General features: G+C 34.1%; 5 protein-coding genes across 6 annotated transcripts; 3 read left to right on the top strand and 2 right to left on the bottom strand.

The window, feature by feature from the left end:
• The first annotated feature begins 2,894 nt into the window (after positions 1–2,894).
• Positions 2,895–4,957, top strand: LOC133793553 (uncharacterized mitochondrial protein AtMg00810-like). Its single transcript, XM_062230878.1, has 2 exons — positions 2,895–3,108; positions 4,503–4,957. Exons 1-2 carry the CDS (start codon positions 2,895–2,897, stop codon positions 4,955–4,957), a joined length of 669 nt encoding a protein of 222 aa, XP_062086862.1.
• Positions 4,958–14,942: 9,985 nt separating this feature from the next.
• Positions 14,943–17,699, top strand: LOC133798767 (persulfide dioxygenase ETHE1 homolog, mitochondrial-like). Its single transcript, XM_062237243.1, has 9 exons — positions 14,943–15,317; positions 15,809–15,937; positions 16,095–16,202; positions 16,582–16,716; positions 16,899–16,940; positions 17,038–17,097; positions 17,182–17,235; positions 17,338–17,362; positions 17,462–17,699. The coding sequence occupies exons 1-9, from the start codon at positions 15,042–15,044 to the stop codon at positions 17,557–17,559; spliced, it is 927 nt and encodes a 308-aa protein (XP_062093227.1). The 5' UTR covers positions 14,943–15,041; the 3' UTR covers positions 17,560–17,699.
• A 13,259-nt stretch (positions 17,700–30,958) lies between these two features.
• On the top strand, positions 30,959–38,187 carry LOC133794057 (C2 domain-containing protein At1g53590-like). Of its 2 annotated transcripts, XM_062231229.1 has the most exons (13): positions 30,959–31,077; positions 31,282–31,560; positions 31,866–31,940; positions 32,319–32,462; positions 33,097–33,192; positions 33,298–33,429; positions 34,612–34,764; positions 34,885–34,926; positions 35,086–35,134; positions 35,985–36,077; positions 36,175–36,358; positions 36,613–36,736; positions 36,889–38,187. In XM_062231229.1, exons 2-13 carry the CDS (start codon positions 31,435–31,437, stop codon positions 37,999–38,001), a joined length of 2,331 nt encoding a protein of 776 aa, XP_062087213.1. In that variant the 5' UTR covers positions 30,959–31,077; positions 31,282–31,434; the 3' UTR covers positions 38,002–38,187. The 2 variants fall into 2 exon arrangements, with proteins under 2 accessions (XP_062087213.1, XP_062087211.1); XM_062231227.1 differs by having other exon boundaries at positions 30,966–31,560.
• Positions 38,188–38,862: 675 nt separating this feature from the next.
• LOC133793552 (pentatricopeptide repeat-containing protein At3g14580, mitochondrial-like) lies at positions 38,863–40,320 on the bottom strand. Its single transcript, XM_062230877.1, has one exon. The coding sequence runs from the start codon at positions 40,318–40,320 to the stop codon at positions 39,100–39,102; it is 1,221 nt and encodes a 406-aa protein (XP_062086861.1). The 3' UTR covers positions 38,863–39,099.
• Positions 40,321–40,697: 377 nt separating this feature from the next.
• On the bottom strand, positions 40,698–54,302 carry LOC133794058 (putative callose synthase 8). The gene is made up of 41 exons (XM_062231230.1): positions 53,509–54,302; positions 53,166–53,266; positions 52,830–52,951; positions 52,602–52,689; positions 52,405–52,515; positions 52,130–52,249; positions 51,936–52,025; positions 51,762–51,853; positions 51,518–51,644; positions 51,242–51,379; positions 51,091–51,167; positions 50,795–50,987; positions 50,078–50,209; positions 49,876–49,993; positions 49,133–49,458; positions 48,672–48,724; positions 48,518–48,578; positions 48,048–48,129; positions 47,922–47,971; positions 47,631–47,717; positions 47,427–47,558; positions 47,245–47,339; positions 47,076–47,160; positions 46,826–46,986; positions 46,519–46,642; positions 46,318–46,412; positions 46,075–46,222; positions 45,716–45,867; positions 45,331–45,437; positions 45,124–45,246; positions 44,965–45,033; positions 44,694–44,853; positions 44,489–44,600; positions 44,130–44,249; positions 43,939–44,054; positions 43,438–43,521; positions 43,081–43,193; positions 42,750–42,979; positions 41,719–42,567; positions 41,202–41,387; positions 40,698–41,078 (listed from the first exon to the last, which is right to left on the bottom strand). The coding sequence occupies exons 1-41, from the start codon at positions 53,750–53,752 to the stop codon at positions 40,848–40,850; spliced, it is 5,904 nt and encodes a 1,967-aa protein (XP_062087214.1). The 5' UTR covers positions 53,753–54,302; the 3' UTR covers positions 40,698–40,847.
• Between the last annotated feature and the right edge of the window lie 7,263 nt (positions 54,303–61,565).

Genomic DNA, 61,565 nt, shown 5'->3' with positions numbered 1-61,565 from the left:
AGATATTTAATGTTGACTTTAAATGAATAGTAATGTCTCCATTATTGAAGGCAAATAGTATTTTCCTTCATTATAAATATGAAGTTGAAGCTCCATTGGAGATGAATTTTTGGTTAAAAATGAAGAAAAAGTAATTTTGAAAATAAAAATAGAGTCTTGAAGATGACCTTAGTAAATGATGTGCAATGTAAGTAATTAGTGAGCACAGTATGAATTAAGTAATTATGAGTTGTACAAGAGTCACACAACTAAAAGCACTGATCTTATCAAAATTTCTACTCTGTATCTTATTTTTTTAATTTTATGCCAACTTCTCTATGTCTATTTTAATATCATATAATATTATAATCATTAATCTTTTTGAATATTTTTTCAACCAATAATAATATTTTTATATCTTTTAATATAAATATAAAATAATTAAATATGTTTTGAAACATGAATAATACTATGTAAATGTAAAGAAGATACTGTAAATAAAATAGATGAAAAAAATTATAAAATAAGCATTTGATGGAAAGTTATTTTAAGACTATATTTTATAGCTACCATCTATTTTAGCTCATATAGTAAGAGTGGTCTAAAAGAGGCTGTGAATTGTTTAAGTAGCTGTGAGTTAAGAGCAGTCCCAGTAGATAAAGTATGCTACCTCAAATTGGAAAATTATAGCAAAAAATAGGTAAAAGAGGCATTCAATAAATAATGTATAATATACTACAATGTAAATGTTAAGCCACATGTATGGAATACTGTAGCTTCTTCAAATATTTTTTAATTAATATTTCTCATTCCCACTTTCACTCTAGTTAAAGATAATAATGAAAATAGGAACCCCATCATAAATTTTCAATATATGTATATGTATATATAGTTTAGTGGATTCTTCTAAAAATATTTATGTTTTATTTATAAATGTAAACATGAAAATATTTACTATATATACAATATATGTATATATATTTGTTTTAAAAATATATGTGTATATAAATATAGTATGTATGTAAAAATATAATATTTAAATGATGTAAAAATATATTAATAAAATATTTAAAATGAATAAAATATATAACATTTAAATAATATAGAGAGAGAAAAAAATAGAGAAGTTGATGGATGGTATAATGTAAAAGTTAAAGGTAAAATAAATAAAGTAGTATTTTTATGAGGTATTTTAAAGGATAGTGTAGAGCATCTATTGTGATTGTTCTAAGAGCACTCCCAATGGATGAGGTAAAATGTCTAATTCTTTATAATATAGAGAAAAAACTATAAAATAGTCTTCCAATGGGTAATATAAAGTTATGTTTTTTTTACCTAAATGAATAGTATTTCTCTATATATAGTGAAACACTATTCATCAAGCTATAAATATTTTATTATATTTTTATAAACTTTTATATATATGAGTGTGATACTATTATATTTAATTATTTTTTTCTTAAAATGAATAAAATATTTTTAAAAAATATAATATTTAAATGATGTAGAGAAAAAATAGAGAAGTTGATATATGGTATAATGTAAAAGTTTGAAGTAAATTATAAAAAAAATATGTTTTGGTGATGTATTTTGTAATATACTTTCTCTATAATATTTAGCTAAAACTCACAAAAACATCATTTATACATATATTTATAATAGTTATGCACAAACAACAATTAATCCATATCTACATTTACATAACATTTACATATCATTTATATAATATTTTAATATTATTATTTTTCTTTATAAGCTTTCTCTCTCTCATTTAGTATATATATTTATTATTTCTTTTTTTTCAATTATTTTATTTTACTTTAATTAATAAAATATGTTTAAAGATATAATATTTAAATGATATAGAGAAATATATAGAGAAACTGATGTATGAGCTGTAAATGTGGGCCGGCCCGGCCCACATTTTCGTGCCTCTGTTAAATTCGTGCCAGGCCGGGCTCGACCCATTTTTGAAAGAGTAGGCCCAGCACGGCCTAGCAAATTTGGGCCCACTTTATTTTTACCAAAAAATGTGAGGATGGAGAATTGAACCATCCAATTCCTCTTTAACCATCAATGGACTTACCACCAAATCAAATACATTTATTTGTTTAAATTATAATTTTAGATATTTTTATATACTTTTTAACAATATTTTACACAAAATTATATCAAATATAATTATTAGAATTTTAATACCTACTAATAAATGCTAAAAAATTTAACTCACAAATCTTAAAATAAATTAATATAATTATAAAAATATAAACATTGATAAAAATAAGACTTCTATTATCATTTTAATTTATTAATAATTGACAAATAAAAATTTATTATGATTATTAATGTCAAAATATCCAGTTTTTTATCATGTCGTGCTTTCAGGCTAGTTTGTTCGTGCTTTCGTGTCGTGCCTCTGGGCTTGTCGTGTCGTGCCGTGCTCAGGCCCATGTCGTGTCGTGCCGTGCCAATTTTTAATTCATGTCGTGCCTGGCCCAGACCCATATTTTTTCGTGTCGTGTCGTGCTCGTGCCTCCCGGACTCGTGCCGGTTTCGTGCCATGCTCAAAAGCCCAGCCCGTATTTACAATGGTATAATGTAAAACTTAGAGGTAAAATAGAAAAATGTGTATTTTTATGAGGTATTTTAAAAGATTGAGTAAAGCATCCATTGGGAGTACTCTAAGTAATAAGCTTTCATAAAACATTACCAACAAAAAAGTACAATATAACTTTGATTAATTAATAATTTTGTTAAATTATACTTTTGTTTGGTTTGTCTTGAAATAAATAGTATAAATTAACAATCGATTAATTAATAACCACATATTGTTCTTTGCTAGGGCTTCCTAAGTTTCATTTTTTCTTCATCTTCTCCTTTTGGCCAGGGGTGTCGGCGTCGTTCGTACATCTGTCATGCCTGGCCGAAAGGATGTCTATGCAGATTGGGTTAGTGGGGTTGAGCGTAGAAGGTGGTTGCTTTGGATCTTCTACTTCTTGTATTTCATTGAGGGTGAGATTTTTACTTTTGGGATGTTAACAATGCTAGAGTTTTGGTTTTGTGTGGGTGTTTCCATCGTCAAGGTGGGTGCTACCGTTGTCAAGATGAACTGTTTAGTTAAGGTTATGGGTACGTGTAACGCCCTACTACCTAGGGACCGTTGCGTTGTGCATTTTAAATAGTGTTAAACTCGCTAACCGAGTCATTTGGGCATAATCGTATAACTAAATGTGATTAACAATTTAGGGTTAAATTTTTTTGTTAAAGATACAACGTTTCACTAAAACGTAACTGTACACATTGGGATCCCAAATTATATTTTAAAGGTTAATTACAATAAAATATTTACAACCAGCCGACATAAGTGGCAAAATAGGGTATAACCCTAGTTCCTCTTTAAATCCTCAGCCATGGTGGTCGAGCAGTCGCATATGTACACATCGTCACCTAAGCTCTCCAACTCAAGGATGGTCCAGCTTTCTTTTGTCTTTACCTGCACCACATAGCACCCGTGAGTCGAGGCTCAACAAGAAAACTCAATATGCTCATGAATAGGTAATAACATGTCACTGAATCATAATAAGCATGCCTAGCAATAATAGCCCTATTCATGCATGCAAGTAAGTTCAAGTAAATGATTGTGGGGCCTGCCCTTCTGTATGGATGACTATCAAGTCAATCCTAAGTGAATATCACTAATGATTCTAGTAATCATACTGGGGCTTGCATTCTATTCAGATGAGTGAATATCAATAATGATTCTGGTAATCATGTTGGGGCTTACAACCCAATCAGATAAGTGAGTAAGAACTTGAACGAGATAAGTGACCATAGAGTCACAAACTTGAACCAGATAAGTGACTATGGAGTCACGAACTTGGGCTTCACACCCTAAGCCATGTGACATTACGATCACCTGAGCCATTTGGCTTTGGCTCTAAGTAACTAGCCTTTAGACTAGACAAGCACTTTTATTTTCATTGAACTTAAGGTCGGTCAAGCATTTCATACTTATGTTGATAATGCTTATGTCGATTAGATCTAATCTTTTTGGCTTGCGTTAAACACGCTAATATCGTTCTTGACTCATAGGTCAATTCTATACGACCAATGCTCAATACTACTGCCGAACTTGACTAATAAATCATAGCTTCACAGTCAATACTGTTAAGAATTTTTCCACTGCTTTCATGACTACAGAAGAGTCCTCTGCACCTCAGAAACTCACACGAGTTATTCCAGAATATTCCAGCCAATCATGAGGCATTTATTTGCATTGTAATGAGTGCATTCTGTTATAGAATTTGTTATTCCCTTTTCTGTATTACTCAATTGTGTGCTGCCATCTGTCGTCACTACAGTGGCTTGATTGTGTAATTGTTTGCTATAAATACAATGCAATATCTCAGGCTACATTTGAGCTGAGATTATCAAATCATTCTTACCCTATTTTCTATCTTGGTATCAGAGCTAGGTTACATTTGAGCTGAATGTAAAACCCTGTCCTACTCCCATTGTTACAGGGAAAAATATGTCAATCTCTGATGGTCTAGCTCTTGACAACCCCACTGTTTATCGTAGCCTCATTGGAGCATTGCAATATCTTTGCTATACTCAACCTGACATTTGCTTTGCTGTGAATAAGCTAAGCCAATTCCTCAAAGCTCCCACTACAGTCCATTGGGGAGCAGCCAAGAGGATCTTAAGATATCTGAAAGGAACAGTTCATAATGGCTTGCGCATTGGCTGCAATGAGAGGTTGATGATCACAGGCTACTCAGACGCGGATTGGGCCTGTTGTGTGGATGATAGACGTTCAGTTGGGGGTTACTGCGTCTATCTTGGAGACACTTTAATCTCGTGGTCATCTAAGAAACAACAAGTGGTGTCAAGGTCAAGCACGGAGTCCGAATATCGAGCCTTAGCTCAAGTTGTTGCTAAGATTACTTGGGTTGAATCTCTCTTGCGTGAAATCTAGGTTCCTTTGCACAGCACATCCGTTACGTGGTGTGACAATCTAAGTGCTAGTGCTTTGGCATCAAATCCCGTCTATCATGCTCGGACAAAACATGTAACGCCCCAACTCCAGGGACCGCTACAGTGCACATTGCAAACAGTGCTAAACTCGCCCACCGAGTCATTTGGCCATAAATGTGTAACTAAGTATGATTAGCGGTTTAGGGGTTAAAAACTTTGGTTAAGATATAACGTTTCACTAGAACGTTTACTGTATACATTGGGATCCCAAAAATATAATTTCAGAGTTTATTACAAGGAAGTGTTTACAACAGGCCGTTCTAAGCGGCAAAAACAGGGTTCAGCCCTAGTTCCACTTTCAAACCTCGCCCAAGTATTGGTCGAGCAGCTGCATATGTACACGTCATCACCTAAGCTCTCCAACTCAAGGATGGTCCAGCTTCCTTTTGCCTTTACCTGCACCACATAGCACCCGTGAGCCGAAGCCCAGCAAGAAAACTCATATGCTCATAAACAGTCATATCATGATATCGAATCATATCTGGCATGCCTAGCTATCATAGCTCTATTCAGCATGCAAATGAGTTCAAACAGATGCTGGGGTATCCAGGATAAGAAATCCTGGCTTTCTGATTGGAGGACTATCAAGTCAATCCTAATCAGATGAGTGACTGCCAAACAAGTCACTAACCAAATGGAAGAGTGGCTGCTAGGTTAGCCACTAGCCTTCAAGCGCTTATGATATTCATCAAGTGAGTGTCGCAACACTTGAGGTTCTGATAAACCACGCTGAGTGACCGACAAGCGAGTCACTAATTCAAATGGAAGAGTGGCTGCTGAGTAAGCCACTAGCCTCCAATAGGTTCTGGTAACCATACTGAGTGACTGCCATGCACGTCACTAATTCAAATGGAAGGGTGGCTGTTGGGTAAGCCTCTAACCTTCAATAGGTTCTGGTAAACCTTACTGAGTGACTGACAAGCACGTCACTAATTCAAATGGAAGGGTGGCTGTTGGGTAAGCCTCTAACCTTCAATAGGTTCTGGTAAGCCTTACTGAGTGACTGACAAGCACGTCACTAATTCAAATGGGAGAGTGGCTGCTGAGTAAGCCACTAGCCTCCAAGCGCTTATCTCATTCATCGACCCTCGGGGTCGGTCTGGCATTAATGCTCTTTGAGTCATTCAATGCTGATAGTCAGATAGACCTCATCTTTGATGGCTTGCGTGATACACGCTAAGACCATTCTGACTAATTAGTCAGTATCATGCACAGGTAAGCAATGCTATCAATGTGTATCATATGCCAATTATCCAAGAATAGGGCATTCAGCATGCTTACTAAACAGTTGCTAGCATAATTATGATCATGCACAAACTCAGAGACTCAAGCTCTGATCAATCTCATACTCATCATTCATGGCATGCCCTAATCACATGTTTCTCGTGCATCACATGCACCACATTTAATCATCCTGCATGCCTCAACAATAATCATATGCAAATGGGCAAGATTGCCAAGCATTCATTATGCTATCAATGTTTACATTTAAACATTCAACATGCATCAATCATAACCATGCATGTCACACATGGGGTGCAGTTTTCTTACCTTAGGTCCAAGCACAGGTTACCAACAAATGAGCCACAAGCACGATCCTGATCCAAGCCTCTAGTGATAACCTAGTCACAACCACAAATGGTGATCCAATGAGTTCAAGTTCTAAAACCAACCCTTGAACTAAAACTTAGCCTCCAAGGCATCAATCCTCACTAATCCGGGTAGTAGGAATTGTAATGCCCCGGATTCCCTATTATGGTTAATGGCTGGATTAGTAGGCCGGGAGGGCCATAATTGTTTAATTATGCCATTAAATGTGTTTATGCATGTTTATGAGAATTATATTATCATATGATGTTAAATGCATGCTTGTGAGTCCACATTTGTTTACAGGGGTATTATGGTAATTTGGCCCGTTGAGGGTATAATTGAATATTTGTGTATGTTAGTGATATATTGTGAGACCACATTATAATGTGGATTGGTTCGAGTATTCCGACATGAGACGATCGTTAAACGTGATTATCGGTTTGGTCATAACAGGTTTGAGCTCGGGGCTCGGGGTGAGTCTCTGGGTGATATTAAAGGTTATAGCGTTACCGGGGATTTTAGGGTAACGGGTTATGAAATATTGGAGTTTTAGGATATTGAGATTAGCGGGAAATGGGAAGCGTTAATTATAATTAACGGGTTTAGCGGAATGTACCAATTTTGCCCTTGGGTTGGTTTAAGAGGCTTGAAATGGTATAAGGGCATTTTGGTCTTTTTAAGGAGGATATATATAAGGTTTAGTGGCTGAAGGCTGTGGAATAAAACAGAGAAAAACAGGGGTTAGACTTTTCTCTTCCCGTACCTTCCCATAGCTTCATCTTCTTCATTGCTTCTTTGAGGGTTTTGTGTTCTTGGTGATAATTCAAGCTAGAGGAACTCAAGGCTGGGTTGGAGCACTTGTGTTAGCCTGTGTGGGAGGTTTAAGCTAGTCTCAAGGTGAGTTTTGGCCATTAATTTCAGCTAGTACTCTGTTTTCGTTCTGGTTTTTAACTCATGGATTTTGATGTGGGGAGTGAGGATTAAAGGGAGTTTTTGGTGTTAGTTGATTGGGTTTTGGTGAGGAGGTGTTATAGGTAAGGTTTGGGGGTTTAACTGCAAGTTTGGAGGAGGTTTTGTGATGGTTTGAGAGGCTTGTTTGAGAGAAAAAACATACAGGGGGAAATCTGGTTTGAGCGTGGGGTTTAGGCTGAACTGGGCTGGGTGCCGCGGCACAGCTTTTGTGTGCCGCGGCCCAGGTGCGTCTGGCAGATGGGGCTTGGGGCGTGCCGCGGCACGGCTTTTAGGGGCCGCGGCCCATGAGGCCAAATTTGCTAGAAAGAGGTTTTTAGCTTAGGGATTCAAACCATAGGCCTCGGGGTTGGACCTAGTACCCGGTTGGGTAGTATTTGAGGTCTCGGGAGCTGGGATTTGGGTTTGGGAACCCTCAGTTATCATTTTTATTGATGAATCCTATATTTTGGTTATGACCAGGTGACCGTCGAGGAATTTAAAGGTTGATCGTTCTCAGGGGTCGTTCATATAATTATTCTCACTCGAACCAGAGGTAAGAAAACAGTGTATGAATACAGTTGCACCCTGTATAGGTATATGACATGCGTGATTTGATACTTGAGGCATGTTGGTTGATATATGTGGACATGGATTGCATATTAAATGCTGTTGAACGTTGTTTACCTGTTTGAGACACTGACTAGTCAGGGACCGACTCTAAAGTCGAGAATTATGCATTGAATGGCTCTATAGCATTAATGCCAGACCGACTCTAAGGTCGAGAAACTTATAAGCGCTTGCCTGGCCTACAACCAGATGAATATAGCCAAGGTATATGACCCCGGTGACTGTTTGTCACATGGCTAAGGGACGTTGTCCATAGTTTCGACTCCAGAGTCGTGAGGAAGGTTATGTTGGTGACTAATCACCATGCACCTGTCCTAGACGAACTTATAAATGAACCACTATTCAGTTAAGCCCTGGTGACCCTATCGTCACATGGCTAGAGGGAGCGACGCTCATTATTGTGACTTTTGGCTATTGTCACCTATTTGTTGGACTGATAGTCCTGAATGGTTATTATAATCGTTGTTGACATTATATCATGTTTTATTATGTTTTCTTGCTGGGCCTCGGCTCATGGGTGCTACGTGGTGCAGGTAAAGGGAAGGAAAAGCTTGGCCAGCCTTGAGTGGAGAGCTTGGGCGATGTGATGTACATACAGGGCCGCTTGACCGCCACGGTCAAGGAGTTCTCAGAGGGACTAGGGGTTTACCCTATTTTTTCCGCTTAGGCCGGCGGGGATTGTGTATTTGGAACTGTAACAACTCTTTTGTAACTTGAACTACTTGTAAACATTTTAAAAGGCTCATGAGCAGTTTATTTACTTAATGAAAAGTGCCCTTTCCTTTTTACTGGTTTTACACCTTAACCTGTTAATGATACTTAGATCACGTTTTTAACCAAAGGACTCGGGTAGCGGGTCAAATTTCCGGTTCACCGTAACTGTTCTGGGGTAGCCAGGGCGTTACAGGAATGATCCCGAGGCCTAAAACCATGTTCCCGGGGTCAAAACACCCAAACGGGCTCAAAGGCCTGCCTGAGCCGCGGCCCTGGCACCCTGAGCCGCGACCCCCAGCACCACCAGAGGCAAGCGCCGTGGCGCCCAACACCAAGGGCCGCGGCGCCCAGCAAGGCAAAACTGGGGCACCTGCTTCATCGAGCAAGGGCCGCGGCGCCCAAGAACAGGGCCGCGGCCCAACTTCGGGGCAGCCATTTTTCCTTCGTTTTAACCTTTTAAAACCTCCCAAAAACATGTCTAAACATTCACAAATCATTAAATCAAAGTTCCCAAACTCCCCAATGGTCCAAAACCACCAAAACCTGAGGTTCAAACAAACTAGAAACCCAACGATTCACAAAGTCCAATTCAAGCTTAAAAACTTAAAACTTAAACTTGAATTACCTCCGATTGAGTTGTTTCCAACTAAATCCTCCGGCTAATAAGCTTCTAATTCTCCTTAGGATTGCTATGCCTCGATCCTCGCTTGATTCCGAGTCCTAGAACTCAAGATACCTTTGAAAATGCGATCGGGAACGAAAAGGGAACTTTAGGGAGAGAGAACGTACAGAACGTTCTTTTTATTTCCTTAAAAGGTTACTTCAAGCTTAAGTAGCTTCCAATAAAACCTAATGCTCGGGGTCCCGAAAACACCCCCGGGGACATTATAGTCAAAACTTCCAGAATTTCCCCCTGGTCTTACTAACTCCCAATTTATCACCAAATGTTACTTCCCATTACCCAATAACCCGGTAATGCTCTAAATACCCCTTGAATTACTCCAAGTCAAGCTTAAATCCCGTTGTGACTTTCCCACTAGCTTACCTCCTAGGATCGTCTTGTGCTGGGTAACCCTGGCATAACCAGATAATAACAAAGCACCACGCCCATTTCACATATATGCCAAAAATGCCCGAAATGGCCAAAATATGAAAATCACCCAGTTAATCACAAATGGGTTCACATGCATATTTAATACACATAAACATGCATAATATCATTAAATAGCATAATAAAGCAATTATGGCCCTTCCGGCCTCCTAATCAAGGTCCTAAACCTTATTAGGAAATCTGGGGCATTACAAAACATATTGAACTAGATGCTCATTTTGTTCGTGACAAGGTACTAAAGAAGGAACTTGAAGTAAAATTTATTCCTTCCTCTGATCAGGTGGCTGACTGCCTCACCAAAGGGCTTTCCCCTTCACGATTCCAGTATCTAGTATCCAAACTTGGTGTGGTAACATCACCCCTTCGTTTGAGGGGTGGTGTTAAGAATTATTCCACTGCTGTCATGACTACAGAAGAGTCCTCTGCACCTCAGAAACTCACACGAGTTATTCCAAAATATTCCAGCCAATCATGAGGCATTTATTTGCATTGTAATGAGTGCATTCTGTTATAGAATTTGTTATTCCCTTTTCTGTATTACTCAATTGTGTGCTGCCATCTGTCGTCACTACAGTGGCTTGATTGTGTAATTGTTTGCTATAAATACAATGCAATATCTCAGCCTACATTTGAGCTGAGATTATCAAATCATTCTTACCCTATTTTCTATCTAATACTAACATCATTGCCGATTTTGACTAATAAGTCAGTATCACTCACAAGTAAGCAAGACTGCTAAGCATTTAATATGCAATCAATGTCCACATATAGAACACTCAACATACCTCATCAATAATAATGCATGTCACATACTAGGTGTAGTTTTCTTACCTCTGGTTCGAGCGTGAAATAATAAAAGAACGACTCTTTGAGAACGATCAATCATTTGGTCCCTTAGTGGTCACCTAGTCATAACCAAATATGGAATCTCATTAATAAAATAAATGATAAGAGGTTCATGGTCTAAAACCCTGCTTCCGGGACCACTCCCATGCTCTCGGGACTTCCAATCCACCTAACAGGGTGGTGGAACCATCCCCCGAGCCCCCCAAAGTCCTCCTAAGCCCTAAAAATGGGCTTTGCTGAAACAAGCCTAGCGCTGGGGCATTGCCCCAAGTCAGAGAGCACCTGAGCTCTTCTTTACCTAGCGCTGGGGCGCTAGTTGACAAACCAGAAAATTATGGTTTTCTCCCCTACGTTTTCCCCTGAATTCCAAACTTCAAAACCAACCTAAACACCATCCAAACTTATAATTTAACCCCAAAACCTCATCAATACCTCATCCTCATCAAAATCCAAGTCCAAACACAATCAAAACACCCTTAAAACTCAAAATTACCACTTGAGTTTTGAGACTCAAGAACAGCCCAAGAACACCACCAGAAAAACTCAAAAACTCAGGGAATCAAAGGTTAAGATCATTACCTTAATAGTTGTAATGGCCTCCTAGCTTCATCCAAACAGTTCCCTAGCTTAAATCCTTCAAAAACCCAAACTTTCAATCAAAACTTTCAATAGATGGAGAGAGAGAAAGCTAACCGAGAGGGAGAGGGAGAAAGGAGCTGCTTGAGGTGATGCTATGTTTTCTAAGGTTACCTTCAGCTGAGGGAAAAAGTGACTAAATCACTTATTTTGGCTCAAAATGACCACTATGCCCCTAAGGTCAAAACACTATCCCAAAGCTCTCCAAGGGTAGTTTCGTCATTTGCCATTTACCCCGTTAATCATAATTAACGTTCTCCAAATCCCGCTACTCCCAATATCATCAAATAATTACCAAATAATTTTCCCTCATTATCCGATCCCAGTAATGTACTAAATTACCAAATTATCCCTAGGCTCGCCTCGAGTCCGGTATTTGACCCCATTATGACCGAACCGCTAATTTGCTTCCTAGGATCGTCTCATGCCAAATAATCCAAATATATCCACATAATAATGTGATCTCACTCATATATCACATACATGCACATAAATATACAGATATGCAATTATCATCATATATTCCACATAATAATCCATTTAATCACATAATTGTATAATAAATCAATTATGGTCCTCCTGACCCCCTAATCCAGGCATAAACCACATTAGGAAATTTAGGACATTACAGTATGAGGCCTTTGGTTTGGGATAATTCTATTGAGGTGGACGAGAGGTAGTAGATTTGAAACTACACTTGTTTGGTGGTTAATTTTATTTTAGTTTTGTTGTTCTTTTGCCTAGTTTTGGCTTTGTTTTGTTTAAATTTCAAAATGATGGCGGATTTCACCCACCTCCCTATTGTTAGATTGGTGAGGTTTGTAGTTATAATGGTGGGGAAGATGGTTATGATTCCTATTGGATGGTTGGTGGTTATTCGATTTGCGCAAATCGTTTCATTATGGGTCTCAATTTTTCTCTCATTGGCTGTCAGATTTGGGAGATTCCTCGATCTCTATTGGCCCTGTGTTACACGACATTCCAATATCTAGTGTCGGGGCTTATGAACATGGTTGGTCGTTCTTTTATTTTCCTTATTCTTAGTTTGAATAATGGAATTATTATCTCTTGCCTTTTATTGGAAGATAGGTGGCTGATGGTCATTGGTGGAAATGATCTATTATATGCCCATTTGAAAATGATACCTAGTTTACTTTCGCACCCGTTGGAAGCTTGATTGCTTGTGCCTAATTAGATCTTTAGTTGAATTTTCTGTTAGGATTTTCTTTCTATTGATTATTGTAAACAGCGTTTGGTATGCCTATGTTGGTTGATTTTGCTCTATGAGCATTATCTTTTTGTAATGAATTATGTCTGATTCACTCATTAATAATTTAAAAAATATATTAATTAATAACCATGATTAAATTATATTATTTTTGTCCTATTCATAGAGGTTTTACTTTATCCACTTTTTTTTTTCTATTCAAAACTCAATATTCGAAATTACAAATAATGTACAGCTCAGCGCATGTATTGGAAATGTTAAAAACTAGAGCATGCTACTAAGTCATATCTCCACTACAACATTGTCAAGTTGTACATGACTTTAGTGATATCCAACATTGTCCAACTAAACCAAAATATGATAAGGTTAAGCTTAAGACACTAATGTACAAACCCCGGAACTTACTTCAATACAAACCGTGGGAACCAACATGGCAACTTCTATTATATTATTAAAAAACAAATGAAATAAAAAATCCGCCCCTTGGTTTTATTTGAAACGGCTTTCATTAATAGAAACTTTTTATTATTTTATTTTTATTGCTCATCTCATCTCATTTTTATATTGAATATGATGGCCACTACCTTCACCACATGAAACCAAAATATCTTCTATATAATAAGTGTATAGATAACGAAAATGAAAATGATTGATTTTAACGATTTTTTATTTTTTAATGTTAACTTTAACGGAATATTTTTATATTTAATAATGGTTTGTAAATACTTAAACTTAAATAAAATAAAATTAAAAATAAAAAAAATGATATTTTTGAAATATTTTACAATGATAATTATTTAAAAATAATAAATAATCAAACAAATTAAAATAGAATATTTTTTTAAATATTTTACAATAATAACTATTTTAAAATAATAAATAATTAAATAAATTAAAATATGATATTTTTTAGATATTTTACAATATTAATTATTTAAAAATAATAAAATCATATATTTTATAATTTAAATAAAATGTAATTAAACTTAAACTCACTTCTTAGAATAATATCATATTAAACATATAATATATTTTGTTGTGAATTAACAAAAAAATTATTTAAAAAAAAAACTAGTAAGAAACTTAAATAATATAAATTTAATAAAAATAATTAATAAATTCTATAAATAAAACTAAGCAAACGTGCAATATGCACGTTATTTGTATATAGTATATATATATGCTGTATACAAACAACTTACGATATTCACGTTTTGCTTAGTTTTATTTATATAATTTATTAATTATTTTTATTAAATTTATATTAATATCATATAAATTTTAAATAAATATTATATTTTAATTAAATAATTTATTTATTTTTGTTTAAGTTTATGTTTGTTCTAGTTTTTGAATTTGTGGGATAACAACCATAGATTATATATTATATGTTTAATGTAATATTAAATATTATACGTAGATTTTAAATTTAAGTTTCTTACTAATTTTTTTTTAAAATAATTTGTTGCTAATTGATAGTAGATTATATTATATGTTTAATATAATATTATTATAATAATTGAGTTTAAATTTAATTAATTTTTATTTAAGCTATAAAATGTATAATTTTATTATTTTTAAATAATTATTATTGTAAAAATATCATATTTTAGTTTGTTTAATTATTTATTATTTTTAAATAATTGTCATTATAAAATATCTCAAAAATATATTTATTTAATTTTTTAAATTATGTATTTTATTTAATTTTAAATATTTATAAACTACCATTAAAAATTATTCTTAAATATAAAAATATTTTGTTAAAATTAACATTAAAAAAAATCTTTAAAATTAAGTATTTTCTTTTATGGGAATTTACTCATTTGGTACTTATGTTTTTTTAAAGTATCATTTTGGTATCATTTGTTTTCAATAATGCTTACATGGTACCTTGTATTTTAAATTTATACATATTTGATACCATAGATTCAGATTTGATAGATAAAATTTTGTCAATATTATCAAATTGTTATTAGTTATATGTAATTAAATAATTAAATTTAAATTTTGAACTTGTATTATAATTGACAATAATTTAATTAAATTAGTAAAATTTTATTAATTAAATTTGAGTTTAAAGAATACAATTTTAAAATATAAATAACACACGAGCATGAGCATTATTGAAAAGAGAATAAATTAGCACCAACCCTGAAAAGAGAATAAATTAGCACCAACCCTTCTTCTATCAACTTACTTATTACACAGAAGAGATATACATATAATTAGAGTGGGTGACGAAGCTATCGATGATGAAACGAAAGATGAAATTATTAAGCTCTTAATTAATAACTATATTTATTTTTATCAATAAAAACAATGCTGAGAAAATTTGGATTGCCAATCTCAAAACCAGGTCTGTTGTCGCTGCTGTATTTGACTCAGATTCACGTACCTTCAACCATTATATCATCAAAACCCAACAACGTAGTGCACTCAAGAATAAGAAGAAGGCGGTGTTCTTCGCAAATGGGGTCTTCCGCAGCGACGTCGTTTTCGTCTCAAAACCTCCTTTTCAGGCAGCTCTTCGAGAAGGATTCATCCACCTACACTTACCTTCTCGCCGATCTTTCTCACCCCGACAGACCCGCTCTGGTCTTTCATTCTTTTCGCTCTCAATCTCATTTTATATGAATTTTTCCTTCTGGTGTTCTTACATTATTTCTTGTTGGATTCATTATCATATATAAGAATGAGATTTGAGTCTTGTTTGTGTTTCAATGAATTGGACTTGATTTGATGATCCAATCCAATTTGGTTATAACACATTGAAAATTTGTGATTTTGAACACTGATTCTAGGAGGAATTATGTAATTCAGAATTACTGTACCTCTGAATGGTTTGAAGGTACTTATTTGGAAAAGAAACGACTTTCATTAGCCTGAGTACGTCTAGAAAGGCAACAGTACCAAAATTATAAAGTTGGTTATTGGTAGTATTTCATTATGCTAGGATAAAGTTCCTGGGAAAAGATTTCTGGGATTTTTTTTTTCTTTTCTGTGGACAAGCTTATGTTTCATCTTTCTGGTATTTGTTAAGTATATTTGTATGTATGTATGCTCATAAAATTGTTTACTTTGCTCAGTTAATAGACCCAGTGGACAAAACAGTTGATAGAGATCTGTCTCTTATTCAAGAATTGAGGCTAAACCTTGTATATGCAATGAACACCCATGTACATGCTGATCATATCACTGGGACTGGCCTTATTAAGGTTTGTCAACCTACTTTAAACTCATTTGCCTGATACTAGCGCGATTTCGAAAGAAAAAAAAAAGTAATATTTGTTGAAGATCAGTTCTTTTGTATGGAGTGCCACCATAATCTCTCAGTTATTTTCTGATTCTGTTAAATGGAACTGGTTCTTGCAGAGTAAAGTTGCAGGTGTAAAATCTGTAATTTCAAAAGCAAGTCGTTCAAAAGCTGATCTTCTGGTTGAATCCGGTGATAAAATAGTCTTTGGAAATCTTTTCCTTGAGGTAAGGATGCGAGTCCTCATACCATGGATATTTCATTCAGAGAGTTGAAATGTGTGCAGAGAGTTATGCTCTCTGAGCGCTCTGTTCATTTTGGAATTGTGAGATCTAAGCCTCTTGACCAAGGCATATATATGTGTATATAGATATAGCAAGCAATGTATCATTTTATGATTGTGTATGTTGGATATGTCTATTTCAATTGGTAACTACATGCTTAAGCTATTTTCCTCTACAATAAGAAACAACATAGCTTGGTTTGCTTTTGATGTAAACATTGATAACAGTAGATGATATAATAGATTAATAGATGGATTAATGTTCACCAAAACATGTTTTTCCACTGAAGATTATACTGAAATGAGAAGTTAGTTGGGTTCAGGTTCGTGCTACTCCTGGTCATACAATGGGGTGTGTCACCTATGTTACAGGAGATGGAACTGATCAGCCTCGGCCTAGGATGGCTTTCACTGGAGATGCCTTATTGATACGTGGATGTGGGAGAACAGACTTCCAGGTATAATGCTGAATAATGAAAATTTTGATTTCATTTGTTGTTATGTCATCCTTGTCCTTCTTTGAAAGGATTCTTCTTTGTAAAGTGTGTGATTTCACATTTTTTAAGAATGAGACTGACTGTTTGTCGCAATGGGATTAACTTTTTGAGAAATATGTGTTTAATACCAAAAAAATTTGCAGGGTGGAAGCTCGCAACAGCTCTACGAATCAGTGCATTCACAGGCAAGAAGATAAAACTTTACTAAAGAGAAAGAAAATAAAAAATAAAAAATTTGAACTTGTGCCTGATCTAGAATAACATTGCTATCATTGGTGCCAGATTTTTACATTGCCCAAGGAAACATTGGTCTATCCAGCTCACGACTACAAAGGATTTACTGTAAGTAAATGCTTAGGCTTTTGTTAACTATTTTCTTTTGGGTATATCTTGTATTAATGATTATTACAAAGCTACTAATTTCAGGTTAGCACTGTGGGAGAGGAGAGTCTGTACAATCCTCGCTTAACAAAGAATGAGGTAACCTTAATTTCACTCTTCTGGAACACATCCCTTTGAGCCACCCACCCACATACATGAGTGGAAAAAAAATCTCAACTTCAGACTTGTATTCTTTTGCAGGAAACGTTCAAGGGCATTATGGAAAGTAAGACAAGTAGCTGTGAAATCTTTATAACATGCTTAATTACTCATTTCATTGACATAAGTAATAATTAACTTGGATTATAATCTAAATTTGCATCAGATCTTAATCTGGCGTATCCGAAGATGATGGATGCAGCTGTCCCTGCAAACATGGCTTGTGGTTCGCAAGACACCACATCTGAATTGCCCATTGTTTGAATTGCATTGCATTGTGAAATAAAAGCATGCTTTTCTTTTTTGTACATCACAAACTAATAAACTTGTTGTGAATAAAAGTGACAAACTGTGTAAAAGAAAAGTAAGAATGAATGGATGAAATGTGTGCTCTTGATTGATAATTGATAATTGATGATTAATATTAGTTGATGGGGATCCACTGGTTGCGGATAATGACAGATTTGTCAATATGTGCTGTGGATCTTATTAGCTTTATTCCATCATTTGCTTTTTGAATAACTTAAAATTTATTACAATATAATAAAATATAAATTTCATCATAGAATATGCTCTTTCAATCTTTACTAGAAATCTTTTTTCATAATTAAGGAAAGTTTGAAAATAAATAAAATTATTTAAAATAGAAATATTTATATCGTACAACATATATTTATTCCATGAATGAATCAAATAACATAATACTATTCTTATTTCATTCTAGAACTAAACCCCACTAATGAAAACGGTTTGAAGACGCTATTATTATTGTCTTCTGTTTACCGAGTTTTTTTTTAAATTAGAATTATAAAATATAAGAGAGCTTAAAAGAAAGGATTTAAAAGAAGTAAACAAGGTTTTTACGTGGTTGGAGGCGTTAATGAGCCTTAGTCCACGAGATAGTTGTATTAAAGCTTAGAGAGCTTTTGACAATGGAGTTTTCTGTAAGTTTTGAGTAGAGTAACTGCTTACCATCAAAATCCAGAATCCCCTCCTCAGTGCACCACTATTCGTATTTATAGGCGCATGAGTGCACTGGGCTTGGGCCGGGATAATCCGGCCCAATAAGGGTGTAAATATCATTGGCTTCTCTGATGGGAGCCCAGTACAAAGGATTGAAATATGAAACATACATTAATCAAAGCCTATTGGGCCATCCCAAACAAGATCTTATTCTAAGACATGCGACAAACTAGTGTTTCAGTCTGGGTGCTACAGGCTACGAGGAAGATTTGGGGGATAAGATCGGTCAGAGTAGTGGCGACGCAGTTCTGAACCAACGATGTACAATCCCGAGGTAGCCTCCTCTGCGGGTTAATCGTGGGGACAACACCCCATGCTTCTTGGGACGATGTCAGTATCTTGGACACTTTATCACGCCAAACTCGGCCAACCAATCCGGGTCCGTTTACCAAAGTCCCCCTCCGTTTACCAGGGCCCCAGTTCATTTACCAGGACCCGGGTTTATCCATGGAGATCCCGACCCAATCTCGGATTTGGGAGCCACGACCTCCTTTACTGTACCTCAGGGGACATCTCGGTACGCGGTTCCAGGTTTGTACAACCTGCCTCGACGATGGTCCGGGCTTACTCTCCCGGATGCCCTTTGGGCCTTGCCGAGGCTAGGGCTGCTAATATTTGTTTTCCTTTCGCCTAATGGGCCTGATCTGGGCCTTAACTCCTAGAAATTCGACCCATGGACTTAGAGTGTGGATCCGGACATTTCAGAAGAAACGGGGATGACATCTTCTAATTCGGTTGGTCCTTAAAAAATGTAATCAGAAAAAACATAAGGTCCAAAAAGGTATATATATATATATATAAAAAAAAAAAGACTATAATATTCTTGTATTTTTTTAAAACTACCTTATTTTTTGGAGAATTTTTCATAAATATGACATTTATACCATTACTGTGCAAAATGATGAGAATTATACTTTTTCTAATTTGAATAGGAAAATTTATTAAAATAAATAAATTATGGAAAATAGAATTGCTAACTAACTAAATATGACAACTAAATTTTAAACCAAAACATATAAGCAAAATAGGGGTATTATCGTAATTAGCATTCCAATCATCTTCTCAAAATCCAGTCGCACAAAGCTTCTCCAAAAGCTCATTTCTACGACAACCACTTCTAGCTCTAGTGACATCTTGAAGATCCGATCTAGAACAACAATGAATCGACCTCCCTTCCGGCAAGAAAATTCATGAAACTTGGACTCTTTAGCGATCTCCACCTCAAGAAAATAATCAAGACTCCGCCCACCTGCACATCCAGTAACGACAATCTCCTAAAGCTCCAACCAACTATTCTTACTCTTCCTTTTCAATTTCCAAATTTGATTTTTTTTTCTAGGTCTAAATTTTTTTATATATGTATATATTTGGAACTAACTTGTAAAAAAATTAAGTTTAAGTAAACAATTACTCATATTATTACAAATATACTTTCTTCTTCTTCTTCTTCTTGTGCAACAAACCAGATCTCGTTTGTTTTCTTTAGATCTGTTTTTTTTTTCTATCTTCAGATCTGCGATGGTAACTAGTTACCTTCACGTTCTAATATATGTGTATATTTCTAAATTCTTTATGGTAACCGATTGCCTATGTTACTAAAATTATAGTTACTTATTCGTCTTCGTTTTTTAATAACGTGTTATTCTTCTTTTTCTTCAATACTTTTTTTTAAATAATTTATCATTGCTTATAAGATTAGATGATGTCTTTTTTTCCTTGGTAATTGGTTACTTGTGTTACTAAAATTATAGTTACTTATTCATTATTTAATGAAGTGTTCTTCTTCTTTTTCTTCAATAATTTTTTCTTTTAATATAATTTATAATTTCTTATAAGATATGTTATACCCAAAATTCAACACTTCCACGTGGCGGCCCGTGAAGCGATGACGTGTCAAGACAAAGTGCCAAGACACAGCAGTTACCACCAGCCGCCGCGAGGAGTGGCCTTCGCCACTTCCCCAATACACAAGAAGAGGTAGGACTCGCCAGAACCGGCCTACTTCTCCCATCACGTGAAGCCAAGTGATCCCCAGATGGCCACACCAGCACCAATCGTAAGAAGAAAAAGGGCCCTAACCAGACGCACAAGTCGGACAAACACACATCACAAGGATCAGCTAAAGTCATCATCGGTCGTAGTTGATCCCTGAGGTCGTCGTCAGTCAGCGGGGGTCCTCGCTACTCATCGGTGGCCCACGCCACCCGAGCCTCATTCCGCAACAGAGTGCACCTACCATTTTTGGTGAGACATAAACCTGTCTCCAGCCAAGTGTACCAAGATTTAGCCTGAGTGGGAAACAAGGTGCCACCGTCAACCCTTCCCATCTCCGCGGCTATAAATAGTGCAAACTACACTTTAGCAAGGGGCTGAACAATTAGAGAGAGGAACAAGTCAACAACTGTTTATTTTCGGAGAGAGCTTCTACTCTCCATTATTGTAACTGTCCTAAGAACAAGATCAAACTTAGCTTGTTCTTGAGGGCTCAAAGTTCATAAATAATACTGACTAAAGTGGACGTAGCTCTTCCTTTTTGGGGTGAGCCACTATAGATATTTGCCTCATTCATTTATTACTGCATTTAAATCTATTTTCTTTAGGTCACTGTTCATCATTAAGATCCGCTCTGAGGTATTACACAAAAATAAAGAAAAAGAACCAGTCATCATGATACTTGGTTACTTAGTCAGGTGTGAAAACAAAATTAGATTTTAAAAAAATATATAAATTGATCATTATCGTAACTAGTTACAACTAGGTCTAAAAAAATAAGAAATGAATAAAAAGAATTAGATGCCATGGAACCTGATTACTTAAACAAGTGTGGAAAAAAAATCAAATATGAACAAAAAAACCTAAACAAATTTCGATAGTAACCAGTTACATTTAGGGTTGGAAGAAAAAAAATCAAATCTGAAATGTAAAATCATATTCAAAATGCAAAATTATATGTGAAAAAGAAGAAGAATAAGAATAACAAAAAGAATAACATTAAAACAAGAAGAAGAAAAAGAAGTAGAAGAATAACATTAAAACAAGAAGAAGAAGAATAAGAAAAAGGAGGAGAAGGAGAAGAAAAAGAAGATGACGACATAAAAGAAAGAGAAGAAGACGATCTGATCAATTGGTCGTGGTTTGTGCGACAATCGGACCTTCTAGGTTGACTATTCTTAAACATGAACTTCTCTATTGTGTGTTAATTTATGGATCCATATTTCAATTTTTTTTTCTCGGTCAGTGACCATATATTTTGGGAATTACTTTTACATAAATATAGAAAGTATCTTTGCATTTCCCATTTTATGAAAAGTTCTCAAACCTATATTTATTATAAATTCTTTATCCAATAAGTGAATGATTGAATATAGGTGCCAATAGACTATAGTGGATTGAAAAAGTCGGGCCCCCCAAAATCTTGAGACTCGTCCAAGTCCTTGTTGCCTACAAGATATCCTACTAAGAATCACTAATCTAAGCCCTCAAAACTATTATAATTCTTCTCTCTCCCATCAAAAGAATATCTCCTTCATTTTAATCTTGTGAACATTTTTCGAAATAATAATTATAATCATGGGTATGGAGGCACAGCCAATAAAATTGCCTTTTAGAAACAATTTTAAATTTATCCAGGGAGAATGCGTGATTTTTATGTTAGGTTTTGGATTAGTCTTCTTTTACATGTTGAATCTGACTGTTTAACTTTAATCTATGCTTTTTCTAAGAGATTATGTTTTTTTCTAAGAGATTAATGTATTTTATTGAGTTAGATTATTCATTAGAATATATTGCAAGTTTGTTGTCTAATTTTTTTTAGATGTCTTTAATTCATGTTTATTATACTCATGATTTAGTTATGCATGCTCTTAGGATAGATTGAATATTTGTATGTTGTCCATATTTTCTGAGCGACTCAACAAGTGCATGTCCTAGCAGGCACGTGTGTTTCCCCACTATGCATGTTGGCTGACGATCTTGCAATAAAAAGCAATCATTTAGAAGCAAGTTATTATAATCATCTGCACTAAGAGTAACCCAATAGTCAATCCCCAAGTAACACACTTACCTCTCAATAGGAATCTACAAACTGGTACTCCTTGTTGGGAATTTCCTCCATGTGTCGTCATATGGGTTCCTATAGGGACCACTTACACACGTGTCTGTCGACCTTTGGCACCAGTGGCGGTTTGGAAGAACATGAAATCCTGTCTGTATGCTCGACAACGCCGATCCTAAGGAAAATGTATGATCATCTTTTAAGAACGTGCACCCACCTTCTTACACCCTCTTCATGTGTTCCCCATGCACTGCCAGCTCATCAATCATCTCGAGCACTTCGAAGAGTTGCTCGGGAAGGTCAGGTACCGCTACCATGTGTCGTATCCTTTGCGTTAAAGCCCACGGGCCTTGCACGAGAAATGATCTACTAAACGCTTTGTAAATCTAGAATTACTCGCAGATTAGCTGCACTAATGTAGATTAGCTCTAATAAGACTAATAACCCCCAAACCGCTTATAAATAGGGTTGGGGACTTATTTGTAAAATGGTTCGACTTTTGGTTTATGCTAAAACGCAACCAAAATAGTCATAAAACTTAAATCTTGCAAGTTCTTTATTGTTAATACGATTAACTCATAAACTATAATTAACTAATAACTTGAACTACGTAAAAATATGCATTTCATTATCTTATTAAGTCCATTCATTCTCTCCCGTCTTTAGTTGACAAAAATCTAATTAATGAACAGTATACAAATGAAAGTGATAAAAAAATGTTTGATAATTAATGTCTATAGTTCATAACTAAGGAATATATAATTATTTCACAGAGAATTATGATGTCGTGTCAAAAAACTAGCACACACAACATTATTGCCTGATTCAATACCTAATCACGATATCAGCCATTAACAACTAAAGCAAACACAGCATGCATTGTGACAACTAAAGTTTAAGGTATCTAATGTAATGTGCATACATATATATATATATGTGTGTGTGTTGTTATCCTTTTCATGCATAACCTATGTATATGTATATAATAAAGGAAAAAGATTAGGTGGTTTTACAACTAATATTATTAATTAAAGAGATAAACAAGAGGGAAATTAAGGATAGAAAGAAGGATAAAGTGAACTACATGAAAGTTACGTCCCATCTCATCTCATCTCATCTCTAGAGATTGATTAAAATTATGAAAGGAAGGAACCGTGCAATACAAGGAAATTTTGGGTGAAAGTGAAAGTGAAAGTGAAAGACAGACAGAGTCGATTTCACGTGTCACATGTTAGTTACAAGTACAACCAACCAGATTTCTTAAAAAACAAAAAAAGAAATGCTACTTGTATTAGTAAACTACGAATCTTTTGCAATTGTACTTCCATTCCAATCCAACTAGTGCCAGTGGACATATATATATATTATACAGTCTCTTCTCAATACTTTTTTTGAAAATATACTATAGCAGTGTGTATTGTTGAACGATGAATATACATATAATACACTATATAATAACTTAATTGGACGAAAAGAAATTCGTTTGTGCTACTTTATTATTAATTATCTTACCTCTACTCTATTCTATTCTATTGTCTATTCCTAACGAAAGCATTGACTACCTTATTAATGCATTAAATGAGGTATCATAACAAAAATACCTTATCCATTATATATACGTCTATTTGATCCTAGTAACTTCCTTAGTTCCAAAAATAATTTTGTCATTTGTTTCCCACTTTCTCTCTCTACTCTCTAAGACTCTCTATTCTCTCCCTCACTCTCTCAGTCCCAAAACCAAAATCTCCAAAATCTATCACTCTCCTTTCGCATTCACTATCGGAACCCAAGGGAATCTAGGGGCATTGTCTTCCACCACTACGACTGCACATTAGTAGCAAGAAATCTCAATCGGAGTAGGCGGGTAGGCAAGAAAACCCAAGAGATCGACGAAACAACCTTGAAATAGGCAAATGCGAGGGATTTACTTGTTTATTCTGCAATAAATTATCTGGGTCTGGTTTATTTGTTAATTTTTTGTTCATAAGATAGATCAGGGTTGGGGAATGAAGAAATCTGAGTTTTGTATTCACCTCGATAGAAATCGATATGCCTCGATAGTATTTGTCAGGTTCTGGGTTTGATTGTGCCTCGATAGAATTAGGCATATTCTAATTTTTCATGTGCCTCGATAGGCCTTGATAGAGTTAGATATATTATGATTTTGCATTGCCTCGATAGGCCTCGACAGCAGTGCCTAGCATCAATATTGTTTGAGACCTCGATAAGCCTCAACAGAATTATGTATTTTCTGATTTTGCATGGATCTCGATAGGCTTTGATAGAATTAGGCATATTCTGATTTTACTTGTGCATTGATAGACCTCGGCAGTAATGGTCAGCATCAATATTGTGTGGTACTTCGACAGACCTTGATAGGCCTCGACAAACCTCGATAGTTTATATGTCGTTTGATTTTTTTAAACTTCGATGTGTCTCAACATGCCTCGATGGTCCACAACCAGGATCCTTGCAGGTTATGTACCACACATCAGTACTAGATTTCTTCACCATAAACTCAAAATTATTTTTCATCGCAAATATGACTGCTTTGGTTTTCAATTCAAATTTGTTCTGAAAAGAACTTGCCAATGTGCAATTCTTCCGAAGCATTGCCGGTTGAGGAATGATGTTGACGTGATGCCTCTATATCCTCTTTGGTGAACATGGGAGCACTCCATGTTCTACGATCTTCACCTAAGTCCAATAGAGAACTCCATCTAAAACTATCATCAGTTCTACTTGGACCTAGACGACTACTGTTGGTCCCAGGTGTTTGCCGATCTTCTATCTGCGCTCTTCAACTACCATAACATCTGAACTCTACCCTAATATCTGGCCCACCAACATCTGCTGCATCAACAACAGGATCGTCGTTGGCAAAATGATTGTAGCCATAGGGATCGTACTCCATTGTGTCATAAAAATATGGCGGATCTCTAACAGTGATATCATTAGGGGCATTTTGGGAATGAAAGATAATACTAAGATAAAAATGTGATATTTTTTTAGTTAGGTATTATTTTAACATATGACCCATTTTATGCATCAAAAGTCAAATTTCCTATCTCATCTCATTTCATTTTAAAAATATATAATTGTATTAGATTAGATACTTTTCACTTACCCTCTGCATTGTCCTCAATCGTATAATACAAAGAAAAAACAACACCAAATCAAATAATACGTACGTACCCACTCCTCATTTCATTCCTGATGGCTAAATAATCAACATATTCTAACACATATGTATGTATGTATGTAAATGTATATTTTTTATAATGAAAAAACTAATATTTGAAATTGAATATGGTAGATTTGGGGACCACAACAAATATTTTTAAGTGAAACCAATCTCGTCTCGTCCATTTTTCAATTTAAACCAGTTTATTGAAATAAATTTCTGTATTCTTTTAGAAAAGTATATATGCAGCGGACGTGAGTCATTTTATTTTGTGTGAATGAGAATATATATTTTTAAAAATTTTTAGGGATTACAAACGAAAATAATAGCATATGATTTTAATTATTTTGCATTATTGTTATTATTATTATTATTATTATTAATGATGGGTGCTCATTTTGTGGTATATATTGATTGTTTTAGTGACAATTGTGTCAAACGCAGAATCACAAGGACAAGACTATAATTATCGTTGACCAGCCTCAAATAATTCTTATCCAATTTTCTCTGAATATATTAATATTTGGGGCCCATTTAATAAAGATCTCAAAAAAAAAAAAAAAAAAAACAAAAGTAAAATCAAACTGACCCCTGTAACTATTTAACTTTTGATCACACGTATTTGACAAATTAAAACGCACCGCACGATGAGCTGTCATATTTTGGGATTATTTGGCCAATTATATTATATATAACTAACCTCATCTCATTCATTCTATATATCAATCTTTTTCTCTCTCGTTTTGCCGACACATAGTATAATAAAAGAATAAAAGAATAAAAGATATTTTTGTCCCTAAATTATGATCCCTCTATAATCGTGCTTAGTGAATTATTTAAAAATTATTTTTTAACTATGTACATTACTGAAATATAAAATAAATTTATGGAAGATTTTGTCCTAGATGGCTAAGATATTGATGATAACATTTTATCTGTTGATGTGATACTGCCAAATATAGAATAATTAATAATTTTGTCCCTCAAACTTTGACCACTACCAAATTGTACCATTTTTATTAAAACTAATTTAATTTTTTACAAATATATAACCAAGTTTTATATTTTTGTAGACAACATTTATAGAATAATTTGTTGCTAATTTTTTTATTTTTGTAACAATGGTTTACATAACTAATAACTAATAACTAAAAATATTTATATTTGTGACTAATATTTTAAAAAAGTAAGTTGTGAATTTAGTTAATATATTTGTAACAAAACTATATAAAACTAAGTATCTAACTAAAATATATAATTTTATTTTATAACTAGTATATACAAAAATGTTAAATTACATTAAACAAGTAACACATATTTAAAAAAAAAATTGTAACAACTAATAAAGAAATAAATTATATTGATTAAATATATAATATTTTATGTAAGCATAAATATTTATTTAATATTAATAATTATATTCATTTTAAATATTTATAAGTAAAATAAATTTATTTTGTAATTATTATTATTAGCATACTAAAAGTATGTATGAACTAATTACTGTAGAGAATAAGACAAAAATAAAATAAAATATAGAGAATAGAAAGAAAAGAGTAAGATATTATCATATATATATAAATATTTATTTTTCAGTTTAAAAGTAGGTAGTCTAAGATTTATAATTGTATATATATATATTAGATACAAACTGCACGTTTGTTTAGTTTTATTTATAAAATTTATTAATTATTTTTATTAAATTTATATTATTATCATATAAATTTTAAATAAATATCATATTTTAATTAAATAATTTATTTATTTTTGTTTAAGTTTATGTTTGTTCTAATTTTTTAATTTGAGAGTGACAACGAGATATTATATATTAGTTAGGTGAAGGGATGCATAATTGTGTAGGTGTGTTAGCAAGCAAGAGAGCCTGAAAATTAATAACGTAAATTTGTAATTATTTTATATAACCGTAGATTTAGATTTTATTTTTCAAACACCGTGCATTTTGTAATTAACATTTTTTTTTCTTAAAAATAATAATTATATCCTTAAAATAAAAAAAAAACTCATTTTAAAAGATTAAGAAAATAAACAATAATAAAAGTTTCAAATTCATTAAATAATTTTTCAAATACTCAAAAATTAAAATCTAATTAATAACAAATATTTTTTTTACATTTTCTTTTCTTTTAAAAATAAATCATAGAATAAAGTTTGTTTCCTTTCGTCCTCTTCCTCTTAAATTATTATTTTTTATTTATTTAAGCCATTTGTCATTCGTTCTCTTTTTAATTAAATATTTTTGCTTTATTTTAGTATTTATTTTAATTTTTTTCTTTCTAAAATACATTTATTTTATATTGTAAAAAAAAAAGAAAAACTAAAAGTAAAAAATAGTTATTTGTTATTAATTAAATATTTAATTTTTAACGATTTAGTTATTATTTTAGAAAAAAATTAATTATTTTAATAAAAATAATATTATTTGGTAGTGATCAAAGTTCAGAGAATAAAATTATTAATTATTCTACACATGATACTAGTACGTTAATAAACGAAATATCTAGTCGCAAATTATTCAAAGACACAATCATAATTTTGAGAATAAAAATACTATTTATTCAAAATAAAAATAAAGTAAATATCACATTTAAGGTTAGTTTCCACAGCTTTTATTTTATAAAAAAAGGGTAGGTATGGTACCGTACCGGCCTCGCAAGAACTTTCCTAATTTATTTGTAGTTGAGTAACTTCCAAAATCAGCCCGCAATTAAGGAAAATCCTAATTTTGGTTTTATTTTCTTTCCCGGTTGTAAATGAAAAAGTCAATAATACAATACCAAATTATAAAAAAAAAGAGAATAATTTCTGAATATATTTTATAATTTATAGACAAAAAATGTGAATGATAATTATTAATGCAACAGGTTTGTTTTAGACAAAAGATATAATTATATTTAATTAAAATAACTACTGATGAATTGAATGCATCATATAAGACAACAAGGCTCCCAAGTCCCAACCCAACCACTAGTCTAAAGTGTGTTTAGAAACTATTTGGTCCCACTTTCTCTTTCTCTTTCTCTTTTCTCAGGGAGGGAATGATATATATTATACATTATAAAATCATCATTATTAATTATTATTAGTATTATTATTGAAACACAATTATTAATGTTTATTTATTTACAATGATGATATAAAATATGGAGAAACATGCATTAATTGCTGTTGCACGATAAATTAAATAAAAAGAAGAAGAATACCAAAAGATTAGTAGTGAAAATGTAACTATACATACATCTCTTCTGTATAATATCTTATATATAATAAATGTGTAGATAAGAAAAGTTTTTGGTTTTAATAGTTTTTTATTTTTTTAATGTTAATTTTAACAGAATATTTTTATATTTAACAAAATATTTTTATATTTAACAGTAGGTTGTAAATACTTAAACTTAAATAAAATAAAATAAATAATTAAAAAAAAATTTAAAATATAATATTTTTTAGATATTTTATAATAGTAATTATTTAAAAATAATAAAGAATTAAACAAATTAAAATATAATATTTTTGAAATATTTTATAATGATAATTATTTAAAAATAATAAAATCATACGTTTTATAACTAAAATAAAATTTAATTAAATTTAAACTCATATCATATTAAACATATAATATAATATAATATATTGTGAATTAACAACAAATTATTTTTTTTAGAAAAAAACTAACAAAAAACTTAAATTTACAATCCATATATAATATTTAATATTACATTCAACATATAATATATAATTACATTCAACATATAATATATATTATAATATATATAATATAGAACAAATATAAATTTAAACAAAAATAAATAAATTATTTAATTAAAATAAAATATTTATTTACAAAATTATATGATATTAATACAAATTAAATAAAAAATAATTAATAAATTCAATAAATATAAGTAAGGAAGTACTTACTATTCGATGCATATGTCTAGTATAAATATAATTGTTGAATTGGTTTGAAGTCTCTTGCCTTGGATATTTCACACCAAGACCAATACCAAACCTTCCTTCCATCTGCCGTCATCCCCATCCCCATCCCCATCCCCATCACCTATTTATAATATTTATTTATTTATTTATTTTATTATAATGCTCATTATTATTTAAATAATAATTTCTTTAAATAAATAGTATTGGACATTTCCACATTCATCTTTGGGATCCCAATCCCAATCCGAACCACATTCTATTCTATTTTGTCTTTCACATCTTACTAAGCCCAAACACATACACTCTCTCTCTCTTGAGTCACGTTAATAAAAAAACATGAAATTATTTATTCATCTTTGTTTTTTATACCTCAAACTATTTATTTAATTTCCTTCACCATCAAATTTCATTTCACATGCATTATCATATAAATTAATTTAAAACCAACAAGTCAACACTAACTTAACACGCTAACAAACACGATTCATGAACGTAGTAATATAGATAAAATAATTCATTTAAAATCTTAGGTGAGATTAGATTGAATAATTTTTATAATGTAATGTAATTTTATCATAAAATTAGAACGCCTATTAAAAAAATTTAATCCAATAATCTAAATAATCTCATCTTAGTTTAGGATAACTTAATCTCATTAAAAAACTTACCTTCGTGTATTTTTTTGATAAGAAAATATAATTACTGCTTTATATACCATTTATTTATTATTATTTTTTTAAAAAGATTTATTGTTATAAATAATTAATTCATTTATTTTTCTATATTTTTTTAGTAACTTTTTAAATTATTAACCTAATCCAATATTATAGAATCCCACCATTCAAATAAAATGTGACCTAAATGCACAATGTCATTAATTTTAACATTTTGCATGCTAAGAATATTCTCATTCGGTGCTCTACTTCATTTTTTAAAATACTTTTCTAAAACATACATTTTTCTGTTTTACTTCTAAATTTTACATTTTACTATACATCAGATTCTCTATTTTTTTCTATATTATTTAAATATTATATTTTTAAATATTTTTTATTCATTTCAAATATATTTTACAACTATTAATAATATATTTATATATTTTAATATTAAATAGAAAGATAAATAATATACATTAGATATAATTTTATACGGTAACTTTATCTAAAAATATTTGTAAAATATACATCCCCGATAGATACCTATTTTTTTTAAATTTTAACTATTTTTTACAGTTTTTGGTAATATATTTTGTGAGATTAAACAAATAATATGAAAAATCACAGCAGCAAATTACAAACTCGAGTTTAACTTGTTTGAAAAGAAAAACTCTCCTGTAATCTGATCTGAGCCTCAGGTGTTCCGAACGAAGACACGTAGTCTACGTGGATTTGACACGTGGAAACCAACGGAGAGTTGAAAAAAATAAATTGGACTAAAATCAAACTCAGACTCAGACTCAGACTCGGTTGGGTTTGAGCGCTTCAATGCAACTCCCTTATTGGCAACGAAAACGAATTTTTTCTGTGCGGTTACCGTCGTTTCAGCCGGTTACTTCACCCATACGGTAACATTCTAACCGTCTCGTTAATCTCCTACCCAAATTCCTTTCATTTCGACTCAGTCTTCTCCTTTTCTTTCTCTGAATTTTCTGGGTCGCTGTATATTTCGACCAACTTGCATTGCGTTGATTTTGTTGTTGCTTGCTTTCTCGATTTCGATCTGGGTTTCTCGCGGGTTTACTTCTTTCGAAACTGGATTTGGTTTTCAGTTCCTTTGGTAGTTTCATTGCCCCTTTTGGCATTTCTTTTGGTAAGACTAAGAGGTAGCTCGAATTGAGAGGGACAAAGGAAACTGGGTTTGGGTTTTACGAAGAAGAAGAAGAAGAAAAGAAGAAGAAGAAGAGCAAGCAGTTGCTGCAGCCATGGATATAACGGAAGTATCAATAATACATCACGTCGGGATCGTGCTACTTGTTCTGTGGTTTCTTGCTGAATTCAATTGGTGTCACCCGGTTGCCTACTTCGTTTCCCTGGTTTATTTGTACCTGGTACTATTTTCATTCTTAAATTTTTTCTGCTTTTTCTTCAACGATTTCCTTTTTCTTTACCAACTTTGTATTAGAAAATTGACTAAGTAAAGTACTATATTCTCTATTGTACAAGGAATCTTGTCCAAACTTCTTTGTTTATCTTTTCATGTGGTAACCTTTCGCTTTTAAAGGGTGATTTTTTTTTCTTTGGCCAATGAATAAAATTGTGTATGTTTGAACTGGGTTCGCTCTAGACTGACTAGTGTTTCTTTTTTAGTCTTAATAGAGTGCTTTGAATGATCCTTTGGCTGTCTTTTTGATAGGTTCATGAGCGCTATGTTATGCGATTGAAGAAAAAAGTACAGTTTGAGGAAAGAAAACAAGCTAATCAGAAAAGGGTAAGTTTTTATATATGAATTTATATTTCGTAATGATTTTGCTTATTTCTTCTTCTATTATTTGTTTACTTTTTGAGATTGACTAGAAAATTTAACAGAGGAGTCTTATTTTCTATCTACATAACAATAGGCATTGATCCAAAAATAATGAAATGCAGAAAATAAACGTTTCAGGAAAAGCTCTGGGGTGAAAACTTTGGAATTTAAGTATTTGCATTACATAATTTATAGACTGTATCATTCCTTTGCATATTCTTGTTAGTTTTGTGGAAATTTTGTCGGGAGTTTTGAATAATTTCTGAATTGTTTTTGCAACATAATGTTCCCCCCTCCCCTTTTTCCCTTCTTATTGACATTCGTTTTCTTATTTAAAATTAGGTGCTTACTGATTCTGAAACAGTCCGGTGGCTGAACCATGCAGTTGAAAAGATATGGCCCATATGTATGGAACAGATTGCTTCACAGAAGATCCTCCTCCCTATCATACCTTGGTTCTTGGAAAAGTACAAACCGTGGACTGCTGTATGATTTTGCTTTCTGAATTATATGTATCCAATTTATGGTTATGTGATTCACTGATTTCGTTTCAAAGTGCTTTGTTTTGGGTGTTGTGAGCTTTTATATTACGATGCACCCAATTGTCGAGTGGTTTTTTTTTGTGCAAATTCTATTAGTTTAATTTAATGTTATCTCCTTGGCATTAACTTTATTTTGTTTATGCTCTCTTTGTTTCACATAAGAGGATATTCAGGTATTAGCACACTGACACATACAATTCAGATGAACATGCTCTTTAATTTTTTTTCAAGCTACTGATAATTTTGAGGGCAAGTTTTGTGAAACAGAAATCTTTTGTGTTTAGTAGTGCAAGATGATATCTGTTCTTTACTCTCTATTAAGCTATTTTTAACTGAAATTGATTTTGAGGCCAAGTGTATGAATATTTTAAGGTTACATTTTTGTGGAACAGGCAAAATATTTTGTTCAAGTATGATGATATCTTCTTCTTGTACCTTTTTCTTGGGCGGTGCTGCGAAGCACATGATGATATCCAATTATTCTTCTCTTTCTTATTGTGGTGTGAGAAATGAATGAAACTTTTTCTTTGATGATTATATTTTGATATACTTTGGATTCTCGATGATAAATTCTGCAGAAACAAGCCACAGTCCAGCGTCTTTATTTAGGAAGAAATCCACCTGTATTTACTGATATGAGGGTTCTTCGTCAGTCTTCTGATGATGATCATTTGGTAATTTTTTTTGTAATATTGGATTAGTTTGTCTTATTTCCTTACTTCTCTTTGTAGTTGCAATTTTCAATATAGAAAGGTGACAGGCTCAAAACATAAATGCAGGTTCTGGAGTTGGGAATGAATTTTCTCACAGCTGATGATATGAGTGCATTACTTGCTGTGAAGCTAAGAAAAAGACTGGGATTTGGAATGTGGGCAAAGTTGAATATAACTGGCATGCATATTGAAGGAAAGGTATGGATATGAGAGTGACATTTAATTAGTTTAATATGTTTTAGTGTTAAATATTTTTATTTATTTAGATGATCATTATCAATGAGTAAGTCAATAAACGTAGTTTTTTATTCTTAATCTTAGAAAGGGTTAATGAATGAATATAGTTGGTACAATACTGTGTTGTAATTGTTCTTAATTTGATCTTTACATAGTGTTCGTTTTACTTTCAGTCTGTAATATAGTATATGTACTTATCATGCAGTTTTCTGATAAAGTCTTTGGAATCTTACTGCTGAATATTATTTTGGTCTGTCTTAACTGTTGGAATTTGTATACATGCATATTTCCTTTTTCTTTTCTGAGTGGGACTATTTTAATTACTTTTCGTCATTTAAGATTAAACTGTGTTTTCTGCTCTGTTTTGTTACATGACATTTTTATCATAACTTTAGTTAAGTATCAAGTTCTTGATGTCACCTTGTCAACCATAACATTTTTGGATATAAATTAAGGTTGTGTTTGGAAATGCCTAGTAATTACACTTTATTTTTAAAAATAAAGTGTGTTTGAGTGTCAAGAGGTAATGACATATAAATTCTTAATATCATGTTTGGAAAGGCAGCTATTAATTACACAGTAAAATATAATATCATGTAATTTTTATTATTTAAAACTGATAATGTATATTAATTACACAATGTAATTACACCCATTTCTCATGGGGTTATGAGAATTGAAAAGTGTAATTGGAGTACTTAAATCGCCTTCAGTTACATAGTTGTGTAATTACCTGGTTAAACAGATATGATAAATCTATTAATTATCGTGAATTACACTCAATTCCAATTCCAATTGCAAGGTGGATTTCCAAACTTACTCTAAAGTTTTATTATCAACCTATGATATATTATTATCATGGAAGTATCCTTACGGAGTTAGGTTACTAAATATACTTATGATGTTTATCTTGCATACATTACTCAGACATACATGTAGAGAGATCACTCCCCCCACACAGAAACCATGAACAGACTAGTCAGGTCTAGTGTAATGGATGTTACAGGATCAATATTTATTTATAAGAACAAAATGAAAACAGCTGATTCATAAAAAACAGGGAAAAAAAATCTTAATGCGCTGGACAAAATAAGCTCTTCCATGTTTTACAGTCTCATGGTCATTTCTTTTCCACCTTGGCAGGTCTTGATAGGGGTCAAGTTTCTCCGTGACTGGCCTTTCCTTGGTCGTTTGCGATTATGCTTTGTTGAACCTCCATATTTTCAGATGACTGTCAAACCTATTTTTACTCATGGGCTTGATGTCACAGAATTACCTGGGATTGCTGGGTGGCTGGTAATCTTTTTATCAAACTTTCTAGTTTCTACAAAGCAGTTCTTGAAGCTGTTTTCTATTTTTCATTGCATGCTCTTTCTTGGTAATGCTTGATTGTTAACTGCGTGTGTTGTTCTTCAGGATAAGCTACTTTCCATTGCTTTTGAGCAGACACTTGTTGAGGTGAATTTGAATTTTGAGACTCCACTATATGGTTCATTTATCATCTTCGTCTGTTGTCCTTTGTTCCCCATCATGCCAGTTCCTTGCTATGCTAGACACCAGTTGGCAACAGCATTTCTGTATAAATGTTCTGAATTTAATTGTTGGTAATCTTTGCAGCCTAATATGCTGGTTGTTGACATGGAGAAATTTGCCTCACAAGACCCAGGTACTTTACCAGATTACAATCTAGTTGGCTTTAGTTGGAACTTTTGTTTGAATTTATTACATGAGCAGCAAGGTCAAAGTCTGCAATTTTATAATGTCATCAAGTTCTCACACAATAAAAAATGGTTAAGTCTCCTGAGCACTATGGAAGGTCAAAGTCTTAATTTTATCTAAGATCTTTTTGATTGAAATTGTCCTTTTTTTTTTTCTAGTGTGAATTTTAATTTGCAAATGGCTGTTGACTTGCTTTCTATGTGGTTCTCAGTTGACTTTTCATGAAAATTATGTATCTTCCAACCACGTTAGCTGTAAAATGAATGTTTTTGAACAGCTCAATTTCTGAAAGGCTTCTCCATTACTTGATCACTTCAATCGTTAATTTTTTTTAAACATAAAGTGGCCTATTGTATAGTAATTCTTAATGCAAGAAGCTGTTTATAAACCAGAATTTGTTTTTAATATTTTTGAGGTGCTTGGGTGGACTAAGTTTTGGCTCTATGTTCCACAGAAAGAAAATGATTAAGCTGCTTCAAGTTTGTGGCTCGTGGAATGAGTCATTATTGTTAGTTCCCCATAGCTTCTCTTTATTATTATTTTCTAATTTTTTAGGAAACAGAATTTATATAGGCTTACTTACATGAGGTGGAGGCAATAATTGATGGCTTCTTCCTCATGGATCAGAAAACCTTTTTGTACAAGTTTTTATCAAAACCAGTAGCAGGTTGCTTACGAATTGTATTGTATCTTGTAACTAGAGTTTTATACTGGTATCTACAGTTTCTCTGTATCTTGCATATTTTAAATATTATCATTCTTGTTTACTTACCTATATCCATTTATTTGAATGTCAGAAAATTGGTTTTCTGTGGACGAAAAGGAGCCTGTTGCCCATGTCAAAGTGGAAATTGTTGAAGCAGCTGACATGAAACCATCTGATCTAAACGGTTTGTTAAGATTTTTCTTTCGAGTGGTTCGCTCACAGTGCTTTTCACTTGAATAATTTTTGAATTTCCTGCATAATAAGTGAAACTATTTTTTCAGGTTTGGCTGATCCCTATGTAAAAGGTCAGATGGGTAATTATAGATTCAAGACTAAGATACAGAAGAAAACACTGACTCCAAAGTGGCTTGAGGAATTCAAGATCCCCATAATTACATGGGAATTGCCGAACGTACTAGCTCTTGAAATTCGTGACAAGGACCACTTTGTTGATGATATACTTGGGTTTGTCCCTGTACCTTGTAAAGTATGATGTTTATAGCAAGATCCTCATTTAGGAATAAATAATATGCTACAAAATATGTGTGTACAGATTAATCAATTATCATTTAGTTATAGTGTTAACCAACGTAATTTTTTGTTGGCCTGTCGGCACACTTAATTGTTAATGTTCTTTTGGTTCTCCTCTTCTTCCCTTCTTTCCAAAAGTTTTGTGATGCTTTTATCTTTCTAGGACTAATAAAATCTTCAATATCCAGGGACTGTTCTGTTTCTATTAATGATCTTAGGGATGGAATCAGACATGACATGTGGTTGCCTCTTAAGAATATCAAAACAGGGAGGTTGCATCTTGCGGTAACTGTACTTGACGAGGCAGCAAAGGTATATTCCCTCCATTTATTACGAGATATCTAATTAGTAATAATTATATAAACTATGAGAGGTGGGTAGGGTTGTGCAGTAAAATTGTTAATATAATGTTAAGAGTGTATGTTTAAGAGTTTTGACCTGGATATCTTACATCTTATGATCAGGCGGAAGATATGCAGTGTGACTGGGACCCATCGCATGTGGAAGACAAGAGAAATTCCTTTGTCAATGAGACCAATAATACAAGTTCTTTCTCGTCTTTCTCATCGGATAAGTCTCAGAAGGTGCCAGATAATTTTGAGCCAATTAATGTCGAAGGGCAAAAAGAAACTGGTATTTGGGTCCATCGTCCGGGAAGTGAAGTTTTACAGACTTGGGAGCCTAGAAAAGGGAAGAATAGGCGTCTTGATACCGAAATTCTTGGGGAGTCAAATGATGTCACAATCAAGAGCTCTAGTTTAGCAGCATCTGGATCCCAAAACAGCAGTAGCACTGATGAAATTCCTGACGAGAAAAATCGAGTGGGAAGAGTTAGGAGGGGTCTACAAAAGATCAGCTCAGTATTTCACAGGAGTCCCAGAAAGGAAGAGCCGTCTGGCAGCTTTGTGGAGTCTATTCAATCACCACATGTAAACATTAAGGCGGTCAATGCAAAGGTCAGTGGTATAAAGTTGGTTGTGGATGAGGATGGTGCTGTAGGTTCCTCAGGAGAGGTTTTAAATGAAGAGGATTCGAGCTCAGGAGAAGGTGATCCAGAGAGCCCATTGAAAGGTAAAATAAAAGATAAAGCAAAAAACTTCTTTAAGCATGCTGAAAAGTCTGCTCGGAGTCTGAGGGTGGTACTGTCTCGGAAAGGGTCTAGAAGGCATACAATTGATTCTCCTGCGGTGACAGACAAAGGAATTCTAGCAGATTATGAATCTTCTGATGATGAATCTCTTGCTGGAAAAGTTGAGAGGATACCAGTTGCTTCTGGTGTTGTGGTCCCTGATGCTGATGGTGGTAACGATTCATCTAGTTCCAGAGATCATGTGGTTCAAACAAGTGAAATCGATACAGAAACCGACGCTAAAAGTCCCACAGTGAAGGCTAATCCTCAAGGCTTGGAAATGTTGGATGATAGGGTGGGGGAGGGCAGCCCCCCTGATAGTAACAGTGATGTTGAGCCATCAAAGTTGAAGCTTGATGAAGGGAGCCCCCCTGATAGTAAAAGTAATGTTGAGTCTTTAAAGTTGAATCTTGATGAAGAAGGGAGTTTGGAAGAGAAAACACAATAATACTAGCAACTTCTTGTATTCTTCTTCCTCGTGGATCAATTTGTTTACTTGAAAAATAAGCTTGTCCAGTTGAGGCTGCCAGCCCATTTTTGTTTGTATATCTACCTGAATAGCAACCTTTTGTGTTCTTCGACCTGCTTTGCAAATATACACCATGCACCAATTCCAGGTGTACTGAATTTGGTATTGGCGTTCTGTGAATATTTTGGAAGTTGGTATAGATCTTATGTTTATTTGTGAATATATATATATATATATATATTTACAAGTTAAGATAATGAGTTTTGATATTTTGATATCTTATCGGATAAAATGAAGTTTTTTTTTAGTACACACTATGAATATTTAGTTTTAACTATTATAGGTTGAGATTAATTATTATTCCGTTTGACAAAGCTTGACTTATTGGGAGTGTGTAATTAGAGCTTAAATTGGTAGTGTGCCAGTCATTACTCACACACACACACATATATATATTTTATTTCAAAGCTTGTAATTTAAATTGAGTTTTTTCACGTCTGGAAGGTAGTGCTCTCAGCATGGTGTTTTCGTGTATTTAATTATAAGAATTCAAACTACTTTTAAACATAAATTAAACTCTTTACTCAGAAAAAGGAGAAAGAAAAGAAGACAGAATAGAGTACTTGAGCTTCAGATGTAGAAGATAATGCTAGGATACCAAATTCGAACGTATATGTGGTTCTATATGAGTGAGCAGATGTGTTAAGCCCAATTGGCATTCGAAGAATTCATCAGCTTGCCCTGGCCTTCATTGAAAAACATTTGTTTGATACAAAAAAAGGTAAGTTGACTTGCTTTGGTTTCCCTATATTAGTGACACTTGGACTGTTGGTGCTGTGCTAAGAAACAATGAATTTAGGAATTAATATGTCAAAAATAGTAGTTCCGGGATCAATCACTAGCAGTGATCAAGCTAGACAAATGAAATCATGTTTTTCGAAACTAGTTATATCGTCAAAACTCATCTGTGTGGGTGTGTGCTTTGCCAAAATCATTGCTTTCATCCTCAGTTTAAGTAAAACAACGTTTGTCTGAATAACATTAACACAAACCATCCATGTCAAGTGATCTATCTAACTAACTGGCTATAGTTTCTTCAAAAGAATCACATATATGATTATGTTTTCCAGCAAACTGGCTCCGAAGAATCTGCCTCCACATTCCCATCTTGGGTACAAAGCCTTGTCTTCTCATCAGCTTCAGAACCCAATCAACATCTTCCAGTTGATTTTCCTTGCATAGCCCATTAATCAACGACTTGAAAGATTTAAAACTAGGACTCCCACCCTTTGAGATGATCTTTCTCATAAAATCTTTGGCCTCAGAAAACCTATCTGCATCAAGCAAACCATACAAAACCTCTTGATAAGAGGCAGCAGTTGGATTACACCCCTTGAGCCTCATTCTCTCCAAAAGTATCATTCCTTCATCAACCCTCCCTTGTTTTCTAAGCCCTGAAATCAATATATTGAACGTTATCGTATCCGGATCGATACCCTCAATTTCCATTCTCTCAAACAACCGAAAAGCTTCTTCTACCTTCCCATGATCACAAAAACCATGCATAAGCGTCGAAAAAGTCATAGCATTCGGCTTCAGCTTCTGTTGAGGATATTCATCGAGCATCTTAAGTGCATCCTCCAATTTCCCGCATTCACACAAAGTTTTTACGAGTATATTAAGGCAACAAGCATCGATCTCAATACCCAACTTCGGGGCACCCACATAAACCTCATGAACGACATCAAAAAGCCTCGCCGACACGAGCAAATTCAGAACCAAATTAAATGTCTTGACAGTGGGCCAACAATCGTACCTGGGCATATCAAAAAGGGTCTCGATGGCCTTGTTTATCCGACCAGCCAAGTTCCCGTAAACCCTGATGACGTTTCGGAAGAACTCGTCAGATAACCGGCAGTTCCTCTCGGCTCTAATCCGCGAAACGACATCATCAATGTCGTCGTACAAGCGGGCTTGGGCGAGCTTTTCGACGATCAAGGAATAGAGGGGCTCATTGGGTTTGTAGTCCTTGCGCTTGGAGTAGTGATCTAATGCGGAGAGGACTGCGTTGGGGTCTCTAATGGCTGCGAAAACTTGGACGACCTCATTTGGGGCTAACCAGTCTTTGTGGTTGAGTCTGGCGGGAATAGTAGTTGTATTACTATTGTGTGTGGAGAAAGATGGGTTTTTTTGGGGTTGGTTGGCAATAGAAGAAGACAGGAGAAAGTGAAAGATCGAGTATGGATTTGGCCGTTTAGGGATTTTGGCTGTGTAAGCAAGAAATGAAGCTGAGATCATGCTCTTCTTCCTTCTTTTTCTTCTTAATCCACCGCTCTACTCGGTAAGTTGTGTGTGTTTTGAGGAGAAGCCTATTATTTTATGGTGTCAAAAAGAAGAAAATGAGTGATCATTTAAATGGTTTTTTTTCTTTGGCATTTTCGGACTATATGACCCATAAGCATGATCCTTTGTTTTTGTTTTTGGTTCTTTTTAGTGATACTATTCAAGATTTTTGAGTAATAATTTGTCGAGTGGCTAGCTGTTGCTGTTGCTGTTGTGATGAGAATTGCTGGCTCATTTCTTAACTTTACTTTTGAACAAGCAATTCGTGAACATGGCTTGTGACAATCACAAGAATAGAGTACATTTTTGTCAATGCAATTATGATTCTGTAACTAACAAATAAATGGTTGTATTTCTATATTCTGTAACAAATTTGAATTGTCTATATACATTTTGATGCTTTGCAAATTTGTAATCTATACAAAGATGTTTCAAATATCTTTTTTCTACATGATTTGTGTGATGATATTGATTTAAACAGATTATTTCTTCTTTCTTTTTCCGGCGAGGATTGGTTGAATGTGCAGATGCCTATTGAATGCTTCATTGAATAGGAACCGAGTTTGGAAGGCTGATATAATTGGAAGCCAAGCCAAAATAGCTATAGGCGTAAATAGAACAACACCCATTCCATAATCATATGCTTTGGCAATTACCCTGGCAAAGTCCCATATTCCAGTGTCATCTATCTTTGGCCTTACAGCTTGAGCAATCTGAACCAACAAAAATTTTCAATTAAAAAACAATCAAGATTTGAAGCCTGATATATTGTATGAAACATTGTGATATAGAAATTAGCCAAAAAGGAAAAATGTGTTATGGAGTAATCTTCTTACCATGATCAAACCCCAACCAGTTGGCAGAAATGCTAGACAGCATACTATTAAGTCCCTCAGTGATAGTTGGCAGACTTTAGAGAGAATGATTATGATGGAAATAACAGTAATGAAGAGGCCTGCTTTGAACAGCCTAAACCGAAGTTGGTACTTGGTACTCAATTTTTTTCTTCCGATGTTCACCGTCTGCATAACATGTTTAGGTCATCTTACTGCCAAGACAACTAAAATTTTGTATGGAAAACTTGAACACATGACTTGTGCTATCCACTGGTCACAGAGACATGATTACACAATGCACAGTAGCAAAACAAATTCGCCTTCATTTGTCTATGACTTATAACTTATTTTTACTGCTATAGAAAGAAAATAGGTGGAATTTTCTGGTTTGAAGCAATAATCTTTGGAACTTCTAATTAGTATGCTCCTTAGCAAAAAAAACCAGTTATACATAAATAATAACATGCCTTACTTCATGTGCAAAATGCAGTTTTACAGAAAGCATGAAGAAATGTACCTTGGCTAACAGGAAAACTGCAAGAATCACAATCCATGAGAGCACATAAACTAGGACATTTTTGCTCTGCTGGGAGATGTCCAGGTGATAGACCAGACCATATTGATACAGGAAAAACCGAAGGGAAAGGAGTATTTCAAACAGCCTGGAAAATATTCCTGAATAGCGAAGGTGAGCTTGTTCATCGTTCCACCATGATTGCCAACTTTTGTCTTGTTGAATTCCTATGCCACCTTGCTGCCTGATCCACTTATTCCAGTCTTTCCAGTCATCTACAATCTTTTCCCAGTTGAATCCAGAGGGGTTAAACAGAAAGGGTCCAAACAGCCAAGTGATTGACATGAACCAAACTGAATATGTGATTAACACATAGGCCATGCTGCTCTCATAGGACCGCCTAAACAAATCATAAACAATCAAGAGGAGCAATAGTTCAAATCCTTTAACAAAGTGGCTTCTCGAGTACAATCTATAGTTCTCAGTGAAGCTGGTATGGAACACCACAACCTTACGCCCGGTGGGTCTATATTTAGCCCCCCCATGCAGAATTGTCCGACCATAATGATGAGTTTTTGTCCCAAGGGCAAAAGTGAAGAAAACAGCAGCCAGCTGCAATTGCATAAGAACAAAATCTTTAAGGGCAGTTAGGAATCCTTTCTCTAGTCCAATCTCCATCACCATTGGCAAGCCTGTAAGGAGACCAAGCTGTATAAAGGATTGCGAAGCAAGAGCTGTTTCTAAAGATTCTATGTTATGCACTCTAGCCTCAATAACTAGTGCTTTTTGTAACCCACTTAGAACAAGATATAGCTGCCCATAGAGGAAGACATAGATTCCAATTACTGACATCTGTTATGTTACAGAAAAATATTTGAATCAGCTTGATATGGTAACTTCCCAATTTTTGTGCATCAGAAATGGAGAAACCAACAATATGTAAAACTCATTTTTTAGCACTAAAGAAATTTCATAGGAGAATAAAACCATCAAATCTTATTCTAGTAGCAGAGCTGTGAGTTTGAACAAATTACCAGGCTACTCAAATAAAATCCAATTGTTGTGAAATAGCAAGATAGCATCCGGAAGAAATCAAACTGGCGTCCAAGGCGGTATATGTCACGGCTTAGAGTTTGTTCACTGTTTCCATTAGCTACCTTAGCTTCAAACTTTGAGATCTGATTCAAACCAACATCACGACCTTTGCCAACTTGCATGTATTCATGGTATGTAATACATCCTCTTCGCAATATAGAATTAAAGCCTACATAAAATCAGATGTATGCAGTTGTAAATTATGTTGGAGTGTATTATAATATGACTCAAAGTTTGATATATATATTTTTTTAGATGACTCGTTTCTACCTGCAAAAACATCTTCACTCAGGTTGATTGTTTTTGATGCTTTGCTTATGCCACCTCTTGTTATGTGAAATATCCTGTCAAATACATCTGGATGTCCATAGTGGAATCGTACCCTGAATGTCACATTCAAAAGATAGGAATGAGAATTAGCATGAAAGACATAAAGTAGATTAGTTAGTGAAGAATTTTACATATTATTACATAGCATAATAGTACAGTGGATCTCAAATACTAAGAATTATGCAAAGTTAAGCATGCCTACCACAAACTCTACATACTATGAAGACATGCAAGCATGAATGTTCAGGTACTTACTAAGTTCATTCTAAAGAACTCGTCCAAACACAGTTCTATTACCTGAGAGGTTTAGCAAGAAGTCTTTGACCAATGGTCACGAAGCTAGTCTCTTGATATGACATGAACTTCCCTAGAGAAGAAACACTGCATTTTGAAGAAAGTAAGGTTAGATTAGTGTAACATTCAAATCATATATGGTTTGTTTGTAAGGCCAAGTCAAAAGTTAATCTGATAGTCTAAACAGCAGCTTTTAATATTGCTATGGTTGTATTTTATTCCTATTCCTATATTCTCCTATGAATACCAGTCAACTTCAAAAGAGTTTTGTTTATGCTCCTATAAACTTGTTAGTACATGGTTATTTAGACTTGATGCCTACAATTTCTGTGTGCTCAGAACTACTCACATATGATGTAGTCTTTATTCGATCATTACACATTCCTTATATAATTATATCTTACTCATTGAATTTCCAGATCCTATTCCTACTTCAGGCATATGAGTTGGTAGCTATTTAAGCCTATAATATTTTCAATTAGTAATTGGCTAAGTGGATGCAACCTTCCAGTGAATATATGTTCTCTCAAGCCAAGTATTGTAGGGGGACGCCTTCCTTGGCATCGAAGAAATTCTTGCAAAAGATTTCTCATTTTGAATGCTTCTTCCAAATAGTTATCCTGTAAAAGAAGTAGATACTATAAGAATAAGAAAGAGGAAACAGAAAACTTTCAAGGTCTGGACAAAGAGCATACTTGATTCATGTCAATGGTCTGAAGAGCTTCACCACGAGTAAATATTATAGCATGGTTTTGATTTTCAGGTTTTCCTTCTCCAATTTCTGGTGGACCGGGAAGCTTGATTCGATATATTTCCTACAAAAAAACAAAGTTTTACTCAACAAAGGAGATATTAATGAAAGAACCTACTTTGGTTCATAAAGATCAAGAGTTATGTTTATTCAACTGACACTCTGTGCTTCATTAATTATTTCTGCTAAACATACAAGGTGAAGAGCTTTCTTGACATTATTGTCTTAAAACACTGTCTGGATTTTGAAAATGCATAACACAGCTAATATGTACAATGTAGCAGTAATTAGATGGTGTACTACCTGGTCAAAACCGTTGACAGCTTTGAGCAGTATGGAAGAGTAAATTTTATGAGGCTTATCTTCCACAATCACTTCTTTCTCCTCAACATAAGCAACGCGGAGAGCTGGGTTCCTTTGATCAACAATTAATCATATAGAGTGAGTAATACTGGTGTTAGTACTGTGTTCTCACATATATTCTGCATTTTCTCACGTAGTTCATTACCTTTTCATTAAATCAATTATGTCTTGTGCACGTGGATCACCAGCAGATTTTTGGGATCCAAATTGTTGACAAGAAATCACATATGTAAACTTCAAGTCCGCCAAAGCATCTAGTTGAGCGGATAATACATGGTTCTCTGTATCATAACCTCCAAGAATATCTGGCCAAAACACACACAGCAAAAGGAATGGATTCTCGTTAGATAATCAGGAAGAAAGGAAGTTTTGAGAACAAGAGTTGGTCTGAGAAATAAAACACTAGTGTTAAAAACCTTCGTCTTGAGCCATGTCAAGGAATGCTTGCAATTTTAAGGCCTCTCTATAGTACATCATCCCTCTAACTATAACACCACATAAAACAAAAGTAAGCCGTGTTACATTAAGGTAAGTAACATCTAATCACGTTTATGTCTCCTATTCTATTCCATTACCTGTTCGGCTTAGAGTTTGGCCCCGGAAAGAGGCCCAACATCTAAGTTCTTCTTCCTTGTCTTCAGCTTTCAACGCTTCCAAACTTGCACATTCCATCCGTTCCAAAAAGTTTTTCCATTCATCTGAAAGAAATAAATTTACATGTTATGAGTGTGTGTTCAAGTGAAAAAATAAAATATATTGAAAAGTCTCAGCTTTGTAGTTACCTGGAAATATCTCTTGCATGTAAAATATAATCGAAACCTCTCGCTGACTAGAATGAAGCTCTTTCCTTGAAAAGTTTATATCTTCCATGTAATGGGGAGTAAGAACACTGTATAAATGAGAATTTTATGCACTGGTTATAACTTGTTAGAAGCAGATCAATAACTTAGATTGTTATTAGATTCAGAATTTCCGCTTCCTGTAATTGATCATATGTTATATTTCATTACTTCAGCTCTGTTTTCCCTTGTGTTATTTCAGCTCAAGCTTTAAGTATAACGAATTACTCAACATTGTTATATCTTCATTTTGCTTAGCCTGTCACATCTTGCATAGTTTAGACACATTAGAATCATAAAAATAATACTCAAAGGCAAGAAATATCACCTGAACGACAGCATATTTTGCACTCTGGGAGCAGTGGGCATATTCATGAATAGGGAAGTAGAAAAGAATGATATGCGCCGGCGAGCATCTATGTTAGTAGGTACATCCAGTGCACCATCTTTGACAGTAAGCAGCAAAATAAGACGTCCGATCTGCTATGGAAAATTTTGGTTACTAACATGTGTAATTTCTACACACAATTGCAGGTGTCTGTGGCTGTGTTTTATTATTTGTTTGTCTTTGCTTTAGTGTAAACTCATCCTATACTTTGGATCAGTTACTCTGACTAGTTTTAATGAATGAACAAGGTCCATATAAAGAAGTGGAAGGCAGACTATGAATGTCACAAGTTTCATCACCTGCTCTTCCAATGGTGCATTGTCTGGCAAGGGAAACTGGATGGACATCTCACCGGCGTATTTTTCAAATAATTGTGGCTCAATATGTCTGCAAAAATAAGGAGAATCCTCATCCATGTCCTGGAAAGAGCTTAGCAATTCCATTATTCTGTGTGGTTTGAGCATGAAGTATGGTGGTATTAGTATATAAAACATGTCAACTACTGATCTTACAAAAGAATGGTAAGTCTGAAAGCATCCAACCTGGAAGAATCAACCATCATATCATTGGTTATAATTTCAAACATGTCCTGTAGAACTTTCACTACTTTACCAGCATGATCTCCATTTCCCTCACCCTTGAAACATTTAACATTTAATACCATAGGTTAGTAAGGTTTGGACTCAGACTACGGACTCCTTACTCTAAAAAATCAAGGAGAAGCCAGAAATATGCAGGCTTACCAGAAGTTCAAGCAACTCAGCAAATTTATCTAGCAAATTTGGAAGCTCAATCATTCTAAAGTCCTCAAGAAAACTTGACCTTTTAAGGCTTTCCTCAACTTCATTTATTATTTCAGATATGACCCTAGAATGCAACACAGGGATCATCATAGAAGCAGAAACGATAAGTGAGAAGCCAGCATTGAATATTCAATCAGGAAAAGAAAGAGGAAATAATGTATCTACATGGTAAGAATTACATGATTTAAATATTCAAATATGTATGCATTATACAAAACAACATAAAGTTTTGCAATAATTTGTCTACCTCTTTTCCAAATCTCTCACTACGAGAAACTTAAGGATGTACTTCAGTGAATCATAGCACTCCTTTACAGCATAGTACATGCATTTGTCTTTTCTAATCTTTTTGACAAGAATTTCATCCTTCCCCACAAAATCCCTTGCAATGCACAGTGCCGTGGATAACTAGAGTGTGAATAACAAGACTTGTTTTAGTAGGAAACCAGAGAAAAAAAGAACCATATAAATGAAATAATGTCACTTCTTAAACATACCTTATTAGCTATAAGAAAAACCGGCCAACGGACAGTGCCAGAAAATAATTCTGAAGACATAGGTATTGTCATCAAATCCACCTCCCTATTTATAAGAGAGACATTTTTTATCAGATTTTTTTTCTTCCAAAATTACCATGCACAACACATTAGCAAGAGATAAACTCACCTATTGCTGATTAAGTCCTCTGATCTAATACTATTTATAACTTGGTTCCACACAAGTACGAACTTGGCAACGCCATCTTTTTCAACGCCTGGCTCCTGAGAAAGTTAAGAAATGATTAGCATGTGGAGATGGTTAAAAAATATAGATTAACAAAAAAAAAAAAAACAAAAAAAATTGTATACCTTATGAAATCTGTTTTGAAAGAAACCTTTTCGTCCCTTTTTGTCCTTTTTTGACGAAGGTGGAATCAGACAAGCATCAAATGCTGCTGGCAAGGTGTGGAATCTACTTCTCAACATTCCTAACGTCCGGATCTATAGCACACCAGAGTAAGAACATTGCCAATGTACTCTAATAGTGAGAAACATATAGAAGAAATGGCTAACCTCACCAAGGTGATGCAAAATACCATAAAGTCCACCAAATATTGTACAGAAAACAGAATACCATATCTGTGTGTCCATGAAATATACCTGTAAAGTAGAAATAAAATAATGTGTCAAGCATTTATGCTAGACCAGGTTGATCTATAAACTAAGCTTCTAACTTCATCCATAATTCTTTGTTCAAGATATTTTACAGTGTTCATCATTAATAAATATAAACCAAGATGAGCTTCCATAAGATGAAACTACTGCAGATATTATAAGAAGAGAGTATGCACAAACAAAACTCACAACTACTATAGGAGCCCATACTGCAACGATTGCACCGGCGTTATTCTGTACTGCAAGAGAAGCAATTTTTTTTGGGGTTAGATTTAGTAGCTATATGCAAACTATATGCAAAGGAACAGAGAAAACCTTTTGGGAAAAGCTCATGCCAGTCATAACTTTTCACACCAATTTTCATGATCTGCTTTGTTGGTCCTATGAGAGGCTTTATCTGCATTATTCCATTGGCCGCAGTTAACAGTAAGTATGCTTTCATGTTTATATTTAACCAGCATTAGAGTGAGAAAGATTACAATGAACAGAAATACTAAGACTTAATTAGCTCTGATTTTATGTCGAAAGCTGAGAATTAGATAGTACAACAGTCGCAGAATAACAATGCAATTATAACCGTCCATTAATGTAGTTCTATTGTGAGAACAAACAGATATTTGTTAAAAGGGAGAACTTTTCTGTACAACAGCCGCTTACATTCATACAATTTCCACTGAAGAAAGATATTTATGGCAATCTAAAATAAAAGATTTATTAGTAAATTATCTAATAAATAGTCATGTATTATGGAGTTATTATATACGTAGTTGCACATGACAGCTTACCTCAAACCAGTAGCTGAAGGAAAATTTGCTCAATAGTACTAGTATCCAGAACAATGTGTACCTACAACATACACAAATTATAACACATTAGGGGAAAATGATAAGAATAGAGACAAATCAATAGCTAATTTAGAAGGGAGAAATGGGAAATTACTTCAGCACTGAGACCTGGCTTTCTTGCATCCCACGTCCCACATATAATCTAGGCTATGTGATAAAAACAAATATTTCAGGGAATATACACAAAGCTTAGAACCAGAAGTTGATCAGACAAAGAAAGTAAATTGAATATGGGAACAATTACATGACCAGTTTTAGCTGGCCAAGTATGTGGCATACTGCATAATCAAATTTTGAGTTGATCTTTGGATCTTTAATAAAAAAGATTTTAGAGTGTGCTGTTCAAGATGATACGTTATCTTTTTGTATTAATTAATAAACTAAAATCTGTTTCTTGACAAGAAAGAGAAATAATAGGAAAAATATAAATTCTAGTATATTTGTTAAACCTTCAAAGTAATGCTAGTTGCTAAATTCAACATCTAAGAAAAAACTTGGTGCAAGATTGATCTAGAACTTTTAAAAGAAGAAAAAGAGCCTTTGTGGTGAACTTACCTGTGTCCAAGCAAGTAGAGTGAATATTCTCCAATTGGATACTTCAATGTACTTTCGAACAGCAGGAACAAAAAATAACACCATCTCAATTGCATTAGGTATCATATAAATTCCAACTGCAACCAAATAGGAAGACAGACACCATTCTTCTAGCCAGCTTCCATATTGTGAGGAGAAACAAGTGTATTTTCTTCTAGAATAAGCATAACATGTAGGAAGAACGATCGTCCATATCGCTGCAACAACCAGCTTCACCACTAGTCTTATCTTTTCACGGTATTCCATCATTTGTCTGGCTTTCCATGTAAAACTTATGTCCAATATTGCTGCAATCCGAATATGGATGAAAGCTAAATGATAATGCCACTAACAAGGGTCCATGTGACTTTCACAATTTATGCCAAAAACCGAATTTAAAGAAAAACAAGGAAAGAACTCAAGCGATAGTGCGAATTGGGTGGCAGAAGTAGTAATAAGATTCTCTACCATTCAAGAGCAACAAGTTCACAGTAGTAAAGGTAACAGTTTACACCAACTAAAGTTTTACTTGTAGTCTTAAAAATACACAAGGAAAACTGTTTAGAACATGAAAACACATCTTAATTTCTTCAGTGTTAATTGAAGATATAGAGGACAAGGTGAATATTCTTTCTTCTTCATCAAATTAATAAAAGTAACATAGGAATAGGATAAGTACATGGCATATTCAAATTGCGAAGAATGATAACTGGAAAACACCATACCTTGTATGAGTTTGAGAATTGAAGATGTAATGAAAATGCTCAAAATGTCCTCAAATATTCCTGTATCAAACAATTGAAGTGGAGATTCCAGTTCATAGCACGCCATAATAATCATGGCCTGTGAATGTAACAGTATATGTTAAGTACACCAGCAAAACAGTAGAAGAAAGATTTATTCTGTAATGTTAGGTAATTGGTGCACCTGGAGGGATAGAATGAAAAAGCTCCACATTCTATCGAAACTCCTAAAAATCTGCCAAAATGATCGCACCTCTACAAAATTTGACTTCCCTAACCATTCTTGTTGATGATCTTCCTCAACATTAGTCTTTTCCTAGAGGAAAACATGGGAAGATGTGAACAGGGGCCATATGTGAGTATGGACCAGTTTGTCTCATGATCCTGGTGCTCACCAATCATGTCAAAATTTCTTTCAACTAAAAAAAAAATGACAAGGAAAAACATAGGAAAGTGTGGCCCTCTTGCTTACCCAACACAAGAATTGGATTAGATAATGCTGAAAAAAATTTTGTTAAGCCAAATCATAAACCAAGCAATAGATAGAAATCTATTGAATGGTACTTTAGTTCCCATGTCAAAGATTATGGCATATGGATAATATCCATCTACGCTTATGTGCGTCAGATAATTTTTTATTTATTTTTGAGTTGTGTTAAAATTTTGTTTCATTTATGATGAACCCGGATTGAAAATAAGTTCAATGCATAACTTCCGATACAATGCCTCATGTCAAAACTTCCGATAAAACAACATTCTCAAATGAACTGCCACTGCTAGTGACACAAATAGCCAATTTATTATATTCACAAAGTTGTCACAAAATACACTATAGTCTTAACTTAAGCAACATTGAGCAAAGTTATCAGTTATCATATAAGTGATATAGTGAATGTAGTACCCCAAGTTCTGCGTCCTCATCATCCTCATCCTCATCCTTGTCCTCTTCTTCTTCTTGTTCCTCTTCCTCTTCTCTCTTCAGCTTTTCTTTAGCTTTACTTGATTCTGAAGCCTCCTTATCTTTGGGTAATTTAGTACAGAAGAAATTGTGGTCCAGACGCATCGGCCATCCTATTTGGAAACAATCAGGAGACCTGCAAAAGCATTGGTAGATGTTACAACTTCATTCTAACAGAACCTGGCAAAGTTTGGAAAGTAGACAAACTTAAGTTAAGACTCAGCAAAATTCATTCTAACCAAAAATACTCATTGAGATCGTCATAGTTTCTCCAAATTGAATGGTCAGTTGTCCCATTTTTACTCTTCATGGCTTCCTACAAGTTTTGAACAAACAATTAGAGATGTGAAAGCAAGAAAAAATATAAAACATATCGAAATCTATAATTACCTCTTGTATAACTGTGTATATAGGGGTAACTATGTTGTTAAGGAAAGACTCAGGTCCTCCACCATATGCTGGCATGACTTTCTCCCATGTTGTGGGATTAATAGCTCCAGTCAACATACCATGCAATTCAGAAGCCATCTTAAACCAAACAAAAATCATCAAATAACAATCATATATTCAATAAAGTTTGTTGTAAAAGACAACAATTGAAGGTGGATATTGACAAATTACAGTTCATGGAAATAGTTTGGTTTGAGCAAGGAAGTTCCAGCTTACATGGTGAAAAATATAACATAAACACTCTGGCATGAACCGCAAGTTTGCAGCCTCTCCCCAAATAAGAAGGTAAAGCCCAATGTACAAAAGTTTATATTGCTGAGCCTCTTGTTTTACGTAAGGCAGCCTGCACATTGCAAAACCAGCAATAAATATTTTTTCTTTCTAATAATGTAGCAGAAATAAGAGTACACCAGAAAAGGATAACAAAATCACATGACAGGCCAATGGAAATGTATTTTACCGGATGTTGCTTTTTCTTGGCAAGAATTTGCACCAGTTTGTATAATTTTTGAAGAACTTCCTCATTAACTCATCCACAACAACATCTTCTAACTGTGATGGCAATAAAGTCAAATTTATGTAAGAGGATTAGTTAAAGCCAAAGCTTTACAACCTTAACTAACAATCAGAATACCTTCAAGACAGACTGCTTATTAGCTTTCCGGATGTGAATATTGGCAAGGAGGAGAATTAGATGCTCCCTCTGGTTGGCAACATTGCCTTCCTGGTTAGAAACACACATTATGAAAATTCAGAGAAGCATCAAAATATGAGTAATGCAGAAGAAATATCAGATCATCTCGTATTGTAGCTGATCTAAAGTAGTACCTGGAATCCAAAGCAATACTGAAGAAAATCAAACAAGTCAATGAATTCTCCATGCCTCTGAAAGTCTTGGGCTGAAGGTAAACCGCGGACATTGCGAACAGCTGCAATTGCAGCCTTTATCTGCGTCATTTAGGCAAGTTTATCATCATGCTTAAATATTCTGACACCATGGTGGTGTTCCAATAATGTGTGCATAAACTCTAACTTGAGTCCTTAATTAGAATTGAAAAAACTAACAAAGAAAGAAAAATTGGATCATCCAAACTGCACCAAACCTCATTTAATTGCATTATTGCTTGCTGAATACCTCCATGATCAAGTGGTAGAATATTATACGGAACAAAGAAGTCCGATTTTTTGTTGGCTTGTTCTCTATTGGCAAGAGCCTGAGGTAAAAGAGTTAAAGTGTTTGGTTCAATGACAGAAAACACATGGGAAAATGACATTGAAGAAAATCAATGTATGTATGTACCTGAGGATTGGCTGCACTTGTTATTCTCGTAAGAACTTCAAGCAACACAGAAGCAATTGTATAGGCATTTATCAACATCTCTCTGTGACTGTTTTAGTTCATTACAGATTGACTTGAATCAGCATACAATTAAGGAAGGTTTTGGATACCCTTCTGGGGAAGGGGATTAGAATAGAAGCATATCGATCAACATAAATGGAAGAAACAAAATAAGATTTAGTTACGTACCTATGCTCTAATGCCGAATTTCTAACATGTTTATAAATATATTCCTTGTATTCACGGTAAACACGTCTGAGTTCGCGTACATCGCTAGTTTCCTTCCGCTTCACAAGTGTTGTTACCTCATCCTATATTATTATATTGTTTATTAGTTAATACCAAAGTTGACATGAACATTCATTGTTAGGAAAGAATGATTGAACTGATAACAATGTTGTGGTATTCTGAGATGCATTGAGGAGAGGAGTAAATTTTCGTTATGAACTAGTTAGTATTGTGTACATGTGTAAAGTACAGAGGAAAACAGAGCATTGTGTCATATATATATATATATATAACCACCTGCTCAAGCCGCTTAAGAAGAGAAGTTTTGAATTGTCGAACACCTCTTCCACTTGAATTTTTGTCCATGTTATGGGCTATTTCAAAGGCATGTACACGGCCTGTTCACAAAAAAATTGAAGATACATAAATTTTACTGTTAAGTGCATCAAGGAAACGAATGCAGATACAGGAATTCCCTCAACATAACAAACAAACAAACATTGCTTGGCCCACAAGAAAAATAAGTTAATGAAATCTTTAGCAGAAGTAATATACAGCCTAAACCTCACAACTTTGAAACAACTGAAAGCTAGCAAACTCAATTGGGTAATTATTATTAATTCCACTAATAAAAACTTACAGAGAAAAGCAATACGTGGCTCCTGAAATTCAACCAAGTTGGCCACACGAAGAAATCTCTGGATTTCAGTAGCCAAAGTAGGAGGCAACCTCTCACTCTCAAATGGCTCAGGAACAGTAGTGTTTGGGTGGTCGATGGGAGAGCTAACAGTAATGGAACTGGAGCTGGGTCCGGCTTCATCATCATCATCTTGTTGGCAGTCATAGAAAATGGGGTCTGCAACTACAATCTCACGATGAGCCATTGAAGTGAGCTCAAAAGGGTGGTTAGTGGAAATGAGAGAGACTACTTATAATGTGGGATTAATTCCAGAGTCAGTATATAGAGTACTGGATCTTCTTCTTGGTGTTGGTATTGGTATTGGTATGGCTTTCTTTGTTTGCTTAACGTGGTCAGCTTTCGAGTTACGTGGAATGCTTTTCTTTATCTCTTTTTGGGGTTTTGGAGCCTTTTGGGTCGATTGGAAGGAGGGTCTTCGTGGTTTTTTATTTTATTTATGTTTATATTTTTTCTTTTTTGCTTTTGCTTTTTGGAGCTCTGTTTTACTTTGGGTTTTGCTTTTTCTGTCTTTCTTTCTCTATGTTCTTCTGTTCTGAAATGAAGAACAAATGAATGCATGTGTACGGAGAAAGTAAAAGAGTTTTCTTTGAAAGCGTACGTGAAGAAGAATAGAATGAGTTTTTTGTTTAGAGTTAATAGTAATGAAAAAAACAAGGATTGATTTTTGTTTCCAACGAGGCCATGCAACACCAACGTATGAGAAAACAATTATATGTTACTAATTTCCTTATGACTTACCACTCTCTTCTTTTCTTCTTCTTTTTGTAATGTACATATATTATAATAGTATTTCTCCATTTTTTCCTTGCAAAAATACATTTTAACCCATACTTTTATTTGGCCTTATTATTATTATATCATATATTAAAATATTAAAATCTCTACTTAATTTTCAATACTCTTGTTTAATATTAATTAATAGTAGAGTTTTCAATGCTTGATTAACCAATTACCTTATAAATTATTAAAGAATAAAAAGTTGAAAAATAACATTTAAAATATAGCATTATGCGCGCATTAGAGTTGTAAAAGTTTTAATAATTTAAATTGACAATAATATATAAACTTTTGTATTGGAGAACGTCTAAGCAAAACTAATTTTGAAGTTTGTTAATCTTTTTTTTTTTTTTTAAAAATCATATGTATCGATTTATTTTCGATATGATACTAATTATAGGGTTCACGTTAGAAATGCAACTGTTAATAGATATTCCATTATATATATATATATATATATAATATACGTTTACTAAACGTGATCTAAGTAAATAATATGAGGCAATTGATAAAATATAATATTAGTCTACAAAGAGAGAACTTCCCCAACAAATTTAGAATCAATCAAAATCCAAACCTTTTTAGGTTCTGAACTAAAAGTATATGCATGTTCCTTGAAAAAAAAGGTATATGCATGGAATCAATATGCTTATATATATATTTATATCAATAATTTACTATTTGAAAAGTTGCTGAAGGGGCATGTAAAACATTATATAATTGCCACGAAAATTCTTGGTTTATATTACTCTTATTAATTAAATCAAGTGGGATTATTAATAATACATGAATGACCACCATTTATATCTATGCAAAATTCTTAATAAAGTGATAATTAGATAAACAGGCCGGCTGGGGGAAAAAGAAATACATTTGAATGACTTTAATCTAATGACCTAAATCTAAGAGCCTTCATGGCTTTCACAAAAATTAATGAACTAATAAAGTCATATACCATAGTAAATTTGCTCCATATTTTTACTCGTCCACAAACTAAGACAAGAAAGAACGAGAAAGCAAAAACAAAAGAGCCATTTTGATAACAAAAGGTTAAAAAGAAAAGCAAATTAAAGTGAGATGAATATTATATATATATACATATAATATAAATTTTTGGTCGAAAACCTTTAATTTATTAGTGGAAAGCTAGCTATCTAGCTAGTACGTTTCTTTGAAGATAACTTTTTTTGATAGGCTAGGGCCACTTATTAAAAAATGGCAGTGGCAAAGTGGGGGCACGTTCATGCTCATCACACGTTTAACTTTATTAATTTAGTGTTTCATATAAATTAATATAAGCAATAAATCATGATCGACTTTACAAACTTACACATATACCTACATACCCAAATAATTGGTGCAAAAAAGAAAGTAATGAAACATTTACTTTTCCCAAACGTGGACTATAACCAATAGAAGAAAAATGTGAAAGCAAACTAAGTAGCTATACCGAGGGAAGTAATGTATATATAAATATTTATATTACAATAATGCAATTTGCATATATGCTTTTTTTTTCTTTCTCTTGGTGACGCTTTCTTCGTTTTTAAGAATGATATCAAAGAAGAACTATATATGTATTGTTGGAACTTATATATATATATATATATATGAATTGTTAAAAATAGAAAGGTGCTTTATATATATATATATGTATATATAGTGGATTTGAGCCTTCCACAAGGGTACCTACTTTTGTGGAAGAGGGAGGAGTTGCACAAAGACTCACTTCAACACCACACATGCGCACGCCGTCCGTCCGTCCGAGCCGAGCTGGTTGGTGTGGTGTGCACCTTATTTTTCGGATTATTATTTTATTTAATAGAAATGTGATTAATTCTTTTTGGTAAACAGAAAACTTTTTCTCTTCAGTTTTTATAGGGATCCAACTTCCTCTCCCACGATTTAATTAACGTTTTTTTATTCCCAGTATTGTATGTCCACTTCTTTGATATAGTGCGATGATTTTCATGGGGTAAAATACATCTCTCATTTTCACATAAAAAAAAACATTATTGGTTTTATTTGATGATCGATTCTGAGCAGTAGCTTTTAGGTTGTTTGTGTTCGACGGTTCTCTACAATGCAATGGGGGTCCGATACAGTGTTCGACTGGGCTGTTTTATCCTGGGGACGACGAGGCTGATGGTCTGCTTGCACAATTCTGGGCAGTGCCGCAAACGTCTCTTTAAGATCTTAAAGAGAGCGACCTAATCTGTGACTCAACCAAGATATTATTAATTCAGTAATTCCGTTCCTATTTTAATTTTTGCAGCAACTATTTCCAACAATTTTAAGACATTTAGTTTCTGCCATGACTACCGATGATAACTCTGGTGTTGTTGACATTAATAAACCATTTCAATTTGAGGGTAACCATTTTAAAAGATGGAAACATAATATGTTATTTTTTATAGTCAATGAAAAATGTTAGCACTGCTTTGACTACAAATAAACCTACTGTTTCTGAAAATGTTGAGAACGATGAAAAAGAGAAACAAACTAAGGCATTAGAGGCTTGGATCGAAAATGATTTTTTGTGCAAAAATTTCATTCTCAACGGTTCATCTGATGACCTTTATGATTATTATAATTATGACAAAAATGCTAAGGAAATCTGGGACGCACTGCAAAAGAAGTATGACACTGAGGAGGCTGGAACCAAGAAGTACGCTGTCAGTCGCTACCTCAAATTCCAGATGACCGATGACAAGTCAGTGGAAGCCCAATCTCATGGACTTCAAAAAATTGCTTATGAAATCATTTATGTCTTTAGATGAACAATTTCAAGTTGTTGTGATTATTGACAAACTGCCCCTTGCGTGGAAAGATTTTAAAAATTTTCTTAGGCACAAAACAAAAGAATTTTCACTGGAAAGTTTGATCACTCGCCTTTGCATTGAGGAGGAAGCTCGTAAACAAGACCAGAAAGAGGAAGTGCTTGTTGTATCCAGCAACAACAACGCTAACAAAAAGTCCACTGCTGTTCTGAAACACAATGGGAAAAACTCTAAGACTCATAATCGAAATCAAAACTCAAACTGCAACATCAACCTCATCCCAATAATCAAAATTGGAACCATCAAAGGAACCAAAATAGACAGTAGCAGCAACCCCCTAATAATAATAATAAGAATGAACATGCACCAGTTCTGTGCTTTGTTTGCAACAGACCAGGTCATATGGCACACAAGTGCAGGAACAGGCCAAACTCTGCACTGCAGGCTAACCTAACAACTGAAGAGCCTTTCACGACTATGATATCTGAGATCAACCTTGTTGGTGGATCACAAGGGTGGTGGTAGATATTGGCACTTCTCGCCATGTTTACTATGATCAGGCTATGTTTAAGACATATACTGCTGCTACTGAGGATAAGAAAGTGTTGTTGGGAGATTCACACACTACGATTGTTATTGGTATTTGAGATGTGGAACTAAAGTTTACCTCTGGAAGAACTGTGATTCTTAAGGGAGTCATTCACACTCCAGAGATGAGAAAGAATCTGGTCTCGGGCTACCTTCTCAACAAGGCGGGTTTTACACAGACTATAGAGGCTGATTTGTTTACTTTAACTAAGAATGAGATATTTGTAGGGAAATGGTATGCAACTAAGGGAATGTTTAAATTGAATGTTGATGTTAATAAAGTAGATGCTTCTTCTTATATGTTGTGTACTTTTAATACTTGGCATGCTAGACTCTGTCACGTTAACAAGCGCATAAATAAGAATATGAGTAGTTTAGGCTTAATTCCTAAATTATCTTTAAATGACTTTGAAAAATGTGACTATTGTAGCCAAGAAGATCACAAAAACACCCTATAAATCTGTGACTAGATAAACTAAGCCTCTAGATTTAATTCATTATGATATTTGTGAACTTGATGGAACGTTGACCAGAAATGGAAAACGTTATCACTTTTATTGATGACTATTCTGATTTTACATATGTGTACTTAATGAAAAATAAAAGTGATGCTCTTGATATGTTTAAATCGTTTATGACTGAAATTGAAAATCAATTTAATAGAAAGATAAAGAGATTTCGTAGTGATAGAGGCACTGAATATGATTCTAGCATGTTTATTGATTTTTATAACTCACATGGAATTATACTTGAAAAAAATGCACCATGCTCACCTGAAATGAATGGCAACGCTGAAAGGAAGAATAGAACATTTACTGAATCTGTTTTTGCTATTTTGCTTAATTCTGGTGCTACCTCTTATTGGTGGGGAGAAATATTATTGACTATTTGCTATGTGCTTAATAGAGTTCCAAAATCTAAAAGAAAAATTTCTCCTTATGAAATCTTGAAAAATAAACAACCAAATATCTCTTATTTTAAAACTTGGGGTTGTTTGACATATGTTAAAATTCCTGATCCTAAAAGGATAAAACTGGCTAGTAGAGCATATGAATGTGTGTATATTGGCTATGCTGTTAACCGTAAAGCATATCGATTTTTTGATTTGAAAGAACATGTTATTTTGGAATCAAATGATGCTGATTTTTATGAACATAGATTTCCCTTTAAATTGAGAAATAGTGGGGGTGCATCATCTAGTAACATGCCTGTGATTAGGGACATTGAGCATCACGAGGGTAATGAAATTGAACCTAGAAGAAGTAAAAGAGCTAGAGTCTCTAAAGACTTTGGTTCTGATTTCTATGCATATACATTAGAGGAGGATCCTTTGAACCTCCAAGAAGCTTTGACCTCATTAGATGCTGACCTGTGACAAGAAGCCATTAATGATGAAATGGACTCTTGAGTCTAACAAAACCTGGCATTTAGTTGATTTGCCACCAGGATGTAAGACAATAGGATGTAAATCTGAAAAAGAAATTGAAACTTGATGGTATTGTTGATAAGTACAAGGCACGTCTTGTTGCCAAATGTTTTAGACAGAGAGAAAATGTAGATTTCTTTGACACATATTCACCTGTCACCAGAATAACATCTATTCATGTGCTTATTGCTTTAGCTTCATTACATGATCTTGTTGTGCACCAAATGGATGTTAAAACTGCTTTTTTAAATGGTGAATTAGAAGAAGAGATTTACATGGACCAACCTGAGGGATTTGTGATCCCTGGTCAAGAACATAAAGTGTGCAAATTAGATAAATCTCTGTATGGTTTGAAACAGGCACCTAAGCAATGACATGAAAATTTTGACAATCTAGTTATCTCACATGGTTTTAAAGTGAATGAAAGTGACAAATGCATTTATTATAAATCTGAGAATGACTTTAGCACTATCATATGTTTATATGTGGATGACTTGCTTATTTTGGTTCAAACTTGCATGTCGTGAAGGATGTGAAATCTGTGCTATGTGAAAACTTTGACATGAAAGATCTAGGAGAAGCGAATGTGATCCTTGGTATAAAGATCACTAGGTCTGAAAAGGGATTTTCTTTGGATCAATCTCATTACATTGAGAAGATCTTAAAGAAATACAATTACTTTAACTGTAAACCTACGTGTACACCTTATGATCCAGTGTAAAACTTTTTAAGAACATTGGTGATGGTGTAAGACAAACTGAGTATGCAAGCATCATTGGCAGGCTTAGGTGTGCCACTGATTGTATTAGACCCGACATTGCCTATGTTGTTTACTAGTAGACCTAGTGTTGAGCATTGGCATACTATAGAAAGGGTCATGAGGTACCTTAAGAGAAAAATGAACCTTGGATTGCATTATTGTAACGCCTTGGTTACCCCGGAATAGTTACGGTGAATGGTGAACTGTGAATTTAACTCGCTACCCGGGTTCTTTGGTTAAAAACGTGCTTCTAGGTGTTATTAACAGATTAAGGTGGAAAACCAATCAAAATGAAATGGTATATTTTATTTAAAACATAAAACTGTTCATGGGCCCATTAAAACATTTACAAGTTATTTACAACTCAAAATGGTCATTACTGTTTCAAATTTACAACCCACCAACCTAAGCGGCAAAAAAATAGGGTAAACCCCCTAGTTCCTCTGAGAAATCCTTGGCCATGGTGGTCAAGTGGCCACATATGTACACATCACCACCTAAGCTCTCCACTCAAGGCTGAGTGGCTTTTCTTTCCCTTTACCTGCACCACATAGCACCCATGAGCCCAAGCCCAGCAAGAAAACACAATAATGCATATAAATATTATCAAATGATTATTATCATAATCACACAGAGCTTATAGCTCTGACAGATGAGTAAATATTACTTGAGGTTCTGGTAAACCATAATGAGTGACTGACAAGCAAGTCACTAGCTTAAACAGATGAGTGACTGCTGGGTAGTCACTAGCTTAAACAGATGAGTGACTGATGGGTAAGTCACACAAGCGCTTTTAGTTTTCATCAAACTTGAGGTCGGTCCGGCATTAATGCTCTTGTTGAGTCATCTAATGCAGATGTCGATTAGATCTAATCTTTATTGGCTTGCGTTGAATACGCTAAGGCCGTTCCTGACTTATGAGTCAGCACTATGTGACCAGTGCCTAGTACCGCTGCCGAATCTGACTAATGAGTCACAGCTTCACAGTTGATACTGACACCTTTGCCAATTCTGACTATTCAGTCAGTACCATGCACAAGTGAGCAAGATTTGCTAAGCATTCAATAATCAATCCATGTCCACATTATTTAAACATTCAACATGCCTCATGAATAACCATGCATGTCACATATGGGGTGCAGTTCTCTTACCTCTGATTCGAGCGAGAATTAGTATAAGAGCGACCCTTGAGAACGATCAATCTTTAAGTCCTTTAGCGGTCACCTAATCATAACCAATTATAACCTTCATTAATGATAATCAACATGAAAGGGTCTTAACCTAAACCCCACTCTCGGGACCTCAAAACGTACCCACATGGTGAGTAGATTCGATCCCGGGCCTTAAGGATTGAAACCCTGAGCCAAAAACCCTTAAAAACACTCAAAACAGGATTCTGAAGGAACAGAGTAGCGCTACAGCGCCCCAGCGCTATACTTAGAACCCCAAATCGGCCAACACAACCCTGGGTAGCGCTATAACGCCCCTTGGTGGGCGCTATAGCGCTACACCCAGCCAAATCCACCCCTGAAACCTCTTCCTTCGACTCCTTCAATTCCAACTCGATTCTAATACTTCCAAACCTCATTTTTGGTGCCAAGCGAACCCAAAAACCATCCCCACAAGCCCTAAGCATCACAACCACAAGAACCCTAGCCAAAACTCC

Source organism: Humulus lupulus, chromosome 8 (genome assembly GCF_963169125.1).
Source record: "Humulus lupulus chromosome 8, drHumLupu1.1, whole genome shotgun sequence".
NCBI lineage: Eukaryota > Viridiplantae > Streptophyta > Magnoliopsida > Rosales > Cannabaceae > Humulus > Humulus lupulus.
Note: the sequence above shows the minus strand (reverse complement) of the source record. Positions and strands in the feature narration are given on the sequence as shown.

What these genes read in the sequence shown, in the direction of transcription:
- LOC133793552 (XM_062230877.1), bottom strand. Translation starts at nt 40,320, where the DNA reads ATGATCTCAGCTTCATTTCTTGCTTACACAGCCAAAATCCCTAAACGG.
- LOC133794057 (XM_062231229.1), top strand. Translation starts at nt 31,435, where the DNA reads ATGGATATAACGGAAGTATCAATAATACATCACGTCGGGATCGTGCTA. An exon ending in GCATGCATATTGAAGGAAAG is followed by an intron (nt 33,430 to 34,611) that starts GTATGGATATGA and finishes CCACCTTGGCAG; the next exon opens with GTCTTGATAGGGGTCAAGTT. An exon ending in GAAACCATCTGATCTAAACG is followed by an intron (nt 36,078 to 36,174) that starts GTTTGTTAAGAT and finishes CTATTTTTTCAG; the next exon opens with GTTTGGCTGATCCCTATGTA.
- LOC133794058 (XM_062231230.1), bottom strand. Translation starts at nt 53,752, where the DNA reads ATGGCTCATCGTGAGATTGTAGTTGCAGACCCCATTTTCTATGACTGC. An exon ending in TATGTTATATTTTTCACCAT is followed by an intron (nt 51,380 to 51,517) that starts GTAAGCTGGAAC and finishes GTTTGGTTTAAG; the next exon opens with ATGGCTTCTGAATTGCATGG. An exon ending in GATTTTATTTGAGTAGCCTG is followed by an intron (nt 42,568 to 42,749) that starts GTAATTTGTTCA and finishes GTAACATAACAG; the next exon opens with ATGTCAGTAATTGGAATCTA.
- LOC133798767 (XM_062237243.1), top strand. Translation starts at nt 15,042, where the DNA reads ATGCTGAGAAAATTTGGATTGCCAATCTCAAAACCAGGTCTGTTGTCG. An exon ending in ACCCCGACAGACCCGCTCTG is followed by an intron (nt 15,318 to 15,808) that starts GTCTTTCATTCT and finishes TACTTTGCTCAG; the next exon opens with TTAATAGACCCAGTGGACAA. An exon ending in TTGGAAATCTTTTCCTTGAG is followed by an intron (nt 16,203 to 16,581) that starts GTAAGGATGCGA and finishes AGTTGGGTTCAG; the next exon opens with GTTCGTGCTACTCCTGGTCA.
- LOC133793553 (XM_062230878.1), top strand. Translation starts at nt 2,895, where the DNA reads ATGCCTGGCCGAAAGGATGTCTATGCAGATTGGGTTAGTGGGGTTGAG. An exon ending in CTGTTTAGTTAAGGTTATGG is followed by an intron (nt 3,109 to 4,502) that starts GTACGTGTAACG and finishes CCATTGTTACAG; the next exon opens with GGAAAAATATGTCAATCTCT.